The sequence below is a fragment of the Podarcis filfolensis genome, assembly GCF_964270895.1.
Source record: "Podarcis filfolensis genome assembly, chromosome: 5".
NCBI classification, from domain to species: domain Eukaryota; kingdom Metazoa; phylum Chordata; class Lepidosauria; order Squamata; family Lacertidae; genus Podarcis; species Podarcis filfolensis.
Window position 1 is genome coordinate 83,287,241 of NC_139608.1, and position 72,089 is coordinate 83,359,329.

Consider the following 72,089-nt stretch of genomic DNA (forward strand, 5'->3'; position numbering starts at 1 on the left):
TGGTTTAGCAAATGGTGAAAATGCAGGCAATTAGAGCTGGCCCAAGACATTTTGGCACCCGAGGCGAACCACAAAATGGCAGCGTCCCTCCCTACCAGGGAAGAAGGAGCGAGTGACGATCTACATCGGGAACAAGGGGAGGATGAAGATCTACATCAGGATGTGCTGGCCCTGGAGATCCTGCCACCTGAGGGAGTCACCTCATTTTGCCTCAAGGTTGGGCTGGCCCTGGGGAGGATTTTGTGCATTGTGTGTGTGTGTGTAGGGAAGCAAAATTTTCTGCATGTATCAAGCTTCCCCTTTGGCAGTGGCGATTGTAGCAGTCCCTCTTATCCTTTCTTAAAACTTCTGTGGCAATGGTAGTGGCTGATGGTCCTTGGCTACCATTGTTTCCTTCCAGAATGCCCCTGGAGTATGATATAGCACCATAACATAGCATTAGTCTGAAAGGGTGGAAAATGGAACCCACACTCCCCAGACATGAATGCGTGGTTCAGCTAGAGGCTGGTCCATTAGGACAAGCAGCCCCCACCTACCTGTCTTCTTATTTACAACCAATCAAGGGGCTCTGCCTGCCATTGGCTCCAGCTGTACCTACTGTGGGTCTCCCTGGCTTTTGCCCAACCAGTCCCACTCCTGCTCAGCTTTAATAAATTCTAGCAGCCTGACTTTCTGCCTTGCCCTCTTCAATGACACTGTCTTTTCTGCACTTCATTGTCCAGCTTCCTGACAAAATAATCCATTCGGGTAAGGCCTGCTATTGCCCCTACACTGCCACTATTGCACACTTAAAGACAAAAAGGACAACTCTTTCAGAATTCACATTTAAAAGGGGAAATTTAGCATCACAGATATGGCTTTTGTACAGCTGGTGCCAAGGGTGGCAGGATGGGTAAATGACTACCCCCAAAACTGCTGGCTCACTCTGTCTGAATTAGAAATACAGAAAGGTTTGTGTCTGCAAAGGTTGGAACAGCATAAGAACATGAGCCAACCACAGCACTGCCATGAGAATCTGCCTCAACCCTTCCTTGCCCTTTTCTTTTCTTTCTAGACCTTTTTCTTTGCAGAGCTTCTTCTGAGATTGAGATGCAATTGGAGGCCACAGGCAGAATTCCTCCACCCTTGCTCCATCACATTCAGTTAGCAACCAGCAGCACTGAGGCCTAGAGACACTGGCATGTGCCAATGACACCATCATTGCTAGTCAGGGCCTAGGGGCCTCTCGGCATCGACAGGGATGCCCAGAATCAGATAGACCCAACAGGGGAATCCAGTCACATTAAAAAAGAAGAAGCTAAGAATTCATGAAATCATCCTTGTTTCCTGAATGGTAGCAGCCTTGTTTGTTCCAGCTTTGATGAGCACCTGTAACTTATAGCCGCAGGCATATTTGAGGGTGCACTCCTGCTGAAAGCCCTATCGGAGTCCGAAACCTTGTCATTTCTACGGATTTCCCTAGAATGCCAGAATTTGACGACGACCAGGAAGACCTTCCACCAGCTCCATCTGTCGAGGACTGCAGCCTTTTCACTCAGATTCTAATGTGAGCGAATCGCTCTGTAATTTGTAATGTGAGGAGCTCTCCGTGGGATTGTCCAGAAGGTGTGGCTATTGTAGAACTTTGCAGTATTGGTGGGCATGGCCCCTGCTTACGTTGAAATGAGATAAACAGTGCCGCTGTACATGCACAATGTTGGGGTCCTCAGTGGGTCGCCTTGGGCCAGTCATGGTTGTGGTCTCTCACCTTAGAGGGTTGTTTTTGAGGACAGAACGGGGAGGCGGAAAACCATGCACACCTTGAGCTCCTTGGAGGGAAGTTGGGCTATAAATTTATAGGGGCAAAGAAAGTGGATTTCAGATAAGCTGGGTTCTGATCCCTCTCTTGTTCAAAGGCTTTGGTTTCGCAAACCGTGTTGCTCACACTGCAGTCACTTGCATGCTTGCTGAGATACATGTCTCACTAAGTTCAGTGAGACTTATTTACCCCCTAGTAAGTATGTTTAGGATTGCAGTCTTTCTTCAAAGACTTTGAATGACAACTTTCTGCAGGGGTTATTTGGATGAATGTTGACCTGGAAAGGGCTCTCTGCAAGTGGACTGTGTGAAAACCACTGTTCTGAACAAAACATGCACAGATTGCCTTGGTACCTTTGCCCTTGCTATGTTCTCTGTGACTCAGATAGAACCCGTTTGCCACCTTTGAAATCCCCAATGTCTGTTCTCTGATTATGTATATGGAATGGGAGCTGTTGGATCCTGGCCCCTCTAGAAAACTTGCTCTCAGTAATGTTCTGAGGCAGGGAGCCATGTTCTCTCTTTTTGTGCAAGCTCCTGCATTTCACTCTTACAATAGCTGCCTTTCAATGATGGGTGAAGTGATTCATATGTATTTTTGTGTGTGTGAGTAAGTAACTGAGCACTTAGAGCACTGCTGAGTGATTTATCATCAATATAAACCATCATTTAGGAAGTCACTAGGAAGATTGGGGTGGGCGGGAGGTGGGCAGAGAGAAGACCTTCCAACTTGAAACCATGTAAGTAAAACAAACAGGAGAGAGATGGAAGGGGAGAAAATATTTGGGCACATGTAGCTCCTCTGAGATGAAAAGCAAAAATGACTTTGAAACAAATAAATATTTCCAACATCAAATGCCAGTCCATTTGAATGAAACACCTAAAAGCTAATAGATAGGGCTCTATCATACAACTTGCATCACACAAAGGAACAGAATCCAGAATGGAGCTGTGTAGATCAGAGGTTCCCAAGCAAGGCAATAAACTTGTACTGTAAGTTAACTATACAGAGGATTCTTAAAAATTGCCTGGTCTTTCCTACTAAACACAAGGAGACATGCCTAAACCTCTTTCCCAAGTTTTCACATTTTGCAATTACCATTTGGTGGTGGTGGTTGATACTTCAACATCTATCCACAGTTGGTCGTAGTTGCAGAAAAATAACTTCCAGCGACTACCTGATATTAGCTGAACCCATGATGAGTAAGATGCATCCTGGTTACTATGGGGGGAAGGAAGGGCAAACTAGAGATTCCAAGGACTCATTATCAAGGTGGAAGCAGGAAAAGGGGACAACCGCTGCCCTTTAAGACCCCAGGGATTCCTATTGCCTGGTGTCCCAACAATTAACTCCTCTATCTCAGTTCTGATTTGGCTAAAAACACTGTCAGGCAGGATAATTGCTTAGAAGGTACCTGCACACTTTGGTTCATAACTTTATTTCTAGGAGGGATAGATTCTGTTTTATAGCAAAAGTCAGAGGCCCCTGTTGGCTGTGGCTCTGGTGCCCTCTTTTTCCACTGAAAGTGGCAGCCTTCTGCAGCTGCCATTCTTTTTATGAAACAACAACAACATGGTAGACTAGTCTTCAGCATATTGCTTAGTTTGGCCTTACAGTGCAGGGATCTGCAGACTGAGGTTGCTGGTTTAGGCACTTAAATGAAGCCCAGGCTGCAGACAGGCTAAAAAAAGAGATGTGGTGTTATGTTGATGGGGACCTGCTGAGCTTAACGGAACAAGGTAAAAAGGTAAAGGTAAAGGACCCCTGACCATTAAGTCCAGTTGCGAACGACTCTGGGGTTGCGGCACTCATCTTGCTTTACTGGCCGAGGGAGCCGTTGTACAGCTTCCGGGTCATGTGGCCAGCATGACTAAGCTGCTTCTGGTGAACCAGAGCAGTGCACAGAAACACCGTTTACCTTCCCGCCGGAGTTGTACCTATTTATGTACTTGCATTTTGACGTGCTTTCAAACTGCTAGGTTGGCAGGAGCTGGGACCGAGCAATGGGAGCTCACCCTGTTGTTGGGATTCGAACCGCCAACCTTCCGATCGGTAAGCCCTAGGCTCAGTGGTTTAGACCACAGCGCCACATGGCTGCAATGTACATGATAAAGGGGAAAATATGCTTCTTGCTCTGGGAACATCATGATCAGGGGACAGGTTGGGTCCCAAAGGGCTCCTTTATTTTCTTCCACATGGCTGCCATCATTGGCATGGGTTCAAATCCAGGCACTATAATCCCTCATACTGGGCTGAGTGATCTCCACAAAAAGAGTGTGCTAGGCAAAGAGACAAACTGCACCTCCATTTCGAGGTCTGTGCAAGCAGCAGGTCCTAATGATGGGCGTTTTGCAAGTTCTTGTGAAACTAGAACTAGCATTATGGTATAATAACTCAGTCTCTGGTGTATGTGCACACACAGTTCAGGATAGACCAAAAATGAGAACAATCGTCATACAAAATCAAACTGAAAGGAGGGAGCTGTGCTACTTGCAGGATGGGAAACAATTACTGCATCATAACATTAAAGTCTATTGTTTTATTGTCTCTTAAATGCTGTAGTCATTTGTCTAACGTTATCCAAGCTTTATTGTAGCACTCATCTTTGATGAGGGACTTCTCTCTTCTTTTCAAATGTGTAATTCTCTAATATGTTCCCATCCCCCCGGCCTTGTTGCTGTCTGTTAAATTTGTAAATCAGAGGGAGGAAAGAGGGATTAAATTGCTGAGGTGTACAAAAACAGAGGAAGAAAAATGTATTTTTCACATGACAGAAACTGGCTCCAAGGCCCATTGAAATGACTGGTAGCTGCACCAATGGCCCATTCATTTCAGAGGTTTGGGTTTGTGCAGGAGAACTTATTGGAGGATTGTGCCCTCATTAATCCATGCTTTTGTGTCCATGCAGCAGGGCAGGACCTTCTCTGCAATAATGAGATGGTATTCTTCTTTCATCTGCAACAGAAAAGGATGGCATTTGGAGTTTAACTGCATCAGCAGAAGTTTGAACCGAACACTGAATTCCTGCTGGAGAAGCACACACTATTTTTGGATGTAATCACATTGAGTTTAGGGGGGTATAACAACAACAACAACAACAACAACAACAACAATTTGTATACCGCTCTATATCCATAGATCTTAGGGTGGTTCACAATATAAAATTACAGTATAAAAACAAAATACGCACATAATAAGAACAAAAACAAGCCAATAATTCCCCCTTCCACAACACATTAAAAAGGGCACCAGATGTCAATCAGCCAAAGGCTAAGTTTATTAAAGGAAATACAGTGGTACCTTGGGTTAAGAACTTAATTCATTCTGGAGGTCTGTTCTTAACCTGAAACTGTTCTTAACTTGAGGTACCACTTTAGCTAATGGGGCCTCCCGCCGCCCCGCCGCCGCCACACAATTTCTATTCTCATCCTGAAGTAAAGTTCTTAACCTGAGGTACTATTTCCGGATTAGCGGAGTCTGTAACCTGAAGCGTCTGTAACCCGAGGTACCACTATACATGCTTGATAGAACAGATCCTAGTTCTAACTACGCTGGAGAGACAAAGTTCTGTGCTCTCAGCAGCAGACATACAAATATGTCCCCAAGGTAAGGATGAAGGAGGAGCAGGAAATGATGTCAGCAAGAGTATAAATCTAGTACCTTAGGGAAGGTTAGCACAGGTTACATCAGAAAGGGCAGTCTGGGAAACCTGGAGGTTCCTTTCTCTATCTACTCTTTCCCATTGCAAGTAGAGTTGCATCCCAATACTTCCATAAGAAACAGGGGAAGGAGGATATTTATTTATTTATTAGTTAGACTTATACCCCACCTTTCTTACAAGACGGAGCTTAAGGAAATTTATGAAAAACAGAAACAGGTATGTGTGACACACCCACGTGCCCCACCATAGCAAAATATCCTGTTAGAATATGCCCCATCTTAGAGGAATAGCCAACACAAAAATGGGTAACTCAAAGGCAACACGATATATAAAAATGTATGAAATATCAGCTGAACGATAACAGCACCACTCTGGAATTCCAAAAAGACAGAGATGAAATCCAATACAAGACAGTGATGAAAATCCAATACCAAACCGAAACAGTGAACTTCAATAGTCATGTTGGAAAATGTCGATACGAAAGATGCCCAAAGGAGAATATAATCTACTTCAGCGATCCTGGCTGGCTCTTTGGGCTTTCACCCTCTTCCTTCTCCCACACCATCGCCCTGTGGCCTTTCCTGGCCATTCCCACTTGGGACATGCGTGACACTGTTGTATTCATTTATCTTTTTCTCTCTTACTTCTTTTATTTTCCTTCTACCCGACTCTTCTGCTCCTTTGATGTTCTCTTTTGTTGTGTGCGTACATGTGTGTGGCTGGATGGATAAAGGACTCAACTAGAGACAATGTGCATTTTTTTTCTCTAAAGCAGGGGGTCAATTTTGGAGTAGGACAAAATTGTTGTGGCAATACTGGAAGGGAAGAGTGTGGGATCAAGGAAGATTTTTTTTTAAATAATACAATGAAACTGTTTAAAGCAACTTTTATGGATCAATACATTTGCATTAAAATTTAAATTTAATTCTGAGGGACTTTCTCTTTGCCACATCTGGTGGTCCTGCGGAGAACCTAGCTGACTTCTGAAATGGAGCAAAGATCTAGGTGGTAGAAATGGTCTAGCCTACACTTCCTCTCCTGTCTGCAAGAGCCTGATCAGCAACCTGTTTTGTTGTTGTCGTTTGAGAGCTTGAAGCAATGCAATAGCAAGGATGGTTGATGGAACATCAATGGAGAAAGACTAGCGATGAATCTACTGGCTGGACTTCAGCAGTCCTGAAGAAGACAAGATAAGATGTACCGAAAAATCTTTAATTAAATCCTAAAAAAGCTTTAATTAAAGTTTGTCCTAGTATGAACTGATTCTTTCTGTTTCTGCTAGTTGGTATGCCTCCCACTTTTGATTTTTGTTTAGCGGTTTTTTTAAAAAAAGATAGTGAATTATCATTCTGTGTGGGTGGAAAGGTGGGCTAAACACATTACAAATAATCATTTAATATTATTTAACTGTTCCTTCTTCACCTTCTATTCCTACAGCTCAACCATGCCACCCTGCTGCCTTTTGGGAGGTTCATAGACCTAAGCCAACACAAACAACTGTACACACTGAGGAATGCTGTTTTTCCAGAGTTTCCAAACGCTTGGAGAGGAGTTGTGTAGACATCCATGCAACTGTATGTGCAGGGGTCTTTTCAGACAGTGCAAGGAATGTATACATGTCCGGGACACAGACTGCCAATGTGATGGCTCCCTGCATTCATAGTAAAGGTAAAGGGACCCCTGACTGTTAGGTCCAGTTGTGAATGACTCTGGGGTTGCAGTGCTCATCTCGCTTTATTGGCCAAGGGAGCCAGCGTACAGCTTCCGGGTCATGTGGCCAGCATGACTAAGTTGCTTCTGGCGAAACAGAGCAGCGCACGGAAATGCCATTTACCTTCCCGCCAGAGCGGTACCTATTTATCTACTTGCACTTTGACGTGCTTTTGAACTGCTAGGTTGGCAGGAGCTGGGACCGAGCAACGGGAGCTCACCCCGTCGCAGGGATTCGAACCGCCGACCTTCTGATCAGCAAGTCCTAGGCTCTGTGGTTTAACCCACAGCGCCACCCACGTCCCTCCGGGACACAGACTGCCAATGTGATGGCTCCCTGAATTCATAGTATATTCAGTAAAAATGTCCGGAAAGGACTTAGCCTTGCCTGTTGGCCCCCACGTAGCTGAGAGGCCAGCCTCTTCACCCAACCCCAGTTGAGTTGGCAAAGCTAGGATTGCTGTTTCTCTTTAACAATCTGAGGGATGGTACATGGATGTTTTGCTTTTATTTATATAGGGGTCTCACATATAAAGTACAAAGCAGCTGCTTTGCTTTGCTTTATTTATTTTTCAAAAGAATCACAGTGACTGAAACTAGCCAAAAAAGGTTGAATGACGGAAATGTAACAGCTGCAACCTCACCACCTTAGGAGCAAAAGGTTTATTAAGGTTTCTGTGGCACGGACAGGAAAATACAAATGGCAAGCCAAGCTGGTTAAGCTGGGAGGGGAGAAACAAGCCTTTATGTTTAAAAGACCTCCGTTTTGTCTTTCTTGTATGAAAAATGAAGAACTAGAAAGAGATTCTTCTTTCCTTCTTTTTGAAATGGCAGGCTCTTTTTCTCCTGTGGACTTGCCCCCCCCCCTTTTTTGCAGACTGTGCTGGAGTGCATGATGGAGTGCTGTCAAACCAAACAACTATCTGTCTTGTCTGTTCAGTGCTTTTTCCTGTCTCTAATATTGAACCTGCCAGTGATCCTGAACGCACAACATATCAAAGACACTGCTTTTTATTTTTTTAGAGCTCATCTTCCTCCAAGGGATAGGAAGCTCTGAGCAGTCTGTACAGGGTCACTTTCACCCGGAGGTGAGGAAGCTTGGGAGATCTATTGCATGGAAATCTGTTTACATGAGGCTAAGCCTGGTCCCCCGTGATGCTGAAGACTCTCCTCCAGACTGCCAGGCGAAAGAAGCTTTTGCCAAACCAGGAGAGGGGGGGGGGGGGAGACGGTTCTTTCCTTTTCCTTTCACATTATGAATGTGGCCACAGAGAGGTTAGGCTGGCCTCAGCCAGAGCCAGAGCTTTTTCGGCTGTGGCTCCGATCTAGTGGAACGCTCTGCCACAAGAGATTAGGGCCCTGCGGGACTTGACATCTTTCTGCAGGGCCTGCAAGACAGAGCTGTTCCGCCAAGCCTTTGGCCAGGGACTCCCTCCTTTGGCAATCTTCACAGAACTCTAGCCCAATGGTTGCCATCAATTTGATTTGAAGTAATTTTTTAATGAAATGATTTTAGAATGTTGTATTATTTTATTGTTGTTAGCCGCCCTGAGCCCGGCCTCGGCTGGGGAGGGCGGGATATAAATAAAAATTTATTATTATTATGAATGTGGGCACAAAAAGGCAACGTTGAGCAAATAGACCCAACTCTGTGATCTGCTCAATTACTGTCTATCATGCAGATGTGGATGGTTAGTTGGGCACAGAAAGTCAAGGCAGTTATACCTGAAAAGGAGCACTGTTCGAATTCTAAAACCTGCCCACTATTAGAACTAGCAAAGCATGGACCAAGGCATCAGATTATCCATGGCAGGAAGTGGAATGAGGGCGGAGGAAGGCATATGCCTGTGGGGACAACTTTGCTGAATTGACCAGCCATTATGAGTGACAGCTGGATTGATAAAAGGAAGCTACTGCAGGCCTGGACTAGAAGTATTGCAAGTGGCTTGTTCTATAAAACTTCTTGGAAGCCAAATGTTGCTTCTGTGCATTTGAAGCAAATGATATTTCCTAATCCACTTCGCGTGTGCTTTGTCCTGAAAGGAGGCACATAAGCCCTATAAGCAAACAAAACATTTTAATGGACTAGAAACTTCTGTTGATTGGTGTGCAGGAAACTCTTCCAGAATACATTTTTCCTTTTGTTAAAATGAAACTGATGTGACTCAGCCTGGCTGTCTGAAACCCACTTCGTTTGTACATTTCTTGACATGGTTGTGGCAGTCTCTGTTTTGGATAGGCACGAAAACATCTGCCCATGTGGTTTCGCTTCCTGACATATACATCATCTTGTAAGCTTTCTAGGAAACCAAACTGTGTGGGTAGAAGCCTCTCTCTCTCTCTCTCTCTCTGCAAAGGTACTATCTTTGTGCGCACAACACTCATAGCTCCAAAATCTACTGGTGGGAGGAACATGAGGGTATGTTGGGGGTGTGATTACAGCCAAGGTCAGGCTGGATTCTAATACAGTGGTACCTCAGGTTAAGTACTTAATTCGTTCCGGAGGTCCGTACTTAACCTGAAACTGTTCTTAACCTGAAGCACCACTTTAGCTAACGGGGCCTCCTGCTGCTGCCGCTGCGCCGCCAGAGCACAATTTCTGTTCTCATCCTGAAGCAAAGTTCTTAACCTGAACCACTATTTCTGGGTTAGCGGAGTCTGTAACCTGAAGCGTATGTAACCTGAAGCGTATGTAACGTGAGGTACCACTGTACCTCAAAAAGTCATGCTATGTTTTAGAAAGCAAGATGGGCTATTTGGTGAGCTCTTGGGGGTAGTGGCGGAGCTTCATGCTCCGGCACCAGGGGCGGGGGGGGGCAGAGAGCAGGTGGGGGCGGGGCTGGTGCGCATCCTGGGGCCTGGGCGCCCAGCGCGGGCAGGGGGACAGCCGCGATGGCACCCTGGGGATCGCACTGCCGGGGGCAGTGTGCTCCCCCCTCAGTCCTCTTCCTCCACCAGTCCTTGGGGGTGGTGTAAAAGGTGTGATTCCATCCACTGTGCTATAATACAGTTGCCATTCATTTTATCGAGGCCTGACAAGTAACTCTCTGATGCATTGCGGTCTCCATTTCTGCTAGGGAAGGAACTGGCCTTGCACTGACTGTTGCCTTATTATATAAAAGATATATATTTGAGAGAAACTACTTCAGTTCCCAAGAAAACATCCCACTTAACAGGGAATCCATAATGCTAAACACGTTTGTTTAAAGAACTACATTACTGCTACATATTATAAGTGAGCGGCTTGAGTCACACATTGCAATTAGCAGATTGGTCATAAGTAATCTATCGAGCACGTTGGAATGCCAACAATTGATCGCTTACTGGTATTTTCTTTAATCATTAGTTTGTATTGAGTACCGTAAATAGAATTTTAACATCATAAAGCAGGCCAAAATTTACCCCTCTCTATGTATTGCAGTAATATGTGGCGGGAACAAATATCCATGTAATCAACTGCTTTCAGATCCAAAAATGGAAGCACACAAATGTTTTCCTGAAATGCAGGCAGACTCAGTGAGGTGAACGGCTTGCTAATCAGCTACAAAGAAGCATTTTATTTATTTTTTAAAACTTCCACCATTCTTCCTAGGGAACTCTAGATCGAGAACATCCAATTTTTTTGGATTTAGTCTTCACGGCATTCCTGGGAGGTAGGTTAGACGACTTACCAAAGGCCATTGGGTAATTTCATGGCTGACCAAGGAAGTAACTCCCCAGTCCAACCAAGAACGGATAACTCTTTAGACCAGTGGACATTCTTTTGTTATTGTTGTTTAGTCGTTTAGTCATGTCCGACTCTTCGTGACCCCATGGACCAGAGCACACCAGGCACTTCTGTCTTCCACTGCCTCCCGCAGTTTGGTCAAACTCATGCTGGTAGCTTCGAGAACACTATCCAACCATCTCATCCTCTGTCGTCCCCTTCTCCTTGTGCCTCCATCTCTCCCAACACCAGGGTCTTTTCCCGGGAGTCTTCTCTTCTCATGAGGTGGCCAAAGTAGTGGAGCCTCAGCTTCACAATTTGTCCTTCCAGTGAGCACTCAGGGCTGATTTCCTTAAGAATGGATAGGTTTGATCTTCTTGCAGTCCATGGGACTCTCAAGAGTCTCCTCCAGCACCATAATTCAAAAGCATCAATTCTTCGGCGATCAGCCTTCTTTATGGTCCAGCTCTCACTTCCATACATCACTACTGGGAAAACCATAGCTTTTACTATATGGACCTTTGTTGGCAAGGTGATGTCTCTATTTTTTAAGAAGCTGTCTAGGTTTGTGGACATTCTTACGGCACACTTAATATTGCAAATTCAGGTTCTTTTTTTATGGATCATCTTGAGAGATGTCACCAGAACTACGTACTTCTGTATTATCACCCACCCTAAACATTTAGGATGGAATGAAGAAAAAAAAAATTGGAAGAATTTATGTTAGGCTGGCTTCTTGCTTAGGTGTTGTTTTATTTATTTATTTATTTATTATTAAAGTTTTCTTGGTTCACAAAGGTATGTGCAAGGTAACTTTTTTCAAGTTATATTTTCCATAGGTCAGTTTCATTTGTTGAGACATTAGGGTTACATTAGGAAGAAAAGGGGGGGGGGAGAGGTGGAGGGGGGAAAGGGGAGTGGGGTTGGGGTTGGGAGGCAATGTGTCTAATTTGCTTAATGTATGTGTGGGGTTTTGTGTCAGCGTCGTTTGTGCGGGTTCTCTTTGCTATTCGCTTGTGTTCTTTTGGTGGTGAGAGAGGTTGGGGTTGACCTAGGGTGTGGTTGTTTGCTTGTGATTGGCTGTGCTGAACTTTGTTTTCATGTGTGAGTGGGGTGTGTGTGTGTGTGTTTGAATCAGGTTAGCCATATTGATTCGTATGTTGTTGATGGATTCTTGTCATTGTCTTGTTGGGCTATGTGTGTGATAAAGGGGAGCCATACCAGGGTGAAGGCATCTTCTTCTATTTATCCCCATGTCAGTTTCAGTTTATTGGTTAATTTTTCTAGTAGGGCTGTTTCCCATACTATTTGGTACCATCGGTCCATGCTTACTCCTGACAGGTCTCTCCAGTGTCTGGCTATGATGTTTCTGGTTGCTGAGAGGAGGTGTGTTATGAGTTCTTTGTGTTGTTCTAGAATGTTGGCACTGAGTTGAAAGCAATTTCTCTCCCCCACATGTGGTTTTGGCAATGTCAAAAGCTCTCTCCTTTTCTTAGGAACTTTTTGGCATGCCTTGCAAAAATGGTTCACCAAACACCAGAATTGCCCTCGCTTGCCACCACTCTCAATAGTCTTCACTTGCTGTCTGTAACATCATCACACACGTAGTATTAAAACACAATCTCCAATTGTGTGGAACTATCACATGTGACTAATCCAAGAAGCAAAAAGGAGCGTCAGCCAAAGGAAAAACCAGTTGCAGCAGTAGTAGCTTGTGAAAACAACAGCACTGAACAGGATTGAAAATAAAGGTGAGCATTCTCACATTCTAGATAGTTTGGGGAGAAAGTGCTAGTGTTGACCCCAAAATTAAAAATGGCAAATAGTCAGTGCCGCGCTAGTAGTTATATACCTTTAATTATATCCATCTAAGTACTGACCTCAATAAAATATCAGGGAGATGTTTGTCCTTAGTTGAAATTCACTTAAAAATTGCCCAAGCCCTAATCTTTCACTCTGGATCTCTGCTTTTCTTTCATATAGGATCCAACTCTTGACTGATGTGTCCGGGCAATTATCTGAAAATAGTGATGAATGTTACTGCGAGAGTGTGCAAATGACTGTTTGGAGAGTTTAAGCTTGGATCTATATTAAAGGTCAGTTATCAAAGGAAAAAGGAGGCAAGAATGGATTATTTGCTGCTTGCAGTGAGTAGAATTTTAATGTCACTAATGTTGGTTATTAAGCGTAAATACACAAAGGTTTAAGGAAATCAAAGGATGAATGCAGTCCAGGCTTCTGGCAGTGTCCCCAAGGAGTGCTTGTGCTCAGGGAAGAGCTAAAAATACAAAATGAAGCTTTTTAAGGCAATTGGGTTTTAAAATATACCCTCTTTGTGAATGGCCCAATTCATTTTGCAAAGCATTCTCCTAGGGTTCAGAGACCCCTGGCACACAGGAAGCCAGGCCAAATCTATCCTCGTGGGTTCCTAAGAATCAAGAGCTAGACAGGTTTTATGTTTAAAGAAAACCACTTATAAGTCAATTAGCTTTTTAAAAGACTTTGGAACACCCTTGTGAGCTTGACCAATGATTCAGAAGATAAAAGACAAAGCAAGCCTCTCAGCAGAGTTCAGTTCTTCTGTTTCAAATTTCTGATGTGTAAACTTAAAGAGAAAGAGAGAAATTGTTTATAAAGCAAAGCATTCATTGTTCAGTAGCCAATGATACTGGGCAACTCCTGTATTAACAAATGTAACACATTACAATTGCAGACTGGGGAATCTTCAAAAGACAAAACCAAACTCAATGTCTTGATATGCTTTTATATATTGAGTGGACAACTAGCAGAAAATCCCAGTTTTAAAAGAGAGAAATAATCACCAGTATTTTTGTTTGTCTGAAAATTAGGTCTCACTGTGGTGGTTAACCTGTATCAAGGCTACACCACTTCAGACTACAGATGGGGAAAGTGGTCAAAAAATGCATAACCTATCATGAAAACTAGGTATTGTGGAAACGTGTTTTAGCCTAGTCTTCTCCCTGACATGCTAGTGTTCTATGTGCAGGGAGGGCTTGCCCGGAGCAACAATCAATTATCTGATTCTGTCCTGCTACAGTTTGAACTGGTACATGCCAGACAGAGGTTTACCAACTCTGTAAAAACCATTTCTGCTCATTACCAGGTGAGTTTCCTTTATAGAAAGTTACTGTGATAATACACAAGAACAATTAATTAGAGGGTGAATACAGACAACCAATGGATGTGGTTAACGTGGTGAAGTTTGCCTGCTTAAATGTGCAGAACATGCAGCAAAACAATAGCAGCTGGCTTTGTTGCTAAACAGAGGGACGGGGGTGGTGCTGTGGGTTAAACCACAGAGCCTAGGACTTGCCGATCAGAAGGTCGGCGGTTCGAATCCCCGCAACGGGGTGAGCTCCCGTTGCTCGGTCCCTGCTCCTGCCAACCTAGCAGTTGGAAAGCATGTCGAAGTGCAAGTAGATAAATAGGTACTGCTCTGGCGGGAAGGTAAACGGCGTTTCTGTTCACTACTCTGGTTCGCCAGAAGCAGCTTAGTCATGCTGGCCACATGACCCGGAAGCTGTATGCCGGCTCCCTTGGCCAATAAAGCGAGATGAGCGCCGCAAACCCAGAGTCGGCCACGACTGGACCTAATGGTCAGGGGTCCCTTTACCTTGTTGCTAATCAGTGAAGTCCCATATCTCCATGCATGGCTGCAATCCTTTCACTATTCTCTGGTTCTTTGTTTAGGGCAGGGTATTTCAACCAGAGGTCCATTGATTCTTGAGTTCCGTATTCCCCCAGAGGTTCTGTGAAATGTTACAAACTCTTACCTTAAGCACTTTGCTTTCTTCTCTTGCCAGTTCCCCCACCTCTGAGAGTGCCCACAATCAACATGTCGTCTCATGGCATAGTTTGCCAAAGTAACCAAATTTCATGTTGGGAACTCTCAGAATAGTGTTGCTTCAAAGAAGTCAATAACAGATTTCCTCATCTTTCCGGAGTTGTCCTCCCACCCACATCCTCTTAGGGGGGGTAAAAAAGGCTTTTAAATTTTGAGCTTGTGAAGCCATCTATTGCATGTAATTTCACACTTTCAAATCAAGAATTAAACATGTACAACCCCACCCAGTCCTTTCGGCATACAACACACCCAGAACTGTAACTTAAGAGATATGGCAATCTCATCAACAAAGACAGTTTGCTTAACCTGGAATAAAGCGCGTATGAAATTTATTTATATATGTCAGAGCTGCCCGAGGTCCCAGCTCACAAAGGACCAACGCCGCTTCGTTGTTAAGTACGAAAGTCTTTATTGAAGTTCAGTTTCACTTCCAGAGCTGCAGCGTGCAGCTCTACGTCTCAAACTCTAGATCACTGATGCTCCGTCTGAATCTCCTCCCCCCAGACACCAGTTTAAGACTCTAGCCTTGCTCCACCTCTTCCTCTGTTCTTTCAGCCTCTGGTTCCGCCTGTCCGTCGGGGTCTCGCCCTTTCTAGACTCTTCTGACGCTGAATCCCCTGAGCCTTCCCCCTCCCTCCGGCGGGCTTTAGGAGCTGGTTCCCAATCCGGGTCTCCTGCTGTCCCCCACGCCTGTACATTTGAACTTGGCACGCGCGCCCAGCCAGCAACTTTCCTCCTGACCGTTTCACTGCTGCTGTCACTGCTTCCCCCTTCGGGGAGGCTAGCTGCAACTGACCTCCCCTCCGTTTCCCCACTCTCCGATGGAGGCGTGGTCAGCCCTGACTCATCCTCTCTCCCCGCTGGAGGAGACGCTGGCCCTGACACATGTGACTCTTCCCCCCCACTACGCTCTGGTGGGGAAACTGGTCCTGATCCCCCGCTGCTGCTTTGGGGTTCCCCGCTGGCTCCTTGTTTCTGGTGCGTCCCCCCTGGGACCCCCCTTGCCCTGACCATCGGCGCCCCCTTCTGGGAATCTTCTGATTCGCTGGAGAAGCTCATGGAATCTCTCGGGTCACTGTCATACTCCCCTACGCTGCCCTCGGATTCTTCCCCTTCGCTCTCCATTTCCTCTCTCCCCTGTGCTCCTGCTCCCGAGCCCCTGACAATATATTTCATATATAAAGATGTATTAATATTACAAGGTGTTCCTCTCAAGCCAAGCCAAACCTTAACAGAATATTAAAAATAAATCACAAAAATAAATATGTCATGATATACAGGACCGGCTCTTCCATTAGGTAAGTAGAGATTCCTGCCTCGGGTGGCAGATCAAGAGAGGGTTATAGACAAGTGACTCTGACACATTTGCTGCTGCCTTTAGCCACTTGCAGGGCTGCTCACCACCATTTTGCTAGCTTACGTTTCAAGTTGCTGCCTCCTTCCTTACTCAGGCTCAGCTGCTGCTGCCTAAACCCCTTGGAATCCATTTTCAGTGCATTTCCATGCCACTTTCCAAACTCGCAAAAGTCTGTTGTTGTTGTTAAGTGGTTTTGTTGTGCTAGGGCGACAGGGCACTTTAATCTGCTTCAGTTGTGCTAACCTAAAATTCCAGGATACACCTCAATCCCTCTTACGTCTTAAAGAAGACATTTAGATGAGTTTAGTTTCTTTTATTGTATTATGAAAAAGCTTTAACAAAATCTTATTTTTTAAAGAGCAAGGTTGCAGAGCAAGATGGGACAAGATAGGGAGGGAAGGGCGGAGAGGGGCAGCAGGGGAACCTGACCTGACCAGGTCCCACCATACCTTGTTCTGAACATGAAAACAAATAAGCAGCACTTGGAACAGGAATCTTGAACTTAAAATCTGAAAACGATGATGTGGAAGCATGGAAGACAACATATCCTCCAACATTTCTCCAACAAAAACAGGGACGTTCCATTCCATAAGGATAATTTTACTATTTATACCTCACCTGTCTGACTGGGTTGCCCCAGCCACTCTGGGTAGCTTCCAATATATATAAAACACAATAAAACATTAAACATTTTTTTTAAAAAAACTTCCCTATACAAGTCTGCCTTCAGATGGCTCAGGGGTTAGATAACACCATACCCGCCAACATTTTCCCAATGAAAGTAGGAACATTCTACCAAACCCTCCAATGAAAATAGGGACTTACTAAGGAAAAGTGGGACATTCTGGGATCAAATCAGAAACGGGGACAGCTTGTCTACATTAGGGATGTCCCTGGAAAATAGGGAAACTTGGAGGGTCTGAGACAAGCTGCTCCTTAAAAAGCAGCTCTAGCTGCAAGGACTTTCCTATTGGAGGTCACCTGCCACAGATTATTTTATACAGATGGTGAACTTGCCAAGTGGTTAAGGCAGAAAAGACTTAGCATTCAATAACATAGGAAAAAGGATATATTGTTTTGCCTGCAGCACATAATTTGCTGAGGGAGAAATTCCTCTTCATACTATAACCTGCGTTACATAAGATCTGTTCCATTACAGAAAACAATCACATTTCCTTCCTTTGGTCATTTAATTATTACAATATTTATTCTGCCCACCCTCCAAGCTGCTCAGGGTTGTTTATGAGGTGTTTCCTGCCCCCCCCTTACAGTTTCACAATGTGTCCTTAAAAGAACTGTGAGGTGAGTTTGGCTGAGGGAAACTGACTGGGCCAAAGTCACCTCAGCTGAGCTTCATGGCTGAGAAGATACTTGAATCTCTGGGTCTCTGTAGGTCTAGTGCAGCTCTCTATTGACTTGAATTAACCAAACTGACTTCCATGTCAACCATTTTATTGGTGTACAAGAGAAACAAAGCTTTCACTTGCTATTCTCTGCTCTTTTGTTTCCTCTCTTTGGATCCCACAAACAAGGAAATATAGCTATCCATTTCACATGTTTTTGCAGAAAGGCATCTTGAACTCATCAAGGAAGCAGCAGCAAATAACGGCTCTTTAAGGTGTGGAATCTGTATAAAGCCCATGTTTTTGTCATACTCACTTTTTAAAGAAGTATGCTTATGTTTTAAGGTGTGTGCCAAAAACATAATGCATGAAGCGACTCACAGTCTCTTGCTCTGTTTTCACCAAGAAAGAGGGGCGGACAATCGTTACTACTTCTCTATAGCTATTTCTTTCAGCTGCATTGAAAATTGCATTAAAAAACTGGTTAAAAGGAAGCCTAAGATGTCGCGGTGATTTTTTCCTTGCTCTTATTTTTAGCAGTGATTTCAATGACTGTGATAAAGCAGATTAAAACCAGAGAGACTGAGTGTGGTTCTGGTCCTTTGCATGCAAATTTTCTTCATGTGAACAACAACCCATATTTATCTCCAGTCTTTTCATTTCCGATGAAAAAGGGGGTAGGCATTATAATGAAAATATTCAAACAGTCTTAACTACAGTGTCATTAGCATGGGCTAATTACTAGCGCCTTGTGATTTACGTGTTTTTGGATTCATCGAAAGCATTTGGAGCTGTTCCCCCCCCCCCCCTTTGTTAAGAAAACTTTAAACAATGGAGGGCATAAGAGAGGCTGATAGAATCATGAATGCTGTGGAGAAAATGAGCAGAGATCCCCCCCCCCACATTTTTCATTTAATACTAGAATGGGGTCCTCTAGTGAAAATGATTGGGAGAAGGATCAGCACAGATAAAAAGAAGTACTATTAGACACAATGAAAGGATATACAATGATGTTTTCCACTGCCACAATGGCAGTTGAGTTCTCTCCCCTCTGCTCACAGTGTTCAGGCACAGTTACTGTGGTGACATCCTATCCCATGTTTCCTTGCCTTTGCTTCTCATCGCTGGCTGTCACCAGAGAACTGCTCAGTGCGATGACATCACAATACTGGGAAGAATATGCAAATGTTGCAGTGGGGTGGGGAGGATGGGGAACAACCTGACATCCAGTGGCATTTGTAAGTAGCTTGGAGAACAGGCCTAACCGTAGGTAACAGCAATCATAGCAAAATGAAATATCTCTATATGAATATATCTCTGAACACCAGTAAAGGTAAAGGTAAAGGGACCCCTGACCATCAGGTCCAGTCGTGACCGACTCTGGGGTTGCAGCGCTCATCTCGCTTTATTGGCCGAGGGAGCCGGCGTACAGCTTCCAGGTCATGTGGCCAGCATGACTAAGCCGCTTCTGGCAAACCAGAGCAGCACACAGAAATGCAATTTACCTTCCCGCCAGAGCAGTACCTATTTATCTACTTGCACTTGACGTGCTTTTGAACTGCTAGGTGGGCAGGAGCAGGGACCGAGCAACAGGAGCTCACCCTGTCGCGGGGATTCGAACCGCTGACCTTCTGATTGGCAAGTCCTAGGCTCTGTGGTGTCAGGGCAAATAGCAAGAGATGGACAAGGCACTAGTCAGATCACTGGTCCATCTATGGTCTACATGGATTGGTAGAGGCTCTCCAGGGATTCAGGCAGGAATCCCCCTCCACACTTTATTAAGGATTGGATCTGGGATCTTCTGCATGCAAAAACATTTGCTCTAGCATTGAGCTATGGGTTTATTCCAGCATCTTCAGATATCCTGCTCATAACCTCCTGAACACTGAGTACGAGAACTGACCTGTGGTTTGAGTCCATCTGATAGGTTTTCAAACGTTTGTGTCGTTTTCACTGTGTGTATATAGTTGTTGTTAACCGCTTTTATACTTTTTATGAAATTGTAGCACGCAAGTCCTTTTTTCACCAGCAAATACATAAATTGGGGCTGTTCTCATACTGCAATGCTCTTATATATATTACTGTTATTGACCCAGTGGTTTCCAGTGGCACTGTGGGCATTCCCATAACCTCCAGCCTCTGGGGCGAAAGCACTCTACTCTTTTTAAAGTGGGCTTCTGATACTTTTTACTGAAATGCAAAAAGTAAGTAGGCAGAAAATATACTTTGCTTGCAAGCCTCCTTCATCGTAGTTCGGCTGTCACGTTTGCATTGATTTATGATAATAATTCTTGCCACACATGGATTTTTTTTTTAATAAAAAAACACAACCGTTTATTTTGCTGTCTAAATAATAAGGCAATTTGTTACAGCTAATTACTCAAATGCTTCCTTAATCTCAATTAAAAGATAGAGGGCTGATTCCCCACAGCCCCCGCAATGCTACTACCTTTCTAAAGCCGTATGCTCCCCAAAAATCTTTTTTTAATGTGTTCCCAATTACATATTCATTAAGGAATGTGCGGCCTATGGAAAACTGAACTGCTAAATACATAGCTGCAATCTTAAACAATGATTTATTGTGACATGGGATGTGGGACATTTCCACAGCTTTTGTGATTGCCGTGATGAAGCTGTAAAGCAAATAGCATGAAATGAAGCAAGGCCTCACAATTTAATCAGCTCGTAAACAGATCTACCGCATCAAGCAAATGACATTATTATCCATCTGAAGTAAATCTTGCTAATCTCAGGAGATAAAATCAACATCATTAATGGTCACATGTCATATTCATCAACACTAAACCATCCCTTTTGACAGATTAATCCTAACTACAGCTCCCACGATGTATGGTAATCGAGCCTGGAGCCTGCAATTCATTCCGCGGCAAGGCTAACCAGTACTCTTAGCGCAGCTATTACAAATAATTTTTTTATTGATTTACATATTTTAAAATGCATTTAAGGTGAGGCGCCATTAAAAATCCTGTCACTATTGCAGATTTCTCCCCCGCCCTGTGCACAGTCTGCGTTCACAGAAAAAGGGAAGCGAAACGCACTTTTGGGTACAGCCCAGCACAAAGCCCATTGAAAGGAATGCGAGCCGTGCTACAACAGCTCTTGCACGGTTCCTATTCATTTCAATGTAGCTTTTAAAACATCTCAGTTATTAGAAGTTACGTCTCCATCCTGCCCCTCCTCCAAGGAGATCAGGGCAGCCTACAAGGTTCTCGCCACCTCTTCATTGTATTCACACAACAACCCTGTGAAGAAGGTTAGACTGAAAGCTTGCGAGTGGCCGAATGTCAACCAGTGAGCTTCTTAGCTGAGTGGGGATTAAACTGGCATGATCAATCTGCTCCTAGTCCAATGCTTTGGAGGTTTTAAAGCAGAGGTTGGGTGGCCAACCTGTCATGGATGTTTTAGCTGAGATTCCTCCATTTTAGGGGGTTGGACTTGATGACCCACGGGGGCCTCTTCCTTCTCTATGATACTAAGATTCTATATGGGTTGGGGAGCCTGCGGACACCCCGCCCCCGTGATGTTGCTGGACTACAACTCCCATCATTCTAAAACCATTGGCTAAGCTGACTGGGGATGATGGCAGTTGGAGGCCAACCATAACTGGAGGGGCACAGGCTCTAACCACTATACTTTGCTGTCTTCTGCAGAATAACTTTCTGCTTGACTGTGCTCCCACTGTCTTTTGCATATCATGCTGATGAGCTGGAGGGTAGTTAAAGGAAGTATTTGGCACACGGTCTCCTATTTGCAGATTTAGGGTGTTTCCAGACCAGACAACCTGTTTATTGGCCATTTGTCCTGATTTGTGTGCAGGGAGATTAGATGACATTGGCTACTCAATGAGCACTTGTTCTGATTTACTTGCTGGAAGTGAGGGAGATGTTGCACCAAACCAAGTGTTATCCCACACTTCCCAGCACATTTACCCTTAAATAAGAGACACGGGGGAATGATTAATGGACTTCAATGTCTGTACACTAATGCGCAAAGTATGGGAAATAAACAAGATGAGCTTGAGCTCTTGGTACAGCAAACTAAATATGACATAATAGGAATCACTGAAACCTGGTGGGATAAGTCCCACGATTGGAATGTAATAATGGAGGGATACAATCTATTTCAGAGAAACAGACCAGACAAGAAAGGAGGAGGAGTGGCGTTATATGTCAGGGGTGTGTATACCTGCGAAGAGATCCAAGATTTAGAACCTCAAAGCCAAAGTGAGAGCATTTGGGTCAAAATTAAGGGAGAGAAGAATAACAGTGACCTCATTGTGGGAGTTTACTATAGATCCCCAAGCCAAACGGAGGACATAGATGATGCCTTCCTGGAACAGATGGCCAAGCATGCAAAAGGAAGGGAGATAGTAGTAATGGGGGACTTCAATTACCCGGATATTTGTTGGATGTCAAACTCAGCCAAGAGCATAAGGTCAAACAGATTCCTCACTGGCCTTGCAGACAACTTCATTGTCCAGAAAGTGGGAGAAGCAACAAGAGGAACAGCCATTTTAGATCTGGTCCTAACCAATGTTGATGACCTGGTTAGTGGGGTAGAAGTGGAAGGATCATTAGGCGCGAGTGATCATGCTCTTCTGAAGTTTACTATACAGCGGAAAGGAGCAGCCAAGCATACTAGGACTCAATTTCTCGACTTTAAGAAAGCCGACTTCATAAAACTTAGGGAAGTGCTTGGTGAGATCCCATGGACAGTAATACTAAAAGGAAAGGGAGTTCATGATGGCTGGGAGTTTGTTAAGAGGGAGATAGTAAAAGCACAACTTCAGGCAATACCAATGAGACGGAAACATGGAAGGTGCCTAAAGAAGCCAGGGTGGCTATCTAAAGAACTTTTAACTGAGTTAAGATTAAAAAAGGATGTGTACAAAAAATGGAAAAGGGGGGAAACCACCAAAGAGGAATTCAAACAAATAGCCAGCACGTGTAGACACAAAGTCAGAAAAGCTAAAGCACAGAATGAACTCAGGCTTGCTAGAGAGGTTAAAAGCAACAAAAAAGGCTTTTATGGGTATGTTCGTAGCAAAAGGAAGAACAAAGAAACAGTGGGGTCACTCAGAGGAGAAGATGGTGAAATGCAAACAGGGGACACAGAAAGGGCTGAACTCCTCAATGCCTTCTTTGCCTCAGTCTTCTCCGATAAAGAAAACAATGCCCGACCTGAAGAATTTGGAGCAAATGATTCAGCAGAGGAAACACAGCCCAGAATAACTAAGGAGATAGTACAAGAATACTTGGCTAGTCTAGATGTATTCAAGTCTCCAGGGCCAGATGAACTGCATCCAAGAGTATTAAAAGAACTGGCAGATGTGATTTCAGAACCACTGGCAGTCATCTTTGAGAATTCCTGGAGAACAGGCGAAGTCCCGGCAGACTGGAGGAGGGCAAATGTTGTCCCTATTTTCAAAAAGGGGAAAAGAGAGGACCCAAATAATTACCGCCCAGTCAGTCTGACATCAATACCAGGGAAGATTCTGGAGCAGATCATTAAGCAAACAGTCTGTGAGCACCTAGAAAGGAATGCTGTGATCACCAATAGTCAGCATGGATTTCTGAAAAATAAGTCATGTCAGACTAACCTGATCTCGTTTTTTGACAGAATTACAAGCCTGGTAGATGAAGGGAACGCAGTGGATGTAGCCTACCTTGATTTCAGCAAGGCATTTGACAAGGTGCCCCATGATATTCTTGTAAAGAAGCTGGTAAAATGCGGTCTTGACTATGCTACCACTCAGTGGATTTGTAACTGGCTGACTGACCGAACCCAAAGGGTGCTCATCAATGGTTCCTCTTCATCCTGGAGAAGAGTGACTAGTGGGGTGCCACAGGGTTCTGTCTTGGGCCCGGTCTTATTCAACATCTTTATCAACGACTTGGATGATGGACTCAAGGGCATCCTGATCAAATTTGCAGATGACACCAAACTGGGAGGGGTGGCTAACACCCCAGAGGACAGGATCACACTTCAAAACGACCTTGACAGATTAGAGAACTGGGCCAAAACAAACAAGATGAATTTTAACAGGGAGAAATGTAAAGTATTGCACTTGGGCAAAAAAAATGAGAGGCACAAATACAAGATGGGTGACACCTGGCTTGAGAGCACTACATGTGAAAAGGATCTAGGAGTCTTGGTTGACCACAAACTTGACATGAGCCAACAGTGTGACGCGGCAGCTAAAAAAGCCAATGCAATTCTGGGCTGCATCAATAGGAGTATAGCATCTAGATCAAGGGAAGTAATAGTGCCACTGTATTCTGCTCTGGTCAGACCTCACCTGGAGTACTGTGTCCAGTTCTGGGCACCACAGTTCAAGAAGGACATTGACAAACTGGAACGTGTCCAGAGGAGGGCAACCAAAATGGTCAAAGGCCTGGAAACGATGCCTTATGAGGAACGGCTAAGGGAGCTGGGCATGTTTAGCCTGGAGAAGAGGAGGTTAAGGGGTGATATGATAGCCATGTTCAAATATATAAAAGGATGTCACATAGAGGAGGGAGAAAGGTTGTTTTCTGCTGCTCCAGAGAAGCGGACACGGAGCAATGGATCCAAACTACAAGAAAGAAGATTCCACCTAAACATTAGGAAGAACTTCCTGACAGTAAGAGCTGTTCGACAGTGGAATTTGCTGCCAAGGAGTGTGGTGGAGTCTCCTTCTTTGGAGGTCTTTAAGCAGAGGCTTGACAACCATATGTCAGGAGTGCTCTGACGGTGTTTCCTGCTTGGCAGGGGGTTGGACTCGATGGCCCTTGTGGTCTCTTCCAACTCTATGATTCTATGATTCTATGATTCTATGATTCTACCCATGACTTTCCTTATGGCAAAAAGTCAGATCTTTTTGAGGAAGTGGGCTTGTTCCGCAGGAGGACCTCCCAGTCAACTATAACTGCACAGCCAGAATTTGCTGGCATGTGATCGAATCTCCCCCCCCCAAAAAAATAGCAACAGTCTGGAAGCACCCTTAGATTGCAACCCTATATGCACTTACCTGGGAGTAAGCCTTATGGAAGTCAACAGGAATTTCTTCTGTATAGATACATGCAGGATTGCACTGTTAGTTATTCGGGGGCGGGGGGAGTCAACCCACTCAATGTGTTGAGTGCTGAGCCACAAAGATTCTGTAAATTGGAAGGTACTGGAGAGCTTGAGTTGCATGGGATCTAAACGCCCCCTGGTGTCCTCTTCTGGCTGGGCTGTGAGCTTGCTGGGCGTTAAAGTTCCTAGAGGGGACTAGGAGTTGCCCTGCAGCAAGCAAGAGGTAGACAGGATCACGTAAGAAAGGCAGGCTCTGTAAAACCAGCTCCCAGGCAAGGCAGATATTGCTTTGACAGATGCTTGAGTTCAACTGCACTCCTAAATAGCAGGCATGAATATTCCCTGGCAAGAAACAAGCAGGGATTTGTACACTCATTGGAATCATAGAGTTGGAAGAGACCACAAGGGCCATCGAGTCCAAACACTGAATTAGACTATAGTTCCATCCACACTTTGACTAGCAGTGTGGCTCTCTGAGACCAAAAGCAGAGAGATCTTTCCCAACCCCAGTATCTGAGTGGCTGCCTAATGGGCCTGGAGATACAATGATTGCAAACCAGAGCATTTGAAGAAGCTGACACAAAACAGCCCAGTGATCAGCATGCCACTGAAGCATATTTTCAGGAAAACGTAGATTCTCAGCCACTTGGCAAAGAGCCACCTCCCTGCCTTAGTTTCCCCTGATGAAAATGACCATAGGATTGTTAAGAGGCTAAGCTAAACAAATTCTTGTAGAGCTACAATCTTGTACAAAATGAGCAACAAGAGCTGCATAGTCCTTCTGCAGCTTTGCTCTTCTCCTGGCAGTCTACAACAGTTCTGTCTCTGTTGACCAACCAGGATTTCCAGAGTTGAATGCAGAGGAGCAACAGACATGCTGGCAGCCTTTGGGAATAAGTTTTCCATGAAGGCACGAAGGTTGCCATATTCCTGGGCTTACCGCTCGCTGCACAAAGCTGTGGACAAGGGAATAAGCAAGGTGGATGTGCACCCTATAGCCAAGGGACGAGTACAGTTACTGCCTGAGCACATGAGAGAATGATCAAGCTCAGAAATAGACAAATGCTGCATTGCTTCAGGCAGTTGATCAGCAATGGGTAGCCAAGCAAGAGACAGTAAGCTCACCACGGACTGGCAATTACTTAAAATTAATCTGTGAATCCTCTCTCTAGAGTCCGGGCTGGAACACACACGACTATCTTCCTGGGGAGGCCACTGAAAATGACAGCCTTCAATTATTTGATATGCCTTGCACACTACCTTTCTACTAGTTGGTTCTCAGGGCAGAAAGAGAAAGAGCAAAGGAAACATTTGCTTACATTGTGACTTGTTTCCATTATGCATTGTGCTAAGCACAGTATGCCCTTTCGCCTGCCCTTAAAGGTGGCTATCAGCAGGGCTGCAAAATTGGAACTGCAACCCACAAACTACAGAAGCCTCAGCAAAAAAAGGCTTGACTGCTGATAAGGTGGGGGGTGACAAGATGAGTGTGCTGATGCAGGAAAAGGCTCTCAATTCACCAGACAAATCCCCTAAATGTTGACCTTGTTTGCATGGCCCGTTACCGTGTAATATCTTTATAGATCTGGTTGAATCATCAGAAGAAACTCTGTAGTTCTAACAAATACGTATCACTTGTTGGGTTTCAAAGCATCCATTTAAAAGAGGTGCACACAAATCACTAGATCGGTTCAGGTTGTGATGATTTGATCCTGGTGGTTTCTTCAAGCCCCCTGTCTTGTAAAACAATCTGGGTTTGGTTGAGGACGCTTTTTCTTCCAGAATGCCATGGGCCAACAGCATCCCACCACTGTAGTCTTCCCACCTTCAGGTCTCCCTCCATCTTTTCTTTCATAGCAAGGCTTTGCCTGTGATGTCAGCATGATGCAACAATGGCACTCATTGTGAAACGACTCTATCCTCACCTGCTGTTATGCTAAAGAGACTGGCGTACACAGTTCCTGGTTATGGATATGCTGTTTCATGATGATTTCTGTTTCTCTGGGCAGGTAGGACCAGCTTGAAGCCATTCCGTTTCTACGTTCATTGGTCTGTGGTCCAGAAATATATCTGTTAAGCCAACTGCCAGGCTCTGTAACAGCATCCCACATGACCTGATGCCCTGCAGATACTTTGGACCCCACCCCCCAATTTCCTTGGCTAAATACTGGCTAAAACCAATGGGAGATATAGTCTGAAACACCTGCAGTAGTGGGTAGAGTGGCAGACTAGGACTTGGGAGACCAGGGTTCAAATCCCCATTCAGCCATTAAACCTACAGGGAGACGTTGAGCCAGTCACTGCCTCTCAGCCTATCCTACATCACTGGATTGTGGTGGGGATTAAATGTGGAGGAGAAAGAACCATGTATGCCACCTTGAGCTCCTTGAAGAAAAAGGTGAGATATAGATGCAATAAATAAAATAATACTCTAGAGTTTGCCACTTCCAGCATATATGTGTTAAGGCACAGAATGCATACCAAACCCCAAGGGAGATGCTGCATTAAAAGGTATATTCTGAAATGTGAAGTATTCTATATTACAATGAGACATGATGAGCTATGATGAGATTATGATGAGATATTGTAATTAATTAGACCCACCCTTGCCAGGTATGAAAATAGATTGCTGGAGTGGGTCAAACCAGTTGGACAAGTTTAGCCTGGCATATATTCCCTTTCATTAGGAGGCTTGAACTCCACATAGGATTTATTCTTTCCAGCGTGTGAAGTTATGGGCTAACTTTTTAATTGGCCGTGCTGTTGGGGGACAGATAAAATTGCTTTGTGGGCTGGATCCAGCATGCGGCCTGCCAGTTGGCTATCCTTGTGCGAGAGGTTTGTGAACTTGATTGCTGTTAAATGTAGTAGTTGCTTTGAGTGTTTACTCATATGCACAAAGCACTAATGTAAGTGCTGCATGATTGGGATCCCGTCCCATATATATATATATATATATATATATATATATATAAAGGTAAAGGGACCCCTGACCATTAGGTCCAGTTGTGGCCGACTCTGGGGTTGCGGCGCTCATCTCGCTTTATTGGCCGAGGGAGCCAGCGTACAGCTTCCAGGTCATGTGGCCAGCATGACTAAGCCACTTCTGCCATTTACCTTCCCGCAGGAGCGGTACCTATTTATCTACTTGCACTTTGATGTGCTTTCGAACTGCTAGGTTGGCAGGAGCAGGGACTGAGCAACGGGAGCTCACCCTGTTGCGGGGATTCGAACCGCCGACCTTCTGATTGGCAAGTCCTAGGCTCTGTGGTTTAACCCACAGCGCCACCTGCGTCCCATACACACACACACACACACACACACACACACACACACACATGTCATTAAAAGCATTGATTTCTTAGAATTATGTTTATTTATTAAATTCGTACCCCACCCTTCCTCCCAAAGGAGCCCAAGGCGGGAAACAACAAGTGATAAAACAATAAAAAAGTATTAAAAACAATTCCAGGACAGATGCGGACTGGGTAAGATCTCAAGGCTTGTTGAAAGAGGAAGGCTTTCAGCAGGAGTCCAGAAGACAACAGACTTGGACAGAATAACTTTGGAATAACATTAAAAAAAAACCAGAAGCGTTTCTACTAAGTATTGTTGGTAAAGATATCCCGAAAAACTTAAGAGAAATATTTTTATACGTCATGACAGAGGTCTGAACACTAGTAGCAAAAAATTGGAAAGGGGAAAATGTTCCAACCTTAATGGAATGGCAGAATAAGCTACAAGAATATGTGGAAACGGCACAATTGACCAACAGTTTAAGGGGTAATTCAAGACAAGAATTTGAAAAAAAAATGGGACAAATATAAGAGATATGTGCAAAAATATGCCAGTGGTTTATCGTCTATGGCAGCACTGACCTTGGATAAAGAAACATATGAGAAATAAGATCAATGGTACGAATTGTTGTAAGAATGGATTAGAGAATATATAAAGAATAGAGTAATAATGGTAGGTACAGTCACTATCAAAATGAAATTATACAATGAGAATTGACAGTCCAAAGTCCTTAGGTTATTTTTTGTTAATAATTTTTGATAAGGATTTTTGTTAATAATCGCATAAAATGTAACATAAATACAGCAGAAGTTCAAGGTTTATATATAGGTAAGAAAAGGTAAAGTATATGTTCTTCTTTTCTTTTTTGCGTATATGATTGAAACTTCAATTTACTTTATGAGATGTATCATATATTTATGTAATGTATTGTAAGACTATTAATAAAGGAAAAGAAGAAGAAGAAAACAGACTTGGCAGTGGTCTAATATTCAAGGGGACGGAACTGCAAAAGTGCCACAACACTAAAAACCTGATTCCTACATTGTGCAGAATGCAGCTCCTGTTATGATGGCATCTGCAGGAGGCCCTCCCTTGCAGAATGAACCTTTTTTCCGGTTTCTCCAGTCCAGGGCAGTGTACATGGTCTCCTCCATTTTTTCATCACAACAACCTGTACGGTAGGTTAGGCTGAAAGGAGGTGTGTGGTTTAAGGTCGCTTTTGAACTTCACAACTGAGTGGGGATTTGAACCTGAGTCTTCCCAGCTCTAATCACGGTGGGTCTGTATGTATTTGCAGAGATACCTGGCCAGTTGTCTAAGGAGAAGGATGTTTAGCCTGATCACAGTATCATCCATTGTACTAAAGAAAAGCTGTATAAACCACATTCGTATGTTATATAGTGTGCTGTCCATACAAACCGCCTTCTGTGTATGTCTGTATGCATATAGATAGATTCACTCACATACAAGCCACTTTGAGACCATGGGCCAGAAAAGTGTAAATTTCTGCAACAATAAAGCATTAGGGTGTGATAGGACTTGCACAGATAACTTCTTTAATTAGTTGGCAGCCATAATGTATGTTGGTTCGGGTATTGCCTTGTTGCTGCACAATGAAAAACTTATTTATCAGAAAGCTGACCTTATTGGGGGCAGGGAGGGTCTATTATCTGGAACACTACATCCTCTAAACAAGCACAGAATTTCATTGGCAAGCACATTAACAAGGGCTTCTGAATGACAATGTGAATGACTGCAGCGGCCACAGTTGTGTTGCCAGTCATTGACTAAGTGTGTGCAAAAAAGAGAGAGAAAAAGTCTACAACCTTTGCAGATTGCAAGTGGTCTGAGCCGAGACAAGGAAAGATAGATCGAAGTGATTTATGGAGACAGCATTTATCAACTTAGTGCAAACATTACCCTTGCTAATGTACTAATTCATTAATGGCTTATTCTTCTCTCCTGAGACTTGGTGATTTTTTATTTTTATTTTTTTAAAAAAATACCTTTCCTTTATAGAAACAGTAGCCATCGTTAATATCGCGTCTATCATAATCTATATTTCTGTTTTGCTGGGGGAATAGGTGATACACACGAAGCAGGAGTGGGTGGGGAGAACAGACAGAATGCTTCTAAGAACGAGAGTATTTGGTTAAATTCCTCCCTGCCATGATGTGCAAAGTTAGATGACTACATGGCTCATGTGAGAACCAGGCTCTGCATCTGGCAAGGGGGCATTTTCAGGGGTGGAGGCAAAGATATTTGTGTGTGTGCAACTTGCGGTAGAGGGATGGCTAGGCTGCCTTGCCTAATCACCCCCTCCAATCATGTGCTGCTTCTGGCAGAAATGATGCACAGAGTTTGAGTTTCTAGCTGTAGATTCTGGGACAAGTAGTCCTAGACACTGGGAAGAAAATACGTTCCACCCGGACTCTGGGAGTACCAGCACATGCATTGCCACTATTGGAGATGGAGGCCAACCATAACTGGAGGGCCGCAGGCTCTAACCACTATACATTGCTCTCTTTTGCAGGAGAACTTTCTGCTTGACTGTGCTCCCACTGTCTTTTGCTTATCATGCTGATGAGCTGGAGGTTAGTTAAAGGAGGTATTTGGCACACTGTATTTCCTCCTATTTGCAGATTTAGGGTGCTTGCAGACCAGACAATCTGTTTATTGGCCATTTGTCCTGATTTGTGTGCAGGGAGATTAGATGACATTGGCTACTCAATGAGCACTTGTTCTGATCTGCTTTCAGGAAGTGCAGACGATGTTGCACCAAACCAAGTGTTATTCCAGTGCATTTACCCATGACTTTCCTTATAGCAAAAACTCATGTCTTTTGAGGAAGTGGGCTTGTTCCGCAGGAGGACCTCCCAGTCAACTATAACTGCACAGCCAGAATTTGCTGGCATGTGATCAAAAGTGTGATCTTTCATGATCTCACACATGAAAGTGTGGGCAGGCTGTTTTGGGCTCATGGCTGCCGCTCCCCTGGCAGCTGTGTTCATGAAGGTCATTGCCAGCTTTTCATGTCTGTGGCGCTGTTCATGCTAAGCATTTTCCATATGATCGTGCACTCACATGACTGAGTAGAGTGATTTGATACAACAGTGTGAATTAACCCTAAGGCTGTGGAGAGAGAAAAATGGGATGCTGTTGTTGTCATCTGGAAAGACCATCAGATGCCATTTCTGAATTCTGTAGAGCTGAGGCCTATTTCTCATGAAGGTGATGTTCATGTGACGGTGTTGTACCACTGAAGATGGTGGCACAATTGATTCAATGCTCCCCTGCACATAGAAAGCTGGGAGAAGGATTCCATTCCATTCCATTCCACTCTTTATTCTATTCTATTCTATTCTATTCTATTCTATTCTATTCTATTCTATTCTATTCTATTCTATTCTAACCTTCTTCCTAACATAGTAGGGAACTGTTTGAAGGCTGAACAATGAACTTTCAGTGGTTCATAAGAGCAGAAGAATTGCCTTGGATCAGACCAAAGCCTATCCAATCCTGCACTCTGCCAGCCATATGCCTCTTCATGCTTATATGCAAAAGATGAAGATGCCGGCCAACCCATTGGACTTTATGTGTTCTACCAACACAAGGATTTCTGCTTTTGCAATGGAGCTCCCCCCCCCCAACTCTCCACTCCCCATATGCACCTTCCCGAAATCTACTCTGGAGGTTAATGGAAATCTCAGAATAGATAATTGGGGGGGGGCGTGAAAGCAGGAGGGGGAGAAGTTCCGTTGCACAAGCAGAAATCCTCGCACTGACAGAATGTGTTACCCGATGCTACGTTGGCTACAACCCATTGATTGTCCACCAGCATTGGATATTCAAATATATCTGCTCCTGGACATAGAGGATGCAATTAACTGTTATAGTAAATGGTCATTGAAAGACACAACCTCTTTCAGTTTGTTTTATTGTCCTAAGCTAGTAACCATCACCAAACCACATGGTCGTGAATTCCATATGTTAATTCACAATAATTTCTTATTAGTTTTCAATTACAGTCCCATAATAGCCTCATTATAACAATACCAGTTTATAACACAATTATTAATACCAATCGTTCAAATATCAGATTATATAATTTAGATAAAGTGGCATGCTAGATTTGATGCTTTGATGCTTTTCTTTATTTCTGCGTTCCAAAATCTTATTAATTTCCATTACATTCTGGTCACAATAATAATTCCTTATACAACATCTGCAATATTAATAACTTCTGTTCTTGTTGACGCATTAAATGGTTTATAAAACTAAAAGTGAGGAACTCAAAACATATCCTTGTTCTTCCTGTGTGGGGCAATTATTCTGTCCATGGTATTTCTTCCTGTCCTTGTGAGATATTATGTCTTTCTTTACCCCAGTTGGTGCTGTTATCTGTCATGCCTTGGGTGGAGCTCATATCCCATTGTTGTTCCAGAAATTTTTCCATTACTGCGTCCCATGTTTCATTGCTTTGCAACTTTAACAACAGCTGCAAAAATCACTCAAAATTCCATATGTTACCGTATTTTTTGCTCTATAAGACTCACTTTTTCCCTCCTAAAAAGTAAGGGAAAATGTTTGTGCGTCTTATGGAGCGAATGCAGGCTGTGCAGCTATCACAGAAGCCAGAACAGCAAGAGGGATTGCTGCTTTCACTGCGCAGTGATCCCTCTTGCTGTTGTGGCTTCTGAGATTCAGAATATTTTTTTTCTTGTTTTCCTCCTCCAAAAACTAGGTGCGTCGTGTGGTCTGGTGCGTCTTATATAGCGAAAAATACGGTAATTCAGTGCTGTGTTGTACAGAACTTCCTGTTGTCTGTCCTGAGCCACTGGCCAATCAGCTACATTGGATGAACTCTTGCCTATTATGATGAGAGAGGGAAAGGACAAAATTCTCCTCTTTCGACACCATTCATATCCTCTATCATGCCTTCCTTCCTTGAACTATAAAGCAGTTTAATTCAGTTTAAAGGTGTTTCAGCTTCTTCTCATTGGGGAAGCTTCTCCAACCCCTTAATCATGTCGCCTGCCCTTTTCTGCAACTTTCCTGGCTCTTTTATATCCTTTCCAAGATGAGATGACCTGAACTATATGTCATGTACCAAATGTGGCTGCGCCATAGACTTAAATGCAGCACGACGATGCTTGCTGTATCCTCAGTCCCTTTCCTAATAATTCCTATCATTAACTTTCCTCCTTTCCTTGCTCCAACACACTGGTTTTATATGTCCAGTGAGCTGTTTGCCACAACCAAAAATTTATCCTGGGGTAGTCATACCTCCCTATCTGCTCCCAACAGGCCACAGACCTCATACAAAAGCTCTTAAATAGTAAAAGGTGCAAGGGATAAGGAACTGCAGGCTAAGGGGTGAAATGTGGCCCTCCATACCTTTCTATCTGGCCCTTGAGTATTTCCCAAAGTCACACTCCTCACTGGTCCTGCCTTGCAACCTTTCAGAGTATATCTGTCTGTCTAGAATGCTTTCTTGAGCTCTGATAATGGACAACTGCACTATACATTAAAGGCAGTACCATGCCACTTTAAACAATCATGGCACCCCCCCAAAGTAATCATGGGAAGTGAAGTTTGTTAAAAATGCTTAGAGGTGTTAGGATACCCTTTCCTCCTCACAGAGCTACCGTTCTCAGAGCTCCCTGAGAAGAGGAATTGTATCTGTATCTGTATCTGTATCTGTATCTGTATCTGTATCTGTATCTGTATCTGTATCTGTATCTGTATCTGTATCTGTATCTATCTGTATCTGTGTTGTATCTGTATCTGTATCTGTGTATCTGTGTATCTGTGTATCTGTGTATCTGTGTATCTGTGTATCTGTGTATCTGTGTATCTGTGTATCTGTATCTGTATCTGTATCTGTATCTGTATCTGTATCTGTGTGTCTGTGTATCTGTATCTGTATCTGTAATGCTGGCCCAAACCATTTAATGCAAAATGATGCCTGAGATAGGAAGATTGTGGCCCCCTCTGCCCCTGTGGGCAGGATGGAGGTGGATTCACTGGTGCCCAATTGCAGTTACAGTAAAATCCTGGATTTCTCTCCAGATTTCTAATATTTGTAAACGACCGCCCTGAGATCTGGTGATGAAGGGCGGAATATAAATCTAATTAAAATAACTAAATAGATAAATTCAGTATTACACCTCATTTACATGCATTCTTAACAAGAATGGCTATGCTGGATTCTGCCCACCCCCACCCCAAAATCCAATTTCTTCCTCTAATTCAGTAGGAAATTGGTTAGAGCAATAACATTTTGTCTGAGTGGCAACTCTAATTTTCAAAGCGTTGTTAGTTTTCAAAACTTTTGGGGGGTATAAGGAAAGAAAGAAAGGACTTTCTAGTGGGGTTCTTTCTCTTTTTTGGTAAAAATAGGAGGTGTCTTGATAAAGGGGCCATGGGTGCCAGCACAAAATGGCTGTCATGGGCAGCAAAAAAGAGGAGGTCCCAGTACTCTGCACACACAAAAACCACGGGGTCTTTCCCCATCAAGCCTTTTCTGGTGCATTTTGATTTAATCCTACAAGGCACACTGGGCTTGACCTCAGGAGCTCCTGCTCCTGGCAGAAAGGGCTCTGCCATACACTACTGCTCCACCAAAAGTGTCATCTCAAGCCGTTAGTTGTCGAAAAAGGGCTTCTGGCTATATTTTTATGCGGAAGGTATCTTTCACTTGAAGTAAATGCTAAGGCTCCAACGAGTGCACTCTCTCTTAATTGGTGCCACATAAAAGCTTTTTCATTTACTGTAAATTTGTTTCATGTACATAAAATGAAGTATGCCATTAACGTGGGCAAAGTACAGTACCTGGAGACTCAGCACATTTTATTTAGATTATTATGTGAATATTAAGACGTAATATTGTGTGCTCCTGTCATTCTCCCTGAAAGTTGTTTGATGATGGAGGGGGAGAAACAGAACCCAGGGTTAGGAAACAAATGAGCGGAGAATTGGCAGAACACGGGCGTGAATTTATTGGATGCGGTGAAGGAGGGAAGGAAAGTGAGAGAGAGGGAGAAATGTGTTACAGGGTTCGGTTTGTTTAAATTAGAACATGCTTTATGCAATCAGCATAACCATGTTACAATTATCTATGAATGGTACTACTTCAGGCTGTGGGGGAGGGGAGAGAATCAGAATTGCACGTTTAGTGATTCCTCTACAAATCAAGATGCCCTACACATGAAAAAATAGCCAGAGCAAATAGTTCTCCTTGGTGTGCTACCGTTCTATGCCCTGGGACTGTTATTTGTTTTGCAGACCCTCCCAGTGTCCCTATTTTCCAGGGACAGCCCCAGATTTACGGAAACCTTCCCGGTTTCTGATTTGACTCCAGAATGTCCTGCTTTTCCTTAGGATGTCCCTATTTTCATCAGAGAAATGTTGGAGGGTATGGAGTTATGTGACCCCCCTCAAGTCAAGGAGGTAAGTAACTATACAACCTTTAGAAGACATCCGAAGGCATAGGGAAGTTTTTAGATGTTTCATGTTTTACTACATTTTTATATATGTTGGAAGCCGCTGAAAGTGACTGGGGCAACCCAGTCAGAGGGGTGGGGTATAAATAATAAAATTATTCTGGTTATGATTATATGATGGAATAGGATGTCCCTATTTTCATGCGAGAAGTGTCGGAGGGTATGGTTTTGTTGGGGGAGCATTCAAAGATACCAGTTCTCAACATGCAGCCACAAGCAATTTTCCTAATTAAACTGCTGGTTTTCGAAGTTGGCCAAAATGTGTTAGAAGCTGTGGAAGGAGACCTTTCAAATCCCCTGAAAAAGTACTCACCTGGCTGACATAATAAAGTCAAAAAAGCAGCAGGCTTATTACAAGGGACTGAAAAAGAAAATCAATGAATGCAGCGTAAGAGCATATTCTGTTCTATGAACTCACACGAGGAGAACATTCTTAGTGTCTGTCTGCTTCCCAAGTATTGAACCGTCTTCCTCCCAGACCTGACTAAGGTTGTGATTCTATAGGGTGGGATTTGTGAATGTCAGGTGCACAGAATAAGTGTACCTGATCCCTGCAATCTGTGCTAAACCCATGCCGATTGCATGCTAAAGAGTGGGATAACAGAGGCAATAAATAAAATAATAATAATAAATGCCATTATTTGTGTTTTGCCTTTGGCAGCCTCAAAGTTGCTGAAGAGACACTCAGATTCTCTGTGTTGCTAACTGGCAACCCTAATCATGATGCGCTTTGACATTCTTTGTGATTTGGCATTCTTTGTGAGTGCATCAATAGGCTAACCAAGGTCATTTCCTAAGCTTTATCAATTATTCCTGATTGCTTTAATCCTGTAATTGCTGCAATGGGGAATGACAGCCTGCATACTATTCCCTCTGACTTAGGTCATTTCCACACACGAGGCTTAAATTGGCTTTGTTTTAAATAAGTTCCGAAAGCAAATGCAAAGACCACCGTTGGCTGGGATGCACATTTGATTTTTATTCCAGGTTCTCACAGCATCACATGTGACACAAAAATCAATAAGGAATGCAGATGTGTTTCTCGGTGCAATGTATGAAAAAATCCTTAGCCACATCGGAATCTCTGTAAAGCATGTGAAGTACAGATTAGACAAGACATGAAACCATTGCCAGATATGGCAACCCCATGCCAAATTCCCTTCCTCACACCCTGACACAGAGTGCCACTTAATGAGCTCTGCGGTTCCATCACACCATCCATTTCTCCAATCCATCCTTGCCCCAAAGCAGCCATTTATGGGCAGGGAAACACACAAGGTGCTGATGTTGAACAACCTTATGCCTGACATGAGAGAGGGGAGGACTTAACATGGTGATGTCATTTCAACGACGGCTCTGTTCATGTGCCGTCATGCAAAAGGTAGCATGAGGGGGAAGGGCCTTTTCAGAGAGAGAGAGAGAGACAGAGACAGAGAAATAGAAGAAGTAGAAGTTGGCAGCACAGGCCATAAGCTCAAGTCCCAGATTCGAGATCCAGCATCTGTAGGCAGGGCTAAGAAAGACCCTGGACACAATGTACAGAACGGAACTAAATGGTCTATGAACTGACTCTGCATTGGACAGCTTCATATGCTCCTCAATCAGGGCTGGACCATACATGAGGCATGGTGAGGTGACTGCCTCAGGCAGCAGGGTCCCCAGAGGCAGCAAATCCTGATGTCAACCTTTCTTCCCCCCTTGTTCCTTACCCCTTCTTCCCTGGTGGGGAGGGGGGACACCATTTTGGGGTTTGCCTCAGCTGCTAAAATGCAGGAGGTGTCCTCAATACCTCTTCAATGGCCTAACTTCTGCTGGCGAGAGAATGCCATTTTCCGAATTCGTGCCGATTCCTCCTTCTACAGAGTGCTGTGGAGCACACGCTGATCTTCACCAGCACAAGCTCCTTACTTGTTCATGCTCTGGAACTGACACAACGACCTCTTGATGTGCCAAAGTGGGGGTTCTTAAGGCCAGGCTCCAGCGCCAGTCCTCCTATACCTCCATACTGACGGAAGAACTTGCAGGCCGATTGGTGCCTTTTGGGCAGCATTGCAAGACCCATCAACAGACTGAGCACTGGGGCCACCTCCTCAGGCTAAGCAACCAGGCTGATTTATTTGCTGGGCTGAGCTCTTACTTGCCACCGCAGTAGCTGACACTTTGAAACCTGAATGGCTGCCTACCTGGACTACGGTTCTTGCCTCTGGCCAATCTTCACCCTAACAGACCCTTCAAGTGTCCCTATTTTCCAGGGACAGTCCTGGATTTACAGAAGCCATACCAGTTTCTAATTTGATCCCGGAATGTCCCGCTCTTCCTTAGGACGTCCCTGTTTTCATCGGAGATATGTTGGCGGGTATGGCATTATAAGACCTCCAAGCCAAGGAGGTAAATACAACCTTTAGAAGACATCTGAAGGCTGCCCTGTATAGGGAAGTTGTTCAATGTTTTATTATATTTATATATATGTTGTAAGCTACCCAGAGCAGCTACCGCCTTCTTAGGAGATAAGCAGTGACAAACCTAGACAGCATCTTAAAAAGCAGAGACATCACATTGCCAACAAAGGTCCGTATAGTCAAAGCTATGGTTTTCCCAGTAGTGATGTATGGAAGTGAGAGCTGGACCATAAAGAAGGCTGATCGCCGAAGAATTGATGCTTTTGAATTATGGTGCTGGAGGAGACTCTTGAGAGTCCCATGGACTGCAAGAAGATCAAACCTATCCATTCTGAAGGAAATCAGCCCTGAGTGCTCACTGGAAGGACAGATTGTGAAGCTGAGGCTCCAATACTATGGCCACCTCATGAGAAGAGGACTCCCTGGAAAAGACCCTGATGTTGGGAAAGATGGAGGGCACAAGGAGAAGGGGATGACAGAGGACGAGATGGTTGGACAGTGTTCTTGAAGCTACCAGCATGAGTTTGACCAAACTGCGGGAGGCAGTGGAAGACAGGAGTGCCTGGCGTGCTCTGTTCCATGGGTTCACGAAGAGTTGGACACGACTAAACAACAACAACACCCAGAGCAGCTGGGGCAACACAGTCGGATGGGGGAGGGGTAATAAATAATAAAATTATTATTACTATTTTTATGATGGAATAGGACACCCCTATTTTCACTGGAGAAATGTTGGGGGTATGCCCTAATTGCCACTCTGACACCCGAACCATTGACTGTTTTCAGTGACACCATATGAATCCAGCCTTCCACACGGCTGACAGCTTGATTTCTCCTGACCTTGAGGGCCCTGATCCTGACATTACTAGGGAAGCCATTTTCCATGGGAAAACTCTGCTATCATGGTACCAAGTTCAGCCACGAATACTAGAATCAGTTCCTCTTTCAAAGCCTTCCTGTCATCTAAAAGTAGCCTGTCAAGGAGCATTTTCAGGCCATCCTTCCAAACTATTCTAGTCACAAGATAGGCTATTGTATGGAATTTTAGAGCAAAGTTTGCTAAGTAAAGGTTGCGTGGCCATGGAGATTGGTTGCTCTGGGACGTAGGTCAAAAGCTAATTTTAGTACTCTCAATGCTTCTCCTTATAGTAGCAAGGCAGCATATCAAAGAAGCTCTTTAGCTCCATGCTTGCATTGGTTACAGGGCTCGTTTTCATGATTCCTGAAATGCCTGGCCTTCATCCCAGCATGAAATTGAGCCTTATGCCACATCTCCAGTGTGTTACTCAAAAAAAAAAAAAAAAAAAAAAAGAAGAAGAATGAAAAAGCCCTTCCTCTGCATTGTGAGCATTCATTTGCTTTAGCCAACTGAAAGCCCCCCACCCCCAAACAGAAACCAAGATGACACTACTGATTTACTGTAAATAGGTGCCACAGGCAATTTGCTGCACGGTATGGTTTTCTTGAGAGTGCTAGACCACATTTGAACAAAGACACCAAAAAAAAATCAATGAGCCCCGCTGCAGCCTAAATGCTTTGTTAGCCTTTTACTACAACATTACATATTACATGCAAATAATGGGAGAAATTTAATGCTACTAGCCTTGCCAGGCAATTCCTTTGGATCTTTAATATATATATATATATATATATATATATATATATATATATATATACACACACACACACACACACACACACACACAGATCTTGAACAGTAACATTTTTCTTTTTAGCGTGAAGTTGCTCAAGGTTCACTGGAGACTTTGAAATTGCTGCTTTCAGAAAAATAACAATGTAAAATGACATTATGATATATAGCACCTTCCTGTGGGCTTGAACCAGTGCAAGTGCCAGCTGCTAATGCCTCTGGGAATGAAGCAATCTCCAGGGCACCATTGTCCAATTGTCCTTCTAACTGTATCCTGTTTAATTAGTTGCAATTAATTTCAAGCAGCAGCCTCCTGGAACATCACATCAGGAAGCATTGGGAGTGGATATGTGGAAATGCTGGATATTCAAAATTACGAAGACTGGAGAGTGCGTGTGTTAAGAGGAGAGAAGTGAGCAAGCAGCAAAACGTGGCTTAACCAATCTGGAAGCGAACTATACAAAACTTCCTGAGCTAGATACTATGGAGTCACACACACACACACACACACACACACACACAAACAAGCAAACGAATAAGACACAATGCCACTAAATAAAAAAAAGAAATATTCTGTGTGTTTACTCAGAAGTAAGTCCTGCCCATGCTGAAAAACCAGGCCCATTAAATGGTCTGATTCACATGCCACCTTAAACCATAGTTAACTATGGTCTGAAGGTGAATTTGCAGTGTGCCGATGCAGAGGTCAAAACTGCAGGTGCTTTGCTCCTCTTCTGCAGTGGTAGACTTTCTGCAGCATTATTGCAGCTGCACCGGTTGAATTACCCTCAAACCGCCTCTGCTCCTTTGCTCTTGCTGCTGTCGTGCTGCTAGGAGCTAAGCCATAGTGTGGCTTAGTTTCCTATCGAAACCTGAGCCCAAGGTTTGTTTCAGGGGGAAATTAGGCACATCTTTGAAATGTTGGATGAATAATCAGATACCGGGTTGTTCAGAGTCGAATAAAGGGTCTCAGGTCAGGCACACTCATGCCGCTGCGGTTTTGCACACTGAACCCCTGCACACTGCTGGTGGGAGATGGGGAAACGGGGCGGGGGGGGGGGGAGATTTGGTGTGCGGCATTGGAGAGCAGCAACACTTTTGCACCACACCTTCAAGCAACAACAGTAGCCTTCCTGAACAGTGAGAACTTGTCATTTCAGCAGCAGTAACCTTTCACATCAACAGCCTTTCTTAATTCACCCTTAGGGGTTCCCAGGGGTGGAGTGGGGGCATATGATTTGAACCAGAACTGTCTAGTTATGGCACTCCATGTTCCCTGTTAAATTACAGTTGCTAACATGACTTCTTTGTGGGGAAGGTTTGGCTTGAGTTATAGCATCAACAAATCCACCATTTACACTCAATAAGACATTCTTGTTGGCAAACAGTATTAATTAAAGACATGCAGAGCCTTTAATTAAAACTCCCATGTTTTTGTGTTCTGTAGCTTTCAACAACAAAATGTCTAGCCTTTGTTATTGATTAAAATGAGCTCGCTTCTTTTCAAGATACGGAGAACGGAGGGAGAAAACCCACGTGACGAGGGGTCTATCACAGAACTGAGACTGAAAGCAGAAGAGGGGTTGTTTTTTCTCCAGAGTAACTTGCAGGTGATACAATTGACTGTGGTATGTATGCTCATTCCAGTATTGGCAATCGTTTCTTGACTTTATGGGTGTTTGACATCCTCCTGAAAAGCCTGTTTGACAGGAGGCAAGAGAACATGGTGCATGTTTGTGTATCACAGGGCGTGAAGTCTCATTTTGGACACCTAAAAGCTACTGCATGCCTCCGGCGCAGAGAACATGTTTTCAAAATGTCTGATCCCTGTCACAAACAGAATTTCATTTTGTGGCACCAAATGTCTGCTGTGGTTCTAATGGACTCCCTTACCTCAACCTGCTTGCCAACTGCCCTTCCCCACACCTGAACAAATCCCCTTCTTTCACTACTCACCCACCCCTTCACTTATCCCCTCACAGCTCGCCCCAAATCTCCCATTTTAAGGGAGCAGGGAGGTGCTCCTCAGAGCAGCTTGCTAAATTGCTCTGTGAAGTGCCTCTCCCCTCTGTTAAACCTTGCTGCAGCTGCATTTAACTGGAGCTGGCATAGCCACCTATCAGCAGCCACATGAGCTGCAGCGTGACAACAGTCTTACACTTTTATGTATATAGGAAGAAAGGCACTGGCCTGATTCACGGGCAACAAGAAACCATGGTTGGCTGCAGTATGAACAAACCAGGGTTGGTCTTGGATCTACATACACTTCCCCGATTTTTTACGCTCATAAGGAGGAAACTTGAAACTTTTGAATGTGGTTTGAAACAAGCAGCAGTTGCTCATGACATCCTGGGCTTGTGGGGATTTTGCTTTGCTTAAACCAGGGGTCACTGACCTTTTTGGGCCAATGGGCATTTGGAATTTTCAAAAAGTGCTGTGGGTGCCAGCCACAAACAGGCTGCTATGAGGGTGTGGCATAACACAAAATGGCCACCACATCTGAAGGAGTAGAAAAAGAGACAGGACTATGGAGGGGGAGAGGTTGCTGATGTTCAAATAGGAAATGTTGTGATGTCCTGAATGTGCACACCAACTTTCATTCTGAAGTCTCAATGTTCAAGGGAGATATTGTGCTACAAACAACAAGAGAATGAAAAGCCATCGGTTTCACTCAGCCAAACCAGAGTTCAGAATGTGAGAATGTCTTAAAGATGAAGTGGCCTTCAGTATTGGGCCATCCAAAATAAACACTTGTGGTAAGAGGCAAGTCTGTATAACTTGTCATTCACCTTTAAATCATGGGGGTTTGAGGGTGAAGAAATATTTGTTTGGGTTGCTTAAATAAAGAAATTCAAGATAATAATTTGACCTTTGAGGCTGGTCCATAATTCATTGCTTCCAAGACAGTCTATTTTTGTTTTGTTTTTTCCCCTGTTTTGTTTTTATTATACTGGTGCCATAAATGGTTATCTTCTCTCCACACAGTGTGACAGTAGTTTAATTCCTGATGCTATGAATCAGGGATGGAGCTGGGTCGATGACAGAGAGTTAGTGATTTACAATAGACCAGGCACTCTATAAAAACCTATGGCAAGGGGTTATGAGTTATCAAGATGTGCTGAGCTGGCATCCGTGGTCAGCAATATGCAGGGCGATGGAATCTCGCCTCTCATGGCTGCCCAGCATTCCATTACTGCCTGTTAGCCTCTTGAGCGAGAGCCAGCGAAGGACGGGCGATGGAGGGAGGAGTTCTCAGAAGGATCTGACGGCTGGAGAAATGGAGGGGGAACTTGTGAGGGAAACAAATGGCAAAACAGTCACGCTGTCAAGACCCGCTGCAGCTCATAAATCTAAAATGGGAAAATTGTATGTTCTGGAATATTAACAAAGCTGTTTGGACAACAGCAGCAGACTGAGGGGCTGAGAGAGACTCCCAATTATTATTTTTCTGCAACGGCCATAGTCCCATGTTCCGGCAGAGGGTAAAGCTGAGTTTCTAGGAGGTTCCAGGTTTGCTCTCAAAATAGCCTTGGAGATGGACCTTACCTTATATGCCCAGAGGCTTCTGGCATGATTGCCAGGATCATGCCTTCCTCAGCCTGCTGAATGTCTTTGAGCATCCGAGGCTACCCTGAAACAAACACTCATAAGTGCAACCTTGTGATGCCTTTCTTCATAAATTTGGAAGCTACCAGTGATAGCGCCATTTCCAGAGTGGACTGTGGAATCAGTTCTGCCCCCTAACCCATTTGCATGGTTTTGGTGAAGCAGAATGCAGTGCTTTTTTTTTATTTCTAAAATAATGTTTAGGGGTATTCTCATTTTGACTCAAGAAAATCACCATTTTATAGTTCAAATCAGGAAAAATAAATACAGTAAATGGACAAAAGTACAAAGATTCACAAAATGTTTAGGGGTATGCATACCCCTGTGTCCCCCACCCCCAAAAAGCACTGGCAGAATGTAGAAATTGTATTCTCTACCAAAATGTTTTGGAACAGAACCAAGCAGTTCAGCTGATCCCTTTCGCTTTTGTTTCCTCAATGGCATGAACACACACCTACGAGAGACAGTTCCGCTGTGGCTCCAAAACAGTATACAGTGGTGTTGTTGTTCAGTCGTGTCCGACTCTTTGTGACCCCATGAACTAAAGCACGCCAGGCACTCCTGTCTTCCACTGCCTCCCGCAGTTTGGTCAACCTCAAGCTGGTAGCTTCGAGAACACTATCCAACCATCGCGTCCTCTGTCGTCCCCTTCTCCTTGTGCCCTCCATCTTTCCCAACATCAGGGTCTTTTCCAGGGAGTCTTCTCTTCTCATGAGGTGGCCAAAGTATTGGAGTCTCAGCTTCACGATCTGTCCTTCCAGTGAGCACTCAGGGCTGATTTCCTTCAGAGTGGATAGGTTTGTTCTTCTTGCAGTCCATGGGACTCTCAAGAGTCTCCTCCAGCACCATAATTCAAAAGCATCCATTCTTCGGCGATCAGCCTTCTTTATGGTCCAGCTCTCACTTCCATACATCACTACTGGGAAAACCATAGCTTTAACTATACGGACCTTTCTTGGCAAGGTGATGTCTCTGATGCACTGGAGGTCGGTTCTTAACCTGAAACTGTTCTTAACCTGAAGCACTATTTCTGTTCTCATCCTGAAGCAAAGTCAGCAGAGTCTGTAACTGAAGCGTATGTAACCCGAGGTACCACTGTATATACAACCAGGACATGGAATCCTGAGCTTCAAACACTCTACATTCTGGAATCTGAAAAACAAAGCAATTGGAATAGCAGTGCCTCTGTGTATGTTCAGTTTTCATGCTTAAGTGAATGATTCAGCTAAGGATAAATACACAAGTCTAGTTCCTTTCAGCAGGAGAGATTTAGGGAAGATATCCACTTTGTGGAGATTAGGCAACGAACATTTTGCAACAAGATTGCACAATGCGCCACTGTGCACATTTACCTGGGAATGAACCGCCACAGCGGGTGGCGCTGTGGGTAAAACCACAGTGCCTAGGACTTGCCGATCGCATGGTCGGCGGTTCGAATCCCCGCGGCGGGGTGAGCTCCCGTCGTTCGGTCCCAGCTCCTGCCCACCTAGCAGTTTGAAAGCACCCTTAAGTGCAAGTAGATAAATAGGGACCGCTTTATAGCGGGAAGGTAAATGGCGTTCCGTGTGCTGCGCTGGTGCTGGCTCGCCAGAGCAGCTTTGTCACGCTGGCCACGTGACCCGGAAGTGTCTCTGAACAGCACTGGCCCCTGGCCTCTTAAGTGAGATGGGCGTGCAACCCCAGAGTCGGTCACGACTGGCCCGTACGGGCAGGGGTACCTTTACCTTTACCTGAACCTGATTAAACAGCATGGGACACTTATGAGAAACATATATTTCGGATTTGGCTGCTCTTGTTGGAAGTTTCTTCCTCTTGCATTCTGAGGAGAAACAGCATGGAAAAAAAATATTACACAGCTTTATCTTTACAAGAAGCAACTAAATTTAATTATATGACAAGAAGCTGAGAGGGTCTGGGACTATCACTGTCATCTCAAGCCTGTGCATAGATCTGAAAATTCCAATATGGCCATCAAATTCTCCTGCTCATAAGAAGATACCTCTTAATTTCAAAGGGGTGTCTGGATCCCCACACGTGTGGTCTTTGAAGCAAGAGAGGTGCACTGAGTGGATGGGGCGAGAGCTTACGTCTCACTTCGCTGCTATGCTTGGGGGTGGGGAGTATAATCTAAACTAGGCCTTGATTTATTTCATGGGTAGAAAAATCCCATGTAAACTTTTACATAGTTTCAGGGAGCTTCAGTTTATGGCTCGACTTCAGTCTTTCTTTTGCTTCCTTTCTTCTTAGTGGGGTTGTCTCAATGACTGTAATGTCTTTTGAAGGGACAAATTGGTGAGCCCAACTATTAGCTGGGTGACATCAAAGAACATTAATCTTTTGTTCTATAGCAAGGCCAATACCACATTAGTGCATTTCACCCAGTCATTATTAAGCCTGTAGCCCAAGGGTGTAATAAATGTTTTATGGCATGCAAACCAAGGTAATGGAATGCAAATTCCACAATATATCCTTACATTTATTTTCTAATAGAATAAATGATGACGTATTCTCTCCAAGAAAAAAGGCCCGAATGAGAGGACTAGCTCAGAAATTCGGAAGGGGCTTAAATACAGACTGTCCCTGTCCCCTTTTAAGAGTGGCAGGAAAACAGAGGGTGCAATCCTGTGCCTCGTTAGGGTGCGTGAATCCCATTGGCTTCAAGTAGCTCTGCTCTGTGCAAGATGCCTACTTATTTGCATTTTGGAAAAGCATTTATGCTTTTAAGTGCATCTGTTTCCCTCTAGCTCTATAATGTAAACATCCTGGATATATATGCCTGTGTGAATACTGGAATCTTACATTTTAATTTCTAATTACATTTCTCCCTCTCATTTGTTCTGTAATGTATGGGAAGCATTAGTGGCAAGCATAGTTTTAATACAGGCCAAGGAGAGGATTTCTGCCATCAGAGCTTGTCACGATACAGTGGTACCTCGGGTTACATACGCTTCAGGTTACATACGCTTCAGGTTACAGGCTCCACTAACCCAGAAATAGTGCTTCAGGTCAATAACTTTGCTTCAGGTTGAGAACAGAAATCGTGCTCTGGCGGCGTGGCGGCAGCAGGAGGCCCCATTAGCTAAAGTGGTGCTTCAGGTTAAGAACAGTTTCAGGTTAAGTACGGACCTCCGGAACAAATTAAGTACTTAACCCGAGGTACCACTGTACTAGGAGAGGCCTTTTAAAATGCAACGCATTTTATATTTCCCCACCCACCTTTGAAGATGGGTGTGCAGGGGTCGAACAGGTGTTTTAGCACATGCTGTTGTCCTCCCTCAGAGCAAGGCAGCGAGAGGGTGGAAGAGGCAGCAGAGAGCCTGGTCAGGTGGGTGGCCACTGGCTATAGCTGGAGTAGGAAGACTGGCTGGCGGGCAGGCAGTCATGTGTGCAGTAATGAGGCAAGCGAATTTCCTGCCCTGCTGCCAGTTCACAACTTCCCTGTGCCCGAGACAATTGCTCCCAGTACATTTCCAAGCAAAATTCAAAGTGCTTCAGCCCTGTATACCTGAAGGAGCATCTCTACCCCCATTGTTCATCCCAGACACTGAGATCCAGCACTGACAACCTTCTGGATGTTTCCCTCACCACAATAAGTGAAGTTACAGGGAACCAGGCAGAGGGCCTTCTTGGTAGTGGTGCCCACCGTGTGGGAAGCCGTCCCAACAGATTTCAAGGAGATGAGTCACTATACAACCTTTAGAAGACATTTAAAGGCAGCCCTGTATAGGGAAGCCTTTTAATGTGTAATGTTTCATTATGTTTTTATGTGTGTTGGAAGCCGCCCAGAGTGGCTGAGGTAACCCAGTCAGATGGGTGGGGTAAAAATATGATTATCATTAGTATTAGTATTGCCTCAGATTGACTCGTTATATTGAACGTCTTGCCTGATAAGACATTTGTGCCATTTTGGTTGGTACTAACTGAGGATTTTGGAAACTTTCCTCCTTGCTTTTGGACCAACACTTTGCTTTTATACATGGAATTGTGACCTGAATGCGCACACTAAATTTCACTCCAGTGTTTCCCTCTTCAGAGTAGGCATTGCCATATCATCAAACCTATATATAAATAGCAAACTCATGCTCTTGAGTTATGATATGTAGGCAAAAGGTGTTAGCACATTCAGAGGGACTGGAACCCCGAGGTTTGCAGACACAGAAAAAGGTTTTAGGGGGGAAACAACGAGGGTGGAGTGAAGAATCTCCCCCAAACAGTCCAATAATGACTGAACATGCTGTTGTGAGGGATGGAAAATGGCAAAGGAGGGGGAATGGAATGAAGTATGCTGGAAAAGGGCTTCCCTGGTTAGCTGGAACATGAAAAACAAGCTCTTCCATACGCAACTTTTAGTTGCAGCTCCCACTTGGTGCAATGTATTTAGTGACTTTTCCTCTACCCCTTGAAATGTGGAGTGTGTTGATCTAGTGTTTTATTCTAGGACAGAATATTGTCTTGAGCTCGTATACAGTATAAAATTTCATTCTGGTATCTCAGTTTTAAGGTGCAGTAGGTACACTGCAAGCCAACATACATAACTGCAAACAGAGTGCCTATCAGGTAAGGTAAACTTCACTTCACTGACAATTAATATATTTCCTCCTTCCCCTGGGATAGGGGAATACAAAATGCATAAAACAAATGCCACCAAAATACCCTACTATTGCTAACTTGTCAGCGGCAGCTGTTGGGAGTTCTAGTGCATTTCATTGCAAGTTGTCTGGATTAGTCTTTGGGACTTGAGTAAGTCATTTTATCGGTCCCTAAGAAATGGTTTCATTTTATCCTTACCTTGTTTCCTGATGATGTTCAGTGCTTTTGATGTGGCCTAATAGAGTTCCATGTTCATTCATTCCTGTGCTTCTCTGAGAGAAATGCAGTCACCAAGAGAATAAATTGTGTTATAGTACAGCATCCAAGTTGATCCTTGGGAGTGATAAGTGAGTTCTAAAGCAGCGAGGGCAGTCAGAGTTAATAAAGGGGGAATGGATGGGCAAAGTTTCTGAGCCGCTCTGGCTTATGGAGCTCTGCCTCGCTTGAATCCCAGTAAGTGGCAGTAACACAACAAGATCACACAGACGCTCAACAGGAGAACATTTCATTGCTCCTTTTAGCAAAACCCACGAGTACAGAAAGGGTTCACAGGCAGAGGTGTTGGAAGTGTTGTGATGCAACTCAGCTTGGACAGGAGACTGAGATGTCTGCCTGGGAAAGGGTAGAGAGAGAGAGAGGAACCTCCAAGTTTCCTAGACTATCCTTATTGACTGGCCAACAACATCCAGCACCAGGTTCTCAAGATGATTGAGAGGGCCCAACCAGTGGTGGAGGAAGGGGGCAGGGGGGCGGGCCACCCTGGGTGCCATCTCTGAGGAGGGTGACAAGAAGGCACCCTGTAGGGGGCTCGCCCTGCTGCTGCTGGGTGCGGCAGTGGCGCAAGCAGCCACCATCGCGCTGCTGAGGATCCCACCACTGCCGCCACGAGCAGAGGATCCCGCCGCCATCCGTACGGCGCTTGAGCGGCACTGTCGGCAAACCGCCCTGAGGCGATTGCACAGCGCCACTACGTACTGTGCATGCACATGTGCAGTACGTAGCGCCACTGCGCATGCGCCGCTGGGCAGTTTGCCCCCCCAGGTGCTGGCAAGCCTTCCTTCACCCCTGGGCCCGACACGATGTCCTCACGTAATGCACATGACATTGCGCAATGTCCTGATACCACACATATGACGTTGTGAGGAGCCAGGGGGTGGAGCCGAAAGCATGATGAACATTGAGAGGACATCGCCCCCTAAAAAATGGGGGGGGGGAGTGGCTCAGCCTCCAGGAGCTAACACCCAGTGCTTTTTCTGGCGGTACGCATACCCCTAAACATTTTGTGAATCTTTGTACTTTTGTACATTTACTGTATTTATTTTTCCTGATTTGAACTATAAAATGGTGATTTTTCTTGAGTCAAAATGAGAGTACCCCTAAACAATTTTTTTAGGAAAAAAAAAGTACTGCTGACACCTATTGCTGGTGGATCCTCCGCACAGGATAAGAACATACCCTAAAAGTATTTGCTTCATTTAAAATGTGAGCAGGTTTTCTCTGAGAGCAGTTTATACACCAATATTTTAATTAAGGTTTCTAAAATTATTTAGTTGAGTGTGCCAGCTATTAGATCCTATGGAAGCAGCTTGTTCTCAGTCCAATGGTAAAGAGTGCATGTACCGGTAATTAAAAACAAGCGTGCTCATTACCATCAGATGATTGTAGGAAGTTACAGGTACACAAGCTAATAGACAGGCAGCCATACAGATGACATTTTAGAGATTAGGGCCTAACCCCCAAATTCACTGTAGTTTCTCAGTATTAATGCTTTAAGTATTTGGCTAGAAGGCCCAAAACTTTTATTAACTACAGTGCTAAAAGCTATCATGAAAAAAAATCAATTAACACCTGGCGTTTTATTTCAAAATCGAACAATTAAAACAGTCTTTGGCATGATGTAACCACTCACTGTCTCAGTAGAGGATTTACTGAATATCTGATATGGGGTGATGGCCTTTGAAGCCAGCTGTTAAAAAGCACTTAAATTTACTGCCCGCTTTTAAAAGATTTTAAAAAAATAATTGTTGTAAGACATGATGCTAAGTTAGCAGTTATAAACCCGCCCTTCATATAAATTAATTCACGATGGCATCTACTTCGCCGTGAAAGTCAAGGCAGCTATTTGGGGGAAGAAGGTTTCAGTTTTGCTGTAAATTAAAAAGTGCTTAATATCCAAAAGGAATATTTGCGTCACCTTGCGCTTTGAGGGAAGAAGGAAAGTTTATATGGGAGTGAGGAATCCATCTTGACAAGATGTTGCAATGAATTCCCTGGCCTCCAGTCTAACAGCATAGCTCCTGTTTAGGGCTCCAGCCAGTCTGGGATAGGAGCCTTGGGGTGGTGTTTGGCATATTCCACCTCCTTTGCTTTATTGTGCTCTATATTGCAAAAGGCTCAGGGCTGGAGCTGGCAGCCAGTTCTCAGCATGGGAGTTGCATTGGCACAGAGCTGACGTGTGGAGTTTAGTGAGGGGAGAGAGAACTTTAAACCTCCCTGTACATGTTCCCCCATCCCAAACTATCACTTCCAAGAGCAGCATCCCAGTACCCGCCCCCCATTTCAATCTTTCTCCCCCTTTTCAAGGGACACCCTATCGGGGTGTGGCCAGGAAAGCATTTAGTCTAGATCCTCAAGTTCAAAGCGGGCCTCAAGTTTAGACACTTGTTAATTTTTTGACATTTGATCATAGAATCATAGAATTCTAGAGTTGGAAGGGACCCTGAGGATCATCTAGTCCAACCCCCTGCAATGCAGGAATATGCAGTGGTCCCATGCAGGGACCGAACCTGCAACCTTGGGGTTATCAGCACCGTGCTTTAACCAATGGAGCCAGCATCCCTATGAAGAGTTGGCGGGGGGGGGGGGATTATGTACAGTGGTACCGCGGGTTACAGATGCTTCAGGTTAAACACTCCGCTAACCCAGAAATAGTGCTTCAGGATGAGAACAGAAATCGTGCTCTGGCGGCATGGCAGCAGCAGGAGGCCACATTAGCTAAAGTGGTGCTTCAGGTTAAGAACAGTTTCAGGTTCAGAATGGACCTCCGGAACGAATTAAGTACTTAACCTGAGGTACCACTGTACAGCACATTTGAGTGTCCTTTGCACTTCCTGTAGAATTATCTCATGTTATTGTTGCAACAACCCTGTAAGGTAGGCCACTAATATGAACTCGATAATACAGGTGGAGAGGGCAGACTAAAATGAGAGGCGTTGAGTTGCTAAAAGCCACCTACCAAGCTCACGTGAGTGGAGACACTTGAATCACGAACTTCCCAGCTCAGTTTCTTAGCCGCTATACTTCACTAGCCAACTTGTTAAATGTCAGGAGCCTTTAACTAGCATGTGTGCAAAAAGAGATTTTTGGGTTTGCTTCATCAACTGTGAAATTTAAATGTAATCACCCTGAAAAATCCCTTTACTTTATTTGTATTTTCAGCAGGGCACTTGCACTTGCAAACACGGAGTATATTAATCATGGCTTCATCAGCTCGTTCCAGTGACGGCCAGCATTAACCTTTGCTAAGTGATCAGTTGAACGTGCTTGCCTTCCCAGGTGCCAAAGCCACAATCACATTTACTTTGAGGGTCTTTCCTTAGGTTCAGCAAGAAAGGAATCTTTCGTCTCCTTCTGCACCTCTGATTACAATGACATTTTATCAGTATCCACCCATGGGGATGGGGGAAGAGGAAGAGGAGAAGGGGGAAAAACCTGAAGATACAAAATCGAATCCGTTTTGAATCCAAAGGACAGTGGATTGAGTTGGTTATGGTGGACCATGGTTTTCATGCATCATAACCATGGCTCAACCCTCAGCCAACGTCTGCTGCCTTAGCCTAACTAGAGGGTCTCATGTCAGCCATGACTCTTTGTCTGTGCGATGGGTGGCTGCTGTCACCCAGTGCCGTTACTGCTGATGCCCTGGCTGTAACCCCTTTTGTGACCCTCTGATGAGGACCCACCCACTTTGTCATCATACCGTATTGGCCTGAATATAAGCCTCACTCCCCCCCCCCCAAATTCCAACCGTGAAAAGTTAAAGTGTGGCTTATATTCGCGACCTTACAAAAATTGGCTTTTATGATATCACTGCTGAAACAGACATACGATAAAACGGAAGGGGCGAGTGCCTGCAGAAATTTAAGGGAATGGCGTATATTTGGGTATGGTATTTTTTTCTCTCCCCCCTCCCTTTAAATTTTAAAGTTGCAGCTTACATTTGGGTGCGGCTTATATTCAGGCCAATACGGTAGGTGGTTGATTTCATCTCTGCTGTACTGCTCAAGGAGCCTTCAGGACCTTATGTGTCTGTGCCTTTTAATGAACTGAGAATTGTGAAAGGCTTTGAGTCATGGGGGCGGCGAGAGTGTGTGAATGAATTTGGCAGTGCTTGGTTTATTTTTTGGTTCTTATTTTGTTGCTGCTGGTCTACTTCAAAGTTGACTTCCCTGCCTTTCTGCCCGATGATGATAATAATAATAATAATAATTTATTATTTATACCCCGCCCATCTGGCTGGGCCTCCCCAGCCACTCTGGGCGGCTTCCATAAAAACCAAAAATACAATAAAATATCACACGTTAAAAACTTCCCTGAACAGGGCTGCCTTAAGATGTCTTCTGAATGTCAGGTAGTTGTTTATCGCTTTGACATCTGCTGGAAAGGCGTTCCACAGGGCGGGCGCCACTACCGAGAAGGCCCTCTGCCTGGTTCCCTGTAGCTTTGCTTCTCGCAATGAGGGAACCGCCAGAAGGCCCTCGGCGCTGGACCTCAGCGCCATGATGATGATGATGAATTGAATTTATAAACCTTCCTATACCTATACCGAGAGGTGTCAGGGCGGTTCACAGAACAAAATCAAAATAGAAAACCACAAAGCATATAATCAAAATAAAAAACAACAACCCAATACCCCCCCCAAAAGCCCCCACCCCAAGCTGGATGGCTTTCTGGACTCAGACACGAGTTTGCAGTTGAGGTGTTCAAGCCTGTTGAAGAGTGTTGCAGTTAAGGTGCTTTCAGACACCTCTGTATTATGGATTCATCCTGATTTGTTTGTGGGGAGGTTAGATGATGTTGCAGCAGAGCAAGTATTATCCCACAAAAAAGCCTACCTTTTTGGAAGTAGCCTTGTTGTGCAAGAACTCAACTACAGTGGTGCCCCGCAAGACGAATGCCTCGCAAGACGGAAAACTCGCTAGACGAAAGGGTTTTCTGTTTTTTGAGCTGCTTCGCAAGACGAATTTCCCTATGGGCTTGCTTCGCAAGACGAAAACGTCTTGCAAGTTTGTTTCCTTTTTCGTAAAACCGTTAATACAGTTGCAACTTGACTTTGAGGAGCAACTCATAGAACGCAGTGTACATAGTAGCCTTTTTTGAGGTTTTTAAAGACTTTGGTGATTTTTGAAGCTTTTCCAAAACTTCTTTTGCAGCCATTTGGTAAGTTAAGCTTTTAAAACTTTTTTGGGGGGTTTTGGATTTTGGGTTGGGGTGTTTGGAATTCAAGGACTTGGTGTTGGGGTGGGGTTTGCAAGAATCTGGAAGCTGGTTTTTTTTATGATTTTCTGTGACCATTGGGGCACTCTGCTGGTTTTTTTAAAAAAATCTGGATTTGAATTTTGAAATGCTCTTTACAGTATGTGTGACTTTAAAGAGCACTTAATAAACTCTTGTTGTACCAAATTTGGCTTTGTTTGGACTTTTTTTGACCATAGGAACGCATTAATTGATTTTCAATGCATTCCTATGGGATTTCGTGCTTTGCAAGACGAAAAATTCGCTAGACGAAAAAATTCGCGGAACGAATTAATTTCGTCTTGCGAGGCACCACTGTATCGCGCCATCTGTCCTACACATTTAAAGCAGCACTGTACCACTTTTTAAACAATCGTGACTTTCCCCAAAGAATCCTGGGAAATGTTGTTTGTTAAGGGTGCTAGGAGGTGCCTTTTCCCCAGAGTTACAGTTCACAGAGTTCCATGGGAAAAAGAGGGATTGGCTGTTAAACCACTGTGAGAATTCTAGCTCTGTGAGGGAAATAAAGGTCTCCCAGCAACTCAGCACCTTTAACAAACTACTCCGCCCAGGTTTATTTGAGGGAAGCTGTGACTGTTTGAAGTGGTATATTTCTGTAAGTGTCTAACAGAATTCATTTGATTTTTCTCCCACCTCCAAATCCCTTAGTTTCCTGTCTGTAAAATGGAGGCAGTCTTCCTGCAAATATTCAAATATGTGCAAATGTTAACCTTTGAAGCCCTAAACAGCTTCAGCCCTGTATACCTGAAGGAGCATCTCTACGCATAGCTTTCAGCCCAGAAACTGAGGTCTAGCTCCGAGGGCCTTCTGGTGGTTCCCTCATTATGAAAAGTGAAATTATAGGGAACCAGGCAGAGGGCCTTCTCGGTAGTGGTGCCCGCCCTGTGGAACACCCTCCCATCAGATGTCAAGGAGATAAGAAACTATCTGACTTTTAGAAGACATCTGAAGGCAACCCTGTTTAGGGAAGTTTTTAATATTTGATGTTTTTGTGGTTTTTAATATTCTATTGAGAGCTGCCCAGAGTGGCTGGGGAGGCCTGGCCAGATGGGTGGGGTATAAGTAATAAATTATTATTATTATTATTATTATTATTATTATTATTATTATTCCATGCTAACCCTCTTGTAGTTTTGTCTTAGCACTCATGGAATTGTCCACCCATGGACCATCATGGTCAATAAAAACCTTTGTTTCTACAGCAGCCAAGAAATGCTTTTAATATATTTGCAAAGCTAGAAATGCTCTAATTGTGTGTGTGTGTTTGTGAGGGTATATATGAAAGCACAATTACATCCGACATCGTTAATTCCTGCTACCCCTCTCCCTTGCTTTTCTGCAATTTGGATCTTTGATTATGGTCTAAAATGCTCTGTGCCACAAAATAGAGGGCTCGATTAAGCTGTGCCTTACCAGCTGTAATGAAGTAATTTAAAGTAAGAGAGATAATATGTTGCATCAACCCCCGCCCTATTAATACAGGCCAGATAAGTAGGCACCTCTGAAGACATCCATTTATCTAGAATGATAATGCTGTCATGCTCTTATTGTGCTCTGGCACAGCTCAAAAGCATTCTTGAAAATGCTTTACAAATGACACACGGCAGATAAAAAAAGTTGATACACTGGCATAGGGAAAAAAGAAAATTAGGTTCCGTGATATTGTTTACTGGTTCAACTTACTTTTGTGTAGATGTCTGATGCATGCAAGTCATAGAGATAGACCAAACTGTTCATCAGGCAGAACGCCATGATTCTGCAGCCGTTATAGCTCCCTTGGGACACAACTAATAGCCAAGAAACCTAGGCAGGCACTCAAGGCACCACCATTTATAAGGCACATCGAATGCCACTTCTGGTTGCCTTGCTCGAAGCTTTCAGCCCTTGGGAATGCTAGTATGAACATCTAATCTTGAGATGAGGGGTGGTGCCTCATAGGTCATGGGACCGAATCTTCCAGTTTCCAAAGAGAAGCCAAGCAGAGCCTGAGGGGAGCAGAGCCTCAGCTATTCCTTCTGGGACAGGGTGTAGCTCGATGAACATGAGAACAGAACTCCTTCCTCCAGAGTCCCTGAAAATGGAGGCTTGAATCCTGAAAGACAGATCCTGATATCGAAACACCTGTCGGGGGTGGACTGTCCATGACAGTCAGATTATGCTTCGGGAGGCTTTGGGCTGAAAGAAGGGATGGGGAACCTCAGACCTGGAGGTCAACTGTAGACACTTGTATGACTCTTGGGATTTTCTGAGGCCACACCTCCCCTGGTCCATTCATTTTGTCTGGCTGGAAAACCCTGCTATTGCCTGTTGTTTGCCTGGCTGAATAATAATAATAATAATAATAATAATAATAATAATAATAATAATAATTTCATTATTTGTACCATGCCCATCTGACTAGGTTGCCCAGCACGTACAAAAACTTAATAAAACATTAAACATTTATAATGTCCCTATACTGGGCTCCCTTCAGATGTCTTCTAAAGGTTGTATAGTTTCCTATCTCCTTGACATCTGATGGGAGGGCGTTCCACAGGGTTGGTGCCACTACCAAGAAGGCCCTTTGCCTGCTTCCCTGTAACCTCACTTCTCGCAATGAGGGAACCGCCAGAAGGCCCTCAGAGCTGGACCTCAGTGTCTGGGCTGGATGATGGGGGTGGAGATGCTCCTTCAGGTATACAGGGCCGAGACCATTTAGGGCTTTAAAGGTCAGCACTAACACTTTGACTTGTGCTCGGAAACATACTGAGAGCCCATGTTGTTCTTTCAGGACCGGTGTTATATGATCCTGGTATGTGTAGAAATGCTTGTGCCTCGACTGTATCCTACAGTACAAAGATAAGTGTTGCATTCCTTGTTCCACTCACACTTGGCATACGGCCCCCGGAAGGCTGCTTGTGTGGCAATGTGGCCCTTTGGGCTCAAAACAGCTCTTGTTGAAAAGCACCATATAAAAGTGACTGTACAGAATGTCTTCAGTTAGGTCTCTTAACTAACCTTACGTATATGCTACCGAATCCTTAAAATGCTGAAGATTTATTCTGAGCTGGGTTCTTTATATCATCTTGAAAATATAGCAACGGACAAAGGTGGAATGGGAAAGACGTGCTTTAAAGTTCACCTTTCTGCTAATTGCTTGCTTGTAAAAATGGTGTGTCCAGGCACACGGACCTTTTATAGACTACTTTACGATGGGAGAGCGAGTGATTCAGCATATTTCTTTTATGTCTGTTCATTCAGTATTATAATATGGCAGCATTCCAAAGGATTCAAAAATGTGCAAGTAGGTCTCTTGCCCCTCCTCCCCAGACTGAAAGCTGCAGTAACTACTCTTCATTTCCTCCTCCCATCTTGCTAGGCTGGAGACAGAGGCAACACAGCACTCTCACCCTGGGGCAGCTTGGTCATCTGTATAATTCTGCCAAGTGGTAAGGAGAGTGAGGTCTTATTCACACTTTCCTCCGCTCTTTCCAAGCACGCTTTGCGCTTTAAACCTACATGTCCATGTGCCCTTTTTCGTTTGTTTGTTCTGGAGCTTTCCCTGTGAAAACCTGTTCTTTAAAGCTCAATCGGAGCAAACAGCAATCTGCAGAAATCTTGAATTGTCATTTGCTCCGATTGAGTGCTAAAGAGCAGGTTTTTGTGGGGAAAGCTCTGGGGCAAAAAACCCCAAAATGCTTGAACAAAAGTGTGGATAAGGCCTGACACTCTTCTTCCGTCTAAGGTGAAACTTGTGCAAATGGGTGCAATGTGTTTATCTCTGCTCCAAGCAGAAAGATAATGTTTTCTGGGACCTTGTGCATGCAAATATTCTGCCACAAAGCTCTGTCTCTGTCTGCACTTCATGGCTGCCTTCAGGTGCAACCATACAGAGGTGTGTGTGCGAGGAAGATGCATATTAGACAAAAAGCCACAAGTCTCCTAGCAACATCCTGCACCACTTATGGATGCCCTCTCCTCATTTTGAGGATTCATTATGCAACTGAACCTAATAAAATATGATCAAAACCATTTCTAAAATGTTGACTGGGACAAATATGCATTAAACTACTTGTAGGTGATAGCAGAACCAGTGGGGGAGCCTTTCTTCACCAGAACACAGCTCGGAGCACAGTTAGTAAATTGGCCCATAAAAAAAGAAGGGGAATGTTTTATTGAGAGGTTTAGAAGGCCCAGATTTGTTACTGAGTCAGTTAGCAAATGATAATAGTGATAATAGCTACATTCTGTTTGCCGAGTTCAATAAATGATGAGCATACATACTGTGTGTGTTGTTATTAGATTTTCCGTGCTCATCAGAAGCTGAGTGTAGTTTTGGCTTGCTAAATACATCTTCGTGCTGCAATCTATAGAACGGTACACTTTTCATACCAATCAGACTTTAATATTAATTTGTTCTTATTTATACACCCCAGAAAGACACAGAACATCTTCAGATCCATGATAAAGCTTTCATTCAAAATAAAGTATGGCTATATCATCGCTAGGGTTAAAAACATTTTACGTTTGCTACTCGAAAGATTAATGGGTCACTCAAGCATTTACATTCTCATACATTTTTATGACGGCACCACAAAATGAATGTGATGCATGTTCAGTAGAGAATGATGGGCTTAAATATCTAACAGCTGCTCTTTGGAAATTCAGCAATGTTTTAAGTATTGGTCCCATTTAGCACTTTCAGTGAATGCTGCCGTTCACTGTTCTTAGGTATGACTTCTTTCATTTGTCTGTGCACCAGAAGGCATCCCCACTGCAATCCCACTGAAGAAGGAAAGGAGGGATACAGCCAAAGTAGAAGGAGCATCAGTGCCCCAAACTTAGGACACAAGCAATGATGCTTGCAGACCTTGATCAGAGCCGTCTTTCCCATAGGGTTTAGTGGTGCATTGCACCAGGGCACCGGCCTCTCAGGGACGCCCCAGCAAGTGGGGGAGCTGCGTGGCTTTGCCGACGGCCTCCCCTTTCCCTGCACGCTCGCCAGCTGCGCCCCGCCAACCATAAGGCTGGCAGGCGTGCAGCTTCCCTCCCAAGCCTCCTCGCGAAGAGAGCGATCCTCGCAGAGGCTTGGGAGTGAAGCTGCGCCCCTCCCAAGCCTCCATCCTAAGCCTCTGTGGGGATCGCTCTCCCACAGCGGCATGGGGGAGAGTTGCGCCCCCCGGTGTCTGGAAGTGCGCAGCTACGGCCACCCCAACACTATCCGTGGTAACTTGGGGGCGCTGGGCGGATATTTGCACCCTGGTGCCACATCTGCTAAAAATGGCCCTGACCCTGATGACACATCTCCTGTGTCTTGAGTGACTTGACATGCCTGTTTCATTCATGTATAAACCAGGTGGGTAGGAGAGTATCTCATTTTAACCTAAAAAGGGGAGTGCAGATGAGGAGAGCCAATTCCTCTTTGCTGCCTTACTCCCCAGTGGTTCTCTGTCCCATAAACTTTGCTTCCAAATTGTTAGGTATTCAGTGGTCTGTGTTTGCCTGATCTTGAGTCCGGGCTAAGGACTCTGAGCTCCTGTGTTCTGATTCGATACATGATGTCCAATCACAGAACATTTCAGGATTTGGGCCTCTGCCATTGGCCCTTGAACTCTGAGTCGTGATTCGCAGCTTGGAAGTTTAGACAGCCAATCACGTTGGGAGTGGGAGTGGCCCAGGCTTTCAGAAATGTATATAAGCAGTTGCTTTGCCCCTGTTTCCCAGCTATGTAGTTCAATAAAGGTTCTTGCTGTTATCACTGTGTTTTGCCTTGTGGGAACCCACCCACACTTTACAAATCCAGCTCACTTCTGAGATCAGAGCTGGGCTAGGAAAAAAAGTTTAGGTGACCAGCAAGTTAAACAAGCAAAGACAGAGGCATCAACTTCTATTATCTTTTGATTGTAAGCCAACAGTATATAAACTACAGTACATTGCTGATGGGTCGCACGTGACTTGGTGAATCACAAGTTGTGTTGGCTTGTATTTATTAGGGTGCCCTTCTGATCACAGGACCATTTTACACTTTATGTTGGAACTATTTTCAGAACTAATTTGGTAAAGTTTAGTGTTTTGTCCCGAAGAAATAACTGCTATTTAGAGATGAAGCAAATTTGTTTCCCATAATTCTCCTCTAACGAATGTCTATTATAAATATTCACTAGATACACTCAATATTCTCTGAATATTCACTGAAGAGCTGATATATGTACATATCTGACGTTCGATTACATTTGCTTTCAGTGTTTGATATTTTATTTCTTTATGAGATATTGGACACTTGCTATGTGGCAATACTTAGTAGATGGCATATTTTAATGGGATTGACTGTGATTTGCTAATTTATGCTAGGTCCCATGGTATTTATTTATTTATTTATTTAAAACGGTGCTAACCTGTCCTCCCCAGGCAGCGTACAAAATACACTAAAACACATGAAAATTCAGCGACAGCATTCACCCATACCAGCCTGAAATACATTTTCTCCCCAAGTACACCACAACTGACCCAAGCACAGATTTGAACAAGACTTTGTGCCTAACTCTGCCAGAGTCAGCCTACCTATGAGGCAGGGTGAAGCAGCTGCCTCAGGCGGTGGAAAAGCAAGAGGCGGTGCCCCACTTGCCCCACCGCTTCCGCCGGAATGCAGAATACAGAACCAGGCTGGATCTAGACACATCAAAGAAGCGCTTCGGAAAAATGGGTTGTAACCTTTATAAAGAAAAATCACGTCGGCAAAAACGGAACTCCACAGCGCCATCTGGTGCTACAGTGTTATATCACATCTAAAACGTTTTTTCTTTACCAATCTAGTTGAGTCACCAGAGTATACGTGGTTAAGGTTGTGCTGCAGATATGTGCCCAGAGATTCTTTTTTAAGCTCAGCAGTGATGAGGCCATACATATATCCCTGGTGAGGGAATTCCAAGGTGTGGAGTCACAAAGGAGAGACCTCCGTTTTGGATTCATTTTGAGAAACTTATATTGAAAATAGTTTTGTTATGCTGAAAAACTCAAGTTTTTGAAGATAAAAATTCCGACAGGAAGCAATAGACTTGTACCACAGACATGTAAATTGATGACTGATGATGCAGCTACTAACAGTCCAAAGTGCATTTGAAGAGAAAACGTATGTAAACATTTTTAAGAATGTACATTCTGATGTCATGTGCATTTCCCCGCTCACTCTTGTGCTATACAAAGAGATTTTCCTAGAATTAACATAGCCTCTTCATCTACAGAAAAATCTTAGCTACTTTGTATATGGCATAGTTCTATCACCTCCTGGCAAATAGAAGGGGAAGAAATGGAGGCAGTGAGAGATTTTACTTTCTTGGGCTCCATGATCACTGCAGATGGTGACAGCAGTGACGAAATTAAAAGATGCCTGCTTCTTGGGAGAAAAGCAATGACAAACCTAGACAGCATCTTAAAAAAGCAGAGACATCACCTTGCCAACAAAGGTCCGTATAGTAAAAGCTATGGTTTTCCCAGTAGTGATGTATGAAAGTGAGAGCTGGACCATAAAGAAGGCTGATCGCCGAAGAATTGATGCTTTTGAATTATGGTGCTGGAGGAGACTCTTGAGAATCCCATGGACTGAAGGAAGATCAAACCTATCCATTCTTAAGGAAATCAGCCCTGAGTGCTCACTGGAAGGACAGATCATGAAGCTGAGGCTCCAATACTTTGGCTACCTCATGAGAAGAGAAGATTCCCTGGAAAAGACCCTGATATTGGGAAAGATGGAGGGCACAAGGAGAAGGGGACGACAGAGGAAGAGATGGTTGGACCGTGTTCTCAAAGCTACCAGCATGAGTTTGACCAAACTGCGGGAGGCAGTGGAAGACAGGAGTGCCTGGCGTGCTCTGGTCCATGGGGTCACGATGAGTCGGACATGACTAAACGACTAAACAAATCATGGGGATCAGTTGACGTTACTTCACTCTACAAATAGATCACTTGCCAGATTTCTACAAACCTACTTTGCTTTGGCTAATAAAAACCAGACAAATGAGCGTGGATACACAAATTAGGACAAATATAATGTTATTAATGATAGTTTAATTTACAGTCTCAGGGAAAGTTCTAGTGAGGTATCAATTTACTCACCGAAGAAAATAAATGAAAAGATAATTATGCTGTAATTAAGGCTCTGCTTTGATGTACAGCATGTTCATAGCTACAGTGCTATTAACTCAGCATGTACAGCATTGGTCCGTCTTTCCTTGCAGCCAGGGACATGCTTATGATCGCCAGTTCAGCAAATGCTGGATTATCTTAATTTCTAATTTCTTGTTTTTTGGTTTTTTGGTTCTCATATTGAGTCGTGTCTTTTAACAGGCTATTTTATACTGTCCTGAGAACCTCTAACTGGAAGTACAGAAAGTATTAATGCGTGGATATCCCCATCACTGGGGAACCCTCTAAATGTGACATCAGTGACCTGGGAGCTGATTTTTTGTGGGTTCATTCCACGGGTGCTGCTGTAATGTCGAAAGTCTTGCAGCTGCATGGGGTCAGCCATGAGGGATCGGCCTATGTCTTTCTCCTTCTTCTTTGGCAATCTCTCGTAGCCAAGTAAGATTGTCTTCCATAAACACGGTTTTAACAATGAGCCTGTAAGTGACTGTGGAGGCCAATTCTGGACCCACACATCCTTCCACAGTGGGGACATGGGTGCCTGGGTGGGAGCTGCCAAGCGAGTCTTCCTCTTAGCATGTTTCTCCCTTGCATCCTGAGTTCGAGTGTCTTCAAAGTCCACGACACCTTTGGTAAAGGCTGGAGCGCTCACAGGCCAGTATTTCCCAGTTGTCGGTGTTTATACTACATTATTTTTAGATTTGCCTTGAGACAGTCTTTAAACCTCTTTTGTTGACCACCAGCATTACGTTTTCCATTTTTGAGTTCAGAATAGAGTAGTTGCTTTGGAAGACATTAATAAGGCATCCCTATAACATGACCAGTCCAACAAAGTTGATGTTGAAGAATCATTGCTGGTGATCTTTGCTTCATCCAGCACACTGATATTAGTTCGCCTGTCTTCCCAAGTGATGTGTAAGATTTTTCGGAGACACCGTTGATGGAATCTTTCAAGAAGTTGGAGATGGCTTTTGAAAGAGGTCCATGTTTCACAAGCAAAAAGTAAGGTTGGTAGTACAATAGCTTTGTAAACAAGCATTTTGGTTTCCCTGCGAATGTCCCGGTCCTCAAACACTCTGCACTTCAATCGGGAGAAAGCTGCTGCCAGCAAAATTGGCTTATGTAGCTGCGGGAGGCGCTGTGGGTTAAATCACAGAGCCTAGGACTTGCCGATCAGAAGGTCGGCGGTTCGAATCCCCGCGACGGGGTGAGCTCCCGTTGCTCGGTCCCTGTTCCTGCCAATCTAGCAGTTCGAAAGCACATCAAAGGACAAGTAGATAAATAGGTACCGCTCTGGCGGGAAGGTAAACGGCGTTTCCGTGCTCTGCTCTGGTTCGCCAGAAGCAGCTTAGTCATGCTGGCCACATGACCCGGAACCTGTATGCCAGCTCCCTCAGCCAATAAAGCGAGGTGAGCGCCGCAACCCCAGAGTTGGTCACGACTGGGCCTAATGGTCAGGGGTCCCTTACCTTTACTTTACCCATGTAGCTGCCAGCCTTTAAACTTTACAGTTGTATCACAGTGTGCCTAAAATGTCTCAGGATAGAAATCAGGGCACATCTATGTAGGGTGACTAATGAATGAGTACACCCAGGCACCTGCTATTGTATATTTCATGTAAAGTAATTTATTGTTCTATTTAACATAAACAGTATTCTAGGGCTGATGGTTTAAGATTAATGAGGCATTTATTCCTATCCAAGAAGTGAGTTCCAAAGGCGCATTTCCCTTCACAGATTTGGGCTGATAGTTTCGTTAACGTCATTAATGTCGCTGCCCTGAACCCCTTACATTTTGCAGTAAGATCAATGGAGGCATTATTTTGAATGAACCTGCAAAAAAGTAAGATTTACAGCCAATCTAAATACATCCTCTTGCGGCTTGAACTTATAGAACTTAATAAGAAACAAGTGATCTTAGAGCTGAGGCGAACATCCTGAGGGAGCTATTCACACATCTCTCTCACACTGGTACTTTGCCATTCACTTCAATGGGGTGCTATCTAGATTAAAAAATATTTATTTCCTGCCTTTTGACCCTGTCAGGGACTCCCAAGTTGGCTCATGTCATAAGATAAAGCATTCCAATACAGAACAGAACAAATAAAACTCGATCGATAGCGAAGCAATTCAGATTTACACAAAACAAAAACGAAAATAACCACCAATGCTTGAAGGGCACAGAAACACTACTTATTTCAGATTTTAATCACCAAGCTGCAAAGGCTTGAGAGAACGTAAAGATGTTTTGGGGTGGTTGTTTTTTGCATCTGAAGCAAATAACATTCTGCCTGTTGAATACGAGGAGTGAGCTGTGCTGTGGCAGAGCCCTTTTTTGGCACCTCAGCACCTCACCCCAGCCCCCCTGCTCCCTTAGAATAACGCTGTATGTGGTGTCACTGTGGGAAGAAATGGCGGTCCCTCCTCTTGTGGCTACCATTTCTCCTCTACATAGTGACAGAGTGTGGTTATGAAGGGGCTGGTGTGTGTATGTTATGTGGCCATTTCTGAAATGTGGGCACCGAAATTAGCTGGCTAAACAGCATTCTTAAAAAGAATGAACTGATACTACCCTTGCGGGTACCTTTCCTGGGAAAATCAGAGGCTCACTATGTCAGGTTCCTATTGGAAGACCGGACAAATGCCAGAACATTAGCAGTGGCAAAGTTTTTATCGGTGGTTGCAAGAACAAATGATCCCTATGTTCTAAACAAAATGCTTGTTTAACCTGGAGGTAGGCTGTATGAATTGTGTATTGCTTTGTAATGATTTAAAAAGGTAATTGTCAGTTGCATATAAATTTTTTTTTTTGGAAGATGCATAAATAAAAATTTTAAAAGCATTTTTCAAAAGAAGCCGCTGCTCCTCGATAAGCCCCCTCCCCTGAAACTGGCAAATTGATTTGGTGTTCTCCTTAAAAGTTTATTTTATTTTGGTAGTTTTCATTTATGATTTTCAATTGTATACATTTCAATAATTTTACAATCATCTTAGCATTTTGAAACTCAACTTCCTTTCCCCTCTTTCTGCAGTTTCTTAAACTTATTCTTTATATTTTCTGCATATTCTGAATTAACTTACTCATTTATTCATCTACTTTAAATATATACTCTTATAAAACTGCAGGTTATTGCAATAATCCTGCCAATGTTCTTTATCTGTTTCCAGTTTGTTTGTAATTATTCAATAAGCCATTTCCATTCTTTTATAAAAAGTTTGTTATCTTGATTTCTTATTCTTCCGGTAAGTTTCGCCATTTCTGCATGTTCCATAAGTTTTTGTATCCATTATTCCTTTGCTGGGACTTCTTCTTCTTTCCATTTTTGGGCAAGTAACATTCTTGCCACTGTAGTCACATACATGAATCAATTCCTCTACAGTTTGGGTAGATCTGTCCCTATAATTCCACTTAAAAGTTTAACTTGGTGTTACATGGGTGTGATCATTTTCTTTGAAACTCTCCCCCTCACTGACCTCCCAAACCTGTAAAAATATGTGTTGCTGGCACCTACAGGCTGCTTTATGCATAATGGAATTAAACATGTACAAAAAAGGTAAAGGTAAAGGACCGCTGGACGGTTAAGTCCAGTCAAAGGCAACTATGGGGGTTGTGGTGCTCGTCTCGCTTTCAGGCTGAGGGAGCCTGTGTTTGTCCACATACAGCTTTCCGGGTCATGTGGCCAGTATGACTAAACCCTTCTGCAACAACAGAACACTGTGACGGAAACCAGAGCGCATGGAAATGCCATTTACCTTCCTGCTGCAGCAGTACCTATTTATTTACTTGCACTGGCGTGCTTTCAAACTGCTAGGCTGGAAGGAGCTGGGACAGAGCAACGGGAGTTCACTCCGTCACAAGGATTTGAACCACCGACCTTCTGATCGGCAAGCCCAAGAGGCTCCATGGTTTAGACCACAGCACCACCTGCATCCCTACTATCCATGGTCAACCTTTATGCAGACAGGGGACTGAATTTTCCAATTTGATTTTATGTTCCTTAAAATTTATTTTATTTTATTTTTTTTATGCTGTCTATTCTTATGCCTTTCATTATGTCTTCATTATTGCACTACATAAAATGTTTTCTTAATGTTCTACACTGCCCTGGGCTCTTTCTATAAAGGGCGTATACAAATCGAATCAATAATAACAATAAATTTATACACTAAGCCCTCAATGTGGCAAAAAAATGCTAAATAAAACCTCAGCTACTAAATACGAGCTGTACACACTGAGAAAAAGATTAATGCCATGTACATATACAAGCATAGCCAGGAAATATTAGAGACTACCTTTATTTTATTTTTTTTGCTTAAACAACAACAACAAACAGAAAAATGAGCTCACCAGGACCAAAGCTACCATTCTCCCAAATTGTAGAGAGAAATCAGTTTTTGAGGAAATGAAATGAAATAGAAGAAATCTTTTTACAATTTCCATGCTGGTTAGAGCTTTTAAAATCCCCGGGCCAGCTATGCTTCAGCTCAGGGAGAAGAATAAAGCCATCAGTTGACTTTATTATGTTTGGGAAGAGTAAAATAAATAAATAAAAGGAGAACTGTGATAGATGTTTGAAGAGAGGCCCATTGTATGCCACATCAAGGCTCGGCTTATACTTCACACACTGTTGACCATGAAAAGGGGCTCCTCATGACTTTCGAAGGCCCATTACACAAAAGGGGGGGGGGGAGAGAGAGAGAGAGAGAGAGAGAGAGAGAGAGAACTTTTCTGGATGTGTTTTGCCCTGGGGAGGGGTGGGAGGTCTGACTGCTATCATCCTCCATGATTAATGGCTTGTGGCTTTATTGTGTGGACGCTGCTAATTAGCTTCAGACTGATTAAGGACGAAGAATGCAAACTTCAGCTCTGTATACCTCCGTCACCTCTTTTCCACCAGAGTAAACTTGGCATGTGGAAAAACTCTGACACCCAGATTTCTTCAGAACATGGAGAAAGATCTCAGCAGGAGAATAACACAGCTTTCAAGTGGTTCTCTATATGCCACCCGCCAGAACAATGGCTACTGGACAACGACCTCAGATTGTTGTGTTTTTATGCTAAGGTTCACAATAGCTTTTTTTTTTTTAATGATTTTTAAAAAATAGATAAAATAAAAACATTTGAGATCCATACAGCTTGTCTGCTATAATTATTAAACATTCTTGGCATGTTTATTGAGGATTCCCTGCATATTAACTAGTTTGTGTGTGTGTTTAAAAAAGAGCCTGAAAAAAAAGAATAATTAAGCTGTGAGCACTTATTTTTGTGTAATTATTAGCAAACGAAAGACAGTTAATTATGCTTCTGTAGCTTCACCCAGTCTTTTCAGATACTCATCAGGAATGCATTTAAGAAGAAAAATGGACTAATTGTTATTGCTGGAAAACTCTGACCACCTGTAAAAGCCTGTAATAGCAAAAGCCCCTTACCCATGTAGATGTTGTAGTATCTCGCACTTCTAAAGCTTTCTGTCTCCACTCTTTCTCTCTTGGTACTGCGTATGATCATGAAGTTGTTCTTCACACCAAAAACTACTTGTTCTATGAACATAGGAAAGCCAGACTTCCAGCACTCATCAGACTGTAAAGGCTGATCAGGGTAATAATAGATTGTTTGTCCTTTGGGCACAAGAAAGAAAATGCATTAAAAGAAAACCTAAAACAAACCTTTAGCAGTTCATATAGCAAAGTAATCAGGCATTCCAAATTTGAGGTGAAGGAAATACAAAAAAGATGCTGAGATTTCAGAGATTTTTTTTCAATAAAAACTCATAAATGAAAACTTTTGTTAATCAGTGTGAAACTATTTGTACTATAAAGCCAGATGTCTATAGGTGTATGTGCAGAAATTATTTAAGGACTTACTATAGATGAAACACTTACTGATTGCTTTGAACGACATAACTGGACCACCCAGCCAAAAAGCCTTTTGTTTGTTGAACATCTTTCTCAGTTGCCTTGATTGCATCCTATGAATGTTTTATACGGTTGCTGTCACCCAGCCAGACCTAAAATCCTTTCTTATTCCCAGATGTGTTTGTTTTGTTAGGGGTATTTCTGCTCCTACCTGGGCAGTTATCTTTCCACAAGGGCTGACATTGATGCCGAAATCCAGCATCACCTGTGAAACGTGGGCCACTTATAAATGCCATCTCCAACTTCTTAAAAGGTTCCATCAAAAGTGTCTCTGAAAAAATTTACACATCACTTGGGAAGACAGGCGAACTAATGCCAGTGTACTGGAAGAAGCAAAGATCACCAGTGTCAAAGCAATAGTTCTTCAACATCAACTTGGTTGGACTGGTCATGTTGTGTAGATGTCTGATTATCGTCTTCCAAAGCAACTACTCTATTACGAACTTAAAAGTGGAAAGCGTAATGCTGGTGGTCAGCAAAAGAGGTTCAAAGACTCTCTCAATGCAAATCTTTAAAAATGTAGTGTAAACACTGACAACTTGGAAACACTGGCCTGCGAGTGCTCCAACTGGAGAACACCCTTTACCAAAGGTGTCATGGGCTTTGAAGACACTCGAACTCAAGATGTAAGGGAGAAACATGCTAAGAGGAAGACATGCTTGGCAAACCCTCACTGTGATCAACTCCTGCCCAGAAACCTATGTCCCCACTGTGGAAGGATGTATAGATCCAGAATTGGCCTCCACAGTCATTTAAAGACTCACTGTTAATGGAAGACAATCTTACTTGGCTATGAAAGAAGAAGAAGAAGAAGGGGTATATCTATTGTATTGCCAAGATGCCCTCACACATGGCTGTTATTGGGGATTATAATTTCTAGGGGTACTACACAATAAGGTCCCTGTGCACAGCACCATCAACATGTAAAGTGAAAACTCATGAGAATGGTTACTACCCGCCCCCCATGTTGGATACTCAATAAGCAAATTTGTAAATACAGGTGGTGACCATTTCGTATTGCTGTGCTCATCAGGCCTGATGATCATGTGTCAATCATGCTTTTGCCAATAAAGGGTTAATTCCAACTTGCACAGTGTGATTTATTGCTGGTTCACTCCTGACACTTGAGTGGAATATCTCAACCATGAAGGAACTCTCAGATGCAAGGCTATTTTTCTATAGCCCCACTCCAGGCCCTTAAAATGTGGTGTACTGGTTAAGAGCGGTAGTCTCGTAATCTGGTGAACCGGGTTCGCGTCTCCACTCCTCCACATGCAGCTGCTGGGTGACCTTGGGCTAGTCACACTTCTTTGAAGTCTCTCATCCCCACTCACCTCACAGAGTGTTTGTTGTGGGGGAGGAAGGGAAAGGAGATTGTTAGCCACTTTGAGACTCCTTCGGGTAGTGATAAAGTGGGGTATCAAATCCAAACTCCTCCTCCTCCTATTCTTCTTCTTCTTCTTCTTCTTCTTCTTCTTCTTCTTCTTCTTCTTCTTCTCTTAACCCTACCCATTCGCCTTACCTCCCGTAGTTGGTCAGATCAGGACGCACACCAATGGCAACATAAAGAAATGTGAGGCTGTGCCCTGGAACATAATGTTTTAAATGATTCTTCATTCTTTGGTTGTAATTTAGAAAATTCTGTGCAATAAAATGGATACGTTGCTCTCCTAGGACTGATTGTAAGTGATTAAGAGATACCCAGGGCCTGTATTTCACGCATACAGCTGGGGGTGGAGAAAGAAGAAACTAAAGTTAATCTGTACTCCAGTGATTCCTAAGACAAAACTACTTAAAACTAACACCAAATATAATAATAGATTACAGATACTTCATGAAAATTAGGACCCGTGAGAGGGGGAAAACTACAAGTACATACAGTTAGTAATTGAAAATATTAATAGTGGAGAAAAAATGTATCCATTCTCTGAACAATTTGTAGCAATGTTAAATAATTGATAGCAGTTTCTCGTAATTAAATACTAATGAATGCATTTACTGGGTAATATACTTTATGGCTATTCTCTTTATTTAGAAACACTTGTATTAATCTTGCATGAGTAATTTAAGCATATCAAATGATTTCCAAAAACATTCATTCCAGCAAATTCTTTTTAGTAAACATCTAATTGTTTAACTTTTTTCTGCAATTAAAGCTTTTATCTGGGTGATGATGGGACAAAGGCAATAATTACTTAGCTCTTATGCAAACATGGAAATGAATAGAAATTTGCCTCTAAATTCAATGGCATCAGAAGACCCAATAAGGCATACATAATGGGTGGTTATGTGATTGAACCTTCTAAAATGAGCACCAGGAAATGCGTCATCAAATGCAAAGCTTTGTTATTTATTAATACTAAAAAGTAGAAATGTAGTGCATTATTATTATTATTATTATTATTATTATTATTATTATTTACTGTTAAATATAAGTGCTTCTTCAACTGTATGTCACTCCTATGACTTAATTTTAAAAAAAATCTGTTCTGGGTATGAGATCTTGTGCATTCAAAGTGCTCTTAAACCCAGGTCCCCTTTCCCATTCATTCTAATGGAGGCAGCTGATTGTTATTACCACAATTGTTTAATTTATATGCTGCTTTTAAAATTAAAAATTAAAAAACCCTCTAAGGATTATAACCGTGCCAAAGGGAGAAAAGAGCAGTGTAGCCATAACGAATCTCCATTAAAACTTCTCAAACTCGGTTTCAATCTCAGACCATATAATACGTCTGACAAATCCCAGAGATTGCAGAGTCTGAACAGAAGGAGGAGAAACCAAAGTCCTGACTGCAATTGCTACAGCGACTGAGCATCAAACAAGCAACGAGGGAGGTCTCGGTGCTGGGAGCTGTGGCTCTCTTGTAAGGTCAATAGGGAGGCATACTTCTGTTCAGGTAGGCCATGGATGTGTCGTGATGACAGGAGAGGGTGGGAACTAAGATTTGTGAGACCTGCCAGCAGGGTATTTAAATCCAGGCAGGCCTGGGATAAAGCGTATTAGCTGTGGCTTTTATTCCATCAGACAAGTGGTAACAGGAAGTGGGAGAGGCAGGAAGTTGCAGGCCAGCAACCACATCGCCTTTCTCTAACTGCGGTGCTGCAAGATGGAAAGGAAACATGGCCAGGACTAGCAGGAAAACCTTTCAGAACTAGTATCTGGGGCTGATACCTACCCACAATTCCCAACAAAATATGGTGCTTTATCCTGCTAAATTATGCTGTCAGATTAAAGGCAAAAAGGTAAAGGTAAAGGACCCCTAGGGACGTGGGTGGCGTTGTGGGTTAAACCTCAGAGACTAGGGCTTGCCAATCAGAAGGTTGGCGGTTTGAATCCCCACGACGGGGTGAGCTCCCGTTGCTCTGTCCCAGCTCTTGCCCACCTAGCAGTTCAAAAGCACGTCAAAGTGCAAGTAGATAAATAGGTACCGCTCCGGCGGGAAGGTAAACAGCATTTTTGTGCTCTGCTCTGGTTTGCCAGAAGCGGCTTAGTCATGCTGGCCACATGACCTGGAAGCTGTACACTGATTCCCTCAGCCAATAAAGCGAGATGAGCGCCGCAACCCCAGAGTTGGCCACGACTGGACGTAATGGTTAGGGGTCCCTTTAAAGGTAAAAAGGTAAAGGTACCCCTGCCCGTACGGGCCAGTCTTGCCAGACTCTAGGGTTGTGCGCTCATCTCACTCTATAGGCCGGGAGCCAGCGCTGTCTGCAGACACTTCCGGGTCACGTGGCCAGCATGACAAGCTGCATCTGACGAGCCAGCGCAGCACACTGAACGCTGTTTACCTTCCCGCTGGTAAGCGGTCCCTATTTATCTACTTGCACCTGAGGGTGCTTTCGAACTGCTAGGTTGGCAGGCGCTGGGACCAAACGACGGGAGCGCATCCCGCCGTGGGGATTTACCTTTTTTTACCTTTACCTAAAGGACCCCTGGACAGTAGTCCAGTCAAAGGCGACTATGGTGTTGCAGCGCTCATCTCACTTTCAGGACAAGGGAACCACATTTGTCCACAAGACAGCTTTCCGGGTCATGTGGCCAGCATGACTAAACTGCTTCTGGCGCAATGGAACACCATGATGGAAACCAGAGCACACGGAAATGCCATTTATCTTCCCGCTGCAGTGGTACCTATTTATCTACTTGCACTGGTGTGCTTTCGAACTGCTAGGTTGGCAGGAGCTGGGACAGAGCAACAGGAGCTAACTCCGTCGCAGGGATTTGAACTGCCGACCTTCTGATTGGCAAGCCCAAGAGGCTCAGTAGTTTAGACCACAGCACACCCACATCCCTTTGTTACCTATGTTGTCAGATTACATGCTGTCTGGGGCTGTTGGAGTGTTTAACATTTGAAGGGCACCTAGCCCTGTCTTAGACTAAAGAGCAGGGATATTCTGATGATGTGTTTCACAATAATCAAACACGAAGGGGAGCTCTGCAGCTGTTCACTCATTCATCATTCCAGTTAGCTGGTTGGTTTCCATGCCAGCACCAGCCATCTTTAATGATATTGATTAAACAACAACAACAACAACAACATGTGATGAATTTAACCATTTTCGAACCCAGGATATATTTAACTATGATTTATTACACAAATGTCACTCTGTTGTCATTGTTCTGGAATTATGCTGCTGAAATGTGCATTCCAATGAACTCTGTTTTATTGAGGTGATGATGGTAACCATTAGCATTCATTATTATGTTTCTTATTTTGACTCCCTACCAATATAGCACTTGATTACATGGCTGTATGTATGTGTGCGCATGTGTGGAAAAGGGTCAAGGCAATAATGCTTAATGGAACTAGTAGCTTTATAAATATATGTGCCAATAATCTTTCAAAGAAAGAATGATTCCTTGAGGTCATTCTGAAGTATGCAAGATTTCAACCATTTGGGTCAAAATGACATTGTCTGCATTGACTTGGCAGCTGCCCAGAACATCCC

At 43.7% G+C, this 72,089-nt stretch overlaps 5 long non-coding RNA genes across 9 annotated transcripts; 2 read left to right on the top strand and 3 right to left on the bottom strand.

The window, feature by feature from the left end:
* Nucleotides 1-4,322: 4,322 nt before the first annotated feature.
* On the bottom strand, nucleotides 4,323-10,932 carry LOC310763076. The gene is made up of 3 exons (XR_014548457.1): nucleotides 10,841-10,932; nucleotides 5,459-5,565; nucleotides 4,323-4,753 (listed from the first exon to the last, which is right to left on the bottom strand). It is a non-coding gene; the product is annotated as an uncharacterized lncRNA (long non-coding RNA).
* A 1,540-nt stretch (nucleotides 10,933-12,472) lies between these two features.
* Nucleotides 12,473-51,733, top strand: LOC310763029. Of its 4 annotated transcripts, XR_014548396.1 has the most exons (6): nucleotides 12,473-12,626; nucleotides 12,859-12,971; nucleotides 35,198-35,266; nucleotides 38,923-39,061; nucleotides 40,878-40,997; nucleotides 51,007-51,733. It is a non-coding gene; the product is annotated as an uncharacterized lncRNA (long non-coding RNA). The 4 variants fall into 4 exon arrangements; XR_014548397.1 differs by lacking the exon at nucleotides 38,923-39,061; XR_014548398.1 differs by lacking the exon at nucleotides 35,198-35,266.
* LOC310763083 lies at nucleotides 19,998-26,951 on the bottom strand. The gene is made up of 3 exons (XR_014548466.1): nucleotides 26,200-26,951; nucleotides 24,471-24,859; nucleotides 19,998-20,073 (listed from the first exon to the last, which is right to left on the bottom strand). It is a non-coding gene; the product is annotated as an uncharacterized lncRNA (long non-coding RNA).
* On the bottom strand, nucleotides 42,352-53,071 carry LOC310763019. Of its 2 annotated transcripts, XR_014548379.1 has the most exons (5): nucleotides 52,680-53,071; nucleotides 47,764-48,177; nucleotides 44,700-44,794; nucleotides 42,916-43,000; nucleotides 42,352-42,638 (listed from the first exon to the last, which is right to left on the bottom strand). It is a non-coding gene; the product is annotated as an uncharacterized lncRNA (long non-coding RNA). The 2 variants fall into 2 exon arrangements; XR_014548380.1 differs by lacking the exon at nucleotides 52,680-53,071 and having other exon boundaries at nucleotides 47,764-48,310.
* Nucleotides 53,072-53,403: 332 nt separating this feature from the next.
* Nucleotides 53,404-56,070, top strand: LOC310763095. The gene is made up of 2 exons (XR_014548477.1): nucleotides 53,404-53,695; nucleotides 55,871-56,070. It is a non-coding gene; the product is annotated as an uncharacterized lncRNA (long non-coding RNA).
* The last annotated feature ends 16,019 nt before the right edge of the window (nucleotides 56,071-72,089 follow it).